Here is a 70,262-nt window from a genome sequence, read left to right on the forward strand (position 1 = left end):
ATGCAAGTGGACGAACCGGAGACTACAAAGATAGAGGTTTCTGATTTTCAGGCGGTACCACCCCTATGGAAGATTAAAATCTTAGACATAGACTTATTTTTAGTTGAAATAAGACAATTGGGGCCGAATTCCACCTAGTGGCCGAACCCCTCCCTTGTTTTTGGTTGATTTTTGAACAATTTTCCTTTATGTTTGGATTATTAGTTGGTGATTTGTTATAGATATTTAGTTTTTAATCCTTGAATAAATGAAATTATTTTGAATTCATAATTGTTTTTATAAACATTTATGCAAGTGACCGATTCAAATTAATTTTTCATTCTAGGTATGACTAGTGGGAAAGTTATTTTGAATGGATATTTAATCTTTACCGTTTGAGGCACCGCAATATCTTAGAGGTCAACTAAATAGACCTTAGTTGCCACTTCGTCTAACCATGCTGAAATTCTCGCCTTACATGAAGTGACTTGGGAATACTTTTGGTTGAAAGCAGTAGTGGGCCATATTTGAAGCTCCTGTGATCTTCATCCCGCCGTTGATGTCCCGACGATGATCTTTGACGACAACGCAGCTTGCATTGAACAAATCAAGAAGGGTTACATCAAATGAGACAACACCAAGAACATTGCGCCGAAGTTCTTCTTTACACATCAACAACAAGAGTATCAGAAGATTGAAGTCACGCAAATCCGTTCACAAGACAATATGGTCGTCCTCTTCACCAAATCACTGTCGAAAACAACGTTTCAGAAGCTTGTTCATGGAATTGGTATGCGTAAAATCTCTAAGTTGTAACTTTGTTATTTCTCTTTGGAATTATGTCAAACTTAGGGGGAGTATCATGTAGATACTTGCTTGATCTTAATGTACTCTTTTTCCCTACAATTAGGAGCATTTTTCCTACTGGGTTTTTGCTACCTAACTAGGTTTTAACAAGGCACCCACCTTGGGCTGGTCATATCCCTGATGGCGTCTCGTAGACGTTTCTTTGACTTTTGCATTTCTCACACATTTTTCCTTAGACTATGGATTTTGTCCCTCCTTGGGTTTTTGCCATAGCCTTAGGGTTTTTTTAGTGAGACTTACTACGTATGCAAATTCCTACCTTATTGAGAATAACCGTTGTTCCTTGGAAACAGTGATGATGAGTCGATTTCCTCAACTTCTGCATGATACTAAATCTACCTTGAGTATTTACACACTCAAGGGGGAGTGTTGTAAACATTCCTAGTTTAATTGTGATTGTGTAAATCCTAGATTAGATTTGATTCTAGTTATCATTTCCTATTGTATCTTGTATTCCTTGGGGATGAAGAAATATCTTCTCTCCTTTCATTACTATAAATAAAGGCACAATGTATGAGGGATAACAACACACATTCCCCTATAATTCTACAAACACATCTCTCTTTTCTCTCTTCTCCTTACCGTCGGCCACCCTAAATATTGTCAGATAAAATAGACCACAACAATTTTATCTTGATAATTAAATAGGAAAATGGTTTCCGATTGAATTGAATTTTTGTAAGGATGATCTATGAAATGAGACTTACAAAATAGATGGTTCGGATCCTTGAAATTCAATGTGGAGTGGGCTCCACACCTAATCACCATTTTTTTTAATGGGGATTCCTTTGCATAAAGGGCCTGTTTATTTGAGTTAACTAGGGTTTGGATATTATTTGATATGTTCCAGGTTTCCTTGTCTTGTTGAAAAAGGATTGTTTAGATTTATTTCCTTGTATTGCTCCTATGTAATCTTATAAATACCTTCTTATGGAGACGAATAAAGTATTGAGGTTGTTATTTGAGAACTATGAGATTGTAGAGAATTCTAAGTTTACCCGAAGCCCTTTATTTTCCACTTGTTATCATAGCAGAGTTTGATTCTTGGTTGAACTTTGTTATGAGCGCTTACCTATGGGTGCACGAAACTAATTTTCTTCGTGCATCCACAGACCATGAATATGAGGGGGAAGATTGTCTACAATTGTTAGAAGAAGATAAATTTCCATTGCCATGAAGAAGAATAAAGAGAAGAAAAGTGCGGTTTCAATGCCTTGGAGGAAAGAGATTAGAAGAAAAAAAAAAGTTTTGTCAAGGCAGGATATGTTTCCTATCATGAAGACTTTTGGGTTTCGTTTTATTTCTTTTTTTTTTTTTTTTACTCTAGTTTGATTTTGAGTTTGAGGAAGAAAAAAAAACCAAGAAGGATGAAACAAAAAATTGAAGAAAAAGAAAAAGATTTGGTGATTAGGGCTTTCGAAAAGAGGCGTTAGTTTCGGTTGTGCTTTCAAAAAGATTAGCGTTTATTCCAATTGGACTTTCGAAAAGAGACGTTAATTAGTTCCATCATATCAAGAGATTTATTTATCGGGCTTTTGAAAAAAAGATGTTAGTTCCAATTGGGCTTTCGAAAAGATTAGCGTTAGTTCCAGTTGGGCTTTCAAAAAGATGCCTTAGCTTCGAGGATTATGATTTGTTCGATTGGCTGTCGAAAAGAGATGTTTGTTCTAGTTGGGATTTCAAAAAGATTGGCGCTAGTTCCAGCTAAACATTCAAAAAGAGGCATTAGTTCTAACTGATTGTGATTTGCTGGGCTTTAGAAAAGATTGGCGTTAGTTCAACGTATCAATGAAGATTTCCTTCTTGGCAAACTCATGATTTCACATCATGAAAAAGGGAAGTACTTTAGGATTTGATTTAATTAGTGATTTTGTATGATTTAATTAGGGTTTTGATATAATTTGATTTGGTCTAGGTTTCCTTGTCTTGTTGACAAAGGATTGTTTAGATTTATTTCCTTGTATTGCTCCTATGTAATCTTATAAATACCTTATTATGAAGAAGAATAAAGTATTAAAATTGTTATTTGAGAATTATGAGATTGTCAATAATTCTAAATTTATCCTAAATCCTTTATTTTCAACTAAATATACAATGTTAAAAACTTTAAATGGTACCAAAAACTATCCAACAACAAATGTCCCCACTTGTCAATGTAAAGGAGCACAACAGGGACTATTCAGGAGTCATAAAAAAGTAGATAAAATGAAGAAAAGTGGTACTTTCCCATCAACTAGGAAGCAATATGTGTGTGTGTGTAAGTACACTCTCTACCATGGTAATGGGGTGTAAGCGTAAACAAACAATTGCATTGCCAAAGGGAATGCATTCACAAGCAATTTCATTGCCAAGTCATCAATTTTTAATTAACTTTGAGAAAGCGTAAACAAACACTTAGGTTGCTAGAACTTGTGATATGTTTGAATGAAAAGTATTTAGTGTTTATATTGTTTAACTATGAATCTGAATGATTGACCATATAAATCTTGACATATGTACATACATGCAATCGAAATTCACAAATACAATATCAATATAAAATATTTTCAAACTCAGCTAACAACACAAGTCTAACAAAATAACATTATCCTACGTACCTTGTTGACAATTGGCTGTCTTATTCTTTTTTCTTTCGGTTTTGGTAGAGCATAATGTTGCACTACCAATGTGTATGCCATGCAATTGCATGACATTTTTCTTTCATAAATTATTTGTTTAGAAATACCACTCTAGTGTGGCCTTGCGTTTCCTTAATGTCAATGATATTTAGCACCCTTAACGTTTGCTAATCAAGTTTTTTAATTTGTTTTTCTTCTACAATTGTTTGATACTGGAATGTTTCCTGATGATCCTCACCGTTTCCCGATTTCATGATGCTACATATCAACGTGATGAGGACTATAGTGAGAATGGTGATACTTAAGGATATTTTATCTATATTATAGTAATGTTGAAATGAAAACATAGATATTTTTGTATTTTGTAACTGAACCGAATTGTAAACCTTACATTAGTTTATATTACATGAATTTTGTGTTGTACCTACATTAATTCTTCATTCACGCTCCTCAATCTCTTAAGCTTGCTTGTTTGTGATGGTTAAAAATATTATTAAAAACAAATGCAAATAAAAATTAGAAAATATTGGACTTGACATGTTTTGTCGGCACAAAAATAATTAGCCGACAAATGTTTTTGTTCACAAAAGATTCAACCAACTAATTATTTTGTCTACACAAATAATTTGAGCCGACAAACTAGTTTGTTGGCATAGGACTACGCAGCCGAAAAACCATTTTGTCGCGACAAGATTACTCAGCCAACAAAATGTTTTGTCGTGACAAGATCACCAATCCGACAAATAACTTCATCGCGAAAAAACAACCTGTGCTGATAAAATATTTTGTCGCAATGTTGTTTTGGTGACAGGCACAGCTTGACGGTTGAGATTTGTCGCCTTAAAAATGAGCCAACGAAATATCAAGATTCGTCGAGAAAGATCTTGTGCGACATGCTTTTAGCGACAAAATTGCCGACAAAATTTTTCGTTGGGAAAGGCTCTTTGCCGACGAATTTTGACTTTTGCCAACAAACTAATTTTGTCGGCAAAGTGAAAATTTCTAGTAGTGCAAGACAAAGCAATGCTGAGTCAACCTAGCACAGAAAGCGCAAGAAAAAAGCAGGAATAAACAAAAAAAAGAAGATAAATATAACCAAGAGGTCTTTTACAGAACCAATATATAAACGATGATTGGCCATTTGGTAATGTCGAATGTGGTCTCTTTTACATGATCGCCACGAGGTTGATCACCAATTATTGAGGTGTGATACTCAAATCTTTGGTTCAAAATAATACTAATTACCACCACTAAATCAATTAATTAGGTAGCCTTACACAAATAGATTTCTCTTTTACTTTCCGAGTTCATACTGTGTTAAATTAGCCAATATAATTCACATTACAGTAGTTTAAGTTTGTAAAGTTATTGGGTTAAGATATACAATAGGGAGAGATCAATTAAACAAATACATGACCGAAACATTTAGCGAGGTCCTATGCTTTGATAAAGTATAACTATAGCTAACGGAGTTTGCACCCAACTTTATTTTTTATTTTTTTTTAACAAACGATATTTACACTAAGGAGAAGTGAAGTAGGCTAAACTTCACAATGGGCTAGTAATAATGTGGTTCAAATTCGTCTTTGGAGAGAATCGAACATAAGACCTCTCACTTACAAGTGAAGATGAGTACCGCAGGATTCTAATACTAAGTGGTTGTACCTAGCTTTAAGTTAAATAAAATATATCTGCAAGAGAATTGTAGTTCAAGTGAATAAGAGTGTTTACTTACGACTCTATGGATGTTCTATATTTGAGTCTCTTCTCTTAACATTGTTAGTATAGAAAGATTAAACTAAAATATCATCAAATCTATCTAATATCTACTGCAACGATTTGTTGTTGCCATCACATATCATAAACAAATTGTTTAAGTAAATAAAAATATAAAACTGGTTAGTCTTGAGTAGGCCTGGTAATTCTTGACACGACCCGATAATCCGACACGACACGACATGAAATTAACAGGTGTTCGGATCGACACGATAACGAATCGGGTCTTTATCGGGTAACCCGATAAGCACCTGTTAAGATAACGGGTTGGTTCGGGTATACACGTGGGTAACATGATGCACGATAAGCATAATATTAATTTAATAATTTTATAACCCTAAAACGATACTATAATAATTATATAAATTAATTTAACAATTTTATACCCCTAAAAACTAGGAAACTTTAATGAAAAGCACCCGGTACTGTTCACTTTAACGAAAAATCATATTTTTACACTAAAAAGTCAATCCTGGTACTATTCACTTTACCCTTTATTTTGTCATTATCATTAAAACTCAAAGTTTTCAAGCCATTTTCATTAGTTTTCCTTAAAAACTATAATAAATATATATATATTAAATTAACTATAATTATTATAATAATTATACCCCCAAAATATTAACTATAATAATTTTATATATATATATATATATATTAAATTTTATATTAAATTTTATACCCCTAAAAACTATAATAATAATTCATTAATATGCATTCACTGTTCCACCCTTTGAAGAAAAAGGGAGGGAAAAATGAAAATTATAAGAAAAGGAAACAAAAAAAAGAGGGAAAGATGGGATTAAAAACTATAATAATTAATATGCATGATGATGCATCCGCCATTTGAAGAAAAAAGGAGGGAAAAATGAAAATTATAAGAAAATGAAACAAAAAAGAGAGTGAAAGATGGGACCTCGTGGTATTTTGCTTGCTACTAGTAGTAGGGTGGGTTTTTCCATCGTGGTTCTCTCATTCTCAAGTGTGCACTTGTTAATTGTTATTGATAGGATAAGATCCGACAGCTGTGCTTTTGACACATGTACGTCATTTACCTCTCTCTCTTCTTTTCTTGAGAAATTTTTCATTGTAACGGGAACACAAATTACACCATGTGTTTTAATAGAAGTAGTGAGAAATTTTATTTTTAAAGTTATTAACTTTTTATCACACATATCCATGGTTTAAAATATCGATGATATTGGAAATATCAGTAATCCAAAAACACAGAAATTTCAATGGAAATATCGGGATATTATCGATATCGATAAAAATTGAATAAAAACCACGGAAATTGTAAGAAAAACTTGGAAATTTTTATTGAAACTTTACAGAATGTTTATTTTGTCAATTATCTATTAGTTTATCACAAAAAATTAAAAGGAAATGCATTGCATGATGGATTTAACTGATTTAAGTTGATTACATAGCGAGCTGGCAAACATTGTGAGTGTAGAAAATATGTAGTAATTAATAAAAGAAGTTTAAACACACCATAATCATTTATATATAATGAATTAGTACAATATTTTGAACCTCATAGGAACTCTGTACATTGCATATATAATGAATTGTACTAATTCATTATATATTTTACACTTTATACATTGCACGGTAGATTGTTACACTCACCCCCAATTTAAATTGTATTTTCACTAAATTTGAGTTTATTTTACTTTTAAAATTGTTTTTGAGTCTTAATAGGTGTGTCATGGGGCCCACCTTTGTTTGTTGTTCCCGGGTCCAAGCCTATCTCTCTCTCTTCTCTTTCCCCCCTTACATTCTCTTCCTTTTCCTCTTCTTCCCCGAGTCTCTCTGTGTTCTCTCATCTACCCGTTGAACACACACACACCCAATCACCGCACACCCTTCGTAGTACTCCGTCAACGGCATCATTATCACCATCTAAACCTCGTTTTTCTCTCCCTTTCTCTCGGTACAGCTAGGACAGTGAAACCCAGGAACTCTCCGGCGAGTTCTCTTGATCCTTCTCCGATTAGGTAAGCCCCGAGTTACCTCAATTCATCTTGGATGCTGTGTGGTTGACATATACTAAGTTTTATCTCATTTTTTTTAACAAGATTTTAGAATGAAATCGACCCGGGGAAGGCACACCCAGCTCCGGCGAGGCTGTGAGTGTCGAGGAACTTTTCGAACACCTCCGACCGTTTCACGGCAAACGGAAGGAATAAAAACATTCCTCTCGTCTTGTGTTTCATTTTGATACCTAGATCGGAGTCTAGGGTGCTCTTTTACAATCGGTCGGAGCTATAGAAGCTCTGGCATTCTTCTTCGATTCGCACTAGTCCTAAAATATCGCGATATTATTGATAATATCTCGATAATATCGTGATATATTGACGATAATTAAGTGGATAAGTGTAAAAATATCGCCCTCTCACAAAAACGATATTATCGGGGAAATATCGCCGATAATATCGATATTTTAGACCATGCACATATCCCACTATTTTTATAATAACACGTGATGTACTACTTCATGTACCAGTCAATTATACGTACAAAATAAATAGATTTAAATCAACATAATAAATATATATACACACACCATTGAACTTGATAGGATACAAAATATACATAACTAATTTCAACGATCCAACCGTCAAACTTGTTTGTTTATGCTTTGAGATCACATCAGCAAAAAAATCACAAAAAACAAACATTCAAAGATCAAGTAACCAAACAAAACTTTTGATGGGTATAAAACGAAAAATCACGATTTAACGGTTATTTTAACTCCGATTTTGATTATTTTTTATATCTACACTCCTTAATCCTATATGAATACAATAAATGAATTTGATCTTCAATTTAAAATATTTACAATAGTGGATACCACAAAATCTTATGTTATACTTAATGAAAGTATAAATAAACTCTTAAGTGTTAGTGAATCTACCATTTTGATGGAATACACATCATACAAAACTAATTTCAACGATCAAACCGTCAAACTTGTTTGTATATGTTTCGAGATTGTATACGCCAAAAATTGCAAAAAACAAACATTCAGAGATCAAGTAACGGGATAAAACCTTTCGACGGTTATAAACTAAAAATCACGATTTAACGGTTATTTTAACTCCGACTTTGATGATTTTTAACAACTACACTCTTTGACCCTATATGAATACAATGATTGAATTCAATCTTCAATTTAAAATATTTACACCAGTGGATACCACAAAATCTTATGTTATACTTAATGAAGTATGAACAAACTCTTAAGTGCTAGTGAATATATTGTTTTGATGGGATATGCATTCTACAAAACTACTTTCAACGATCCGACCGTCAAACATGTTTGTATACACTGCAAGATCGCATACGCCAAAAATTGCAAAAAACAAACATTCAGAGATCAAGTAACAGGAAAAACTTTTCGACGGTTATAAAAAGAAAAATCACGATTTAACGGTTATTTTAACTCCGATTTTGATGATTTTTTATAGCTACACTCCTTGACCCTATATGAATACAATGATTGAATTCGATCTTCAATTTAAAATATATACACCAGTGGATACCACAAAATCTTATGTTATACTTAATGTAAGTATGAATAAACTCTTAAGTGTTAGTGAATCTATAGTTTTGATGAGATATGCATTATATGAAACTAGTTTCAACGATCCAACCATCAAATATGTTTGTATATACTTCGAGATCGCATACGCCAAACATTGCAAAAAACAAACATTCAGAAATCAAGTAACGGGACGAAACTTTTTTACGGTTATAAAACAAAAAATCACGATTTAACAGTTATTTTAACTCCGATTATGATGTTTTTTTACAGTTACACTCCTTGACCATATATGAATACAATGAATAAATTTGATCTTCAATTTAAAATATTTACACTAGTGGATACCACAAAATCTTATGTTATACTTAATAAAAGTATGAATAAACTATAATAATGGGAAGTGTTATTGGCACTCCAAAAATCTCATTCTACACTCCTCACAAGTGTATTTTTCTTTCCCAATATAGAAAGTTTGGAGTGTAGAATGAGATTTTTGAAGTGCTAATAACAATTCCCATAATAATGATACATATTAATTTCCTTGAAGGCCAAAGTTCAAATACTATTTCCTCATGATGATCGATGTAAATTGAGGATTTTGTAAAAGGAATAACATGCAAGCTTTGAGTTCCATTTGCAAGGTTTAAACTTTTGAGAAAGGCTTCACAACCTTGAAAATAAAAACTCTTTCATTTTGCATATCCTTGCACATTTAATATTTGTAATAGATTAGTAGTGTATGTATTATTTTTTTTTATTAGGCTCTTATTTTTTAGTGTAGATATAGTACTTAAACGACAAATGTGTTTTAATGTTTTGAACTAATATTTATGTGGCAATGTGTGGTATGTGCAAATTTAAGAAAAAAAAATATTTTTCTTAACGGGTCATAACGGGTCGGGTCACTTTACCCTTTACATAAAGTGACCCGACCTGTTAAGAACCCGTTAAGATAATGAGTGTGACATGACATAACCCGATAAGATAACAGGTGTTACACGAACACGACAGACACGACCCGTTTGCCAGGCCTAGTCTTGAGGCAGCACATATATGTTTTAGGTATACAGAATTCAGTTCTAATCTGAAAAAAATATATGCATCTTCCATAGAACTGTACAAAGCTAGGTCAGATTACTGAATAAATTAACAGAGGGATCACTTTTGCTTTATTTATAATGCTTCAGGATGGGACCTTGATTTTCTTCCACCTTTTTATAATTATTTGTTTTCATGAAGTAATCTGCTTCCCAACTTCCATCACTTACGAAAATCTAAAGTGATTATCTAGTGCTTACACCATACGCATCTCCAGCATAAGATAACTTTAAGAAAATCATTTACAAAAAGGTATTTTGTTTGGACTTTGGCCTATCCCGCGCCACCTTCTCTCTCTTTATATCTTTCACTTATCAAACGCATGTGGTTCAATATCTTAGTGAATAGGATGTTGAGTTTCTACTTATACGTCCCAGTTTGAAGCTCCCCCTCCCCTAAATTATTGTAATAGTTTCGAACTCTCTCCTCTCTCGTTAATAGTAGCAAAAAAAAAATATCATACTTGTTAGAAAAGACATAAGATCCAAAATGAACTAAACATGAGTAATCAGAACAATTCTTATGTTTCTTGAGTAATGGAAGAAAACCCAGCATTTTCACTCTATTAGTGTGCATGCAATGCTTGATATTTTCAACGAGAGATTTATATTATAAATTGTCGGAAAAGTTAGAAAGCTTAGCAATTCGATTTATTTTTATGTCAGGGTATTTGTAATTTTATGTATTAAGCTTTTCTAGTAGGATAAAAATTAAGATTGCTTAATTTCCAATAATAATCTTTTAAGGTTTAGGTTACTTTCCTGTCAATGTATTGCTTTTTATTTATTTTTAACTTTTCTAGCACAAACAGAATTAGGCCTGACAAATTCTTTAGTTATGTAATCATCTTGACAATTTATAGTCTTCTTTTTTATTTTGTGTCTTGTCCTTTTAATTTGTTAACATGAACAACAATCACACATGTACAATTCAAGAAGAATATTTGTGCAATAATTCATAGTGCTTAAGCAATGTAACGTATGCAATTCAATATGGATGCATTCGTTGACTTGAGGTCAAAGCATTTGGAATTTGTGGCTTCTACATGAACAAGTTTCCATTACTTGATGTATTCTTTTTTACAATTTATGTGTGATGTATTTCCACAAGATGTCACAAAGTACACGCAAAGTGCAGCAGAATATGGCCTAACTAGCCTGTTGATTAGTCCTACGATCGATGAGATACCAGTCCCTTGCTAATCAATCCACACGAATGGATCATTGAAAATTCACCAAATAGAAAAGCAAGAGCATTTCAGAGAACACCAACCATTTGGGGTCTCAGATTTATACCTACAATCCATTATAAATGGGTTAAAAGATTCTCCATTGGCGTGCTGGTGATTGTCAGATACTCAAATTCCTATTCGTTATGGGAATATCATAGGAATAATTAATTGATCATCGTCAACCGCCCGCTGTGATTCCAACTTTCCCACCTGAAAAAAAAAAAAAAAGTAGTTCTGTCACAAACGCATACAAACACCTAACATGTTGATATTCCTCTTAATTTAATATTCTAAGTTATTGGCCACTAGTACTCTGGTTTAGTAAGATGTTTTAGTTTTGACTCTTATAAATAGTGAGTTTAATACCAGATTATTATGATTGCACATTGTGAAGGGTAAAACAAATCCTTCAAGCCCTCACCACTAGTAGGGAAGTATTTTCTTAATTTATCCAAGCCGCTTTTTATCACCATTAGGCATAGGAAAGAGTTAGACATGGCTTTAATCTAAGCCACTTTTTATCAACATTCCTTTCTCTTTGATTGTCATGGCATATTTGGAACACTCAGACCCTTGGACGTCATTCACTTAATCACTAAGGAGCTAGGGTTCATCGGGGATGCAATAATTTTGGCACTTGACACACTTTGATCCCCGTCCACTCATTCTTTCTATTTTCTTTACTTTCTGTATAGAGATTTGTCTCTTAATGATATTGTAAAAATAATTTATTCAATTTCAAACCCTAAAAATGATTGACAGAAATAGCAATTTTTTTCTTTGAGAAAAGTGACTAAAATGATTAGAAATTAAATTTCACATGTTGAATTGATTAAAATTAAAATTGACAACATAACAATCAAATAGTATTGATATATCAATAAGATTTTGATGACAAAACGATTAAATCTCAAGAACACATTAAAAATCAATCATATCTGCAAATGAAATTTGACTTCGAGAAAGAATCAGTTTGACCATTTTTTTTTTCATGTTCAAGTACTATTAGTGTGATCTAAGCAATGCTGGTACTTGGTACTACTATTTGGGAATATAGAAGCATTTGGGAAAAAAAAAAAAAAAAAAAGAAGAAAAGGAAGGTGTTCGACAACAAACATACATGTTTGGTTGATTCTATTGACTTTTGACCTTTTTGTACTGTGTGCATTATGCTTATTCCGGTGGTGCAAGAGGAAGGCCTTTATGAACCATATATTGGTTTGATTTGGTTCCTCTAGGCCTAAATCAAGTGGCACTAAACTACAATTTGGATTTCTTATTGTAAAAAAAATAAAATAAAACAACAGTAGTAAGGTGTTGATGCACTCTTTTATACAAGTGAGATTCTCATATAATAATAGAATCCACTTAAATTAGAGAGTATATCAATAAATATAGCAAATTTGTGTGTCTAAAATTTTATTATGATACTAATAAAATAATTAGCTGCATTTATTTGTATCAAAAGTGAATTGGATTTTTTCTTCTTGTTTTGGTTGGATAGGATTGATGAAATATATTCCTTTCTTAGAGCAACAAAAGGAACAAGACAAATCATATAAAACCAAAGGAGCTAAAGTGTTTTCTTAAGGTTATGGGCAATAACTTAATGAATTTTCACCCGGGAAAAGAAACTTATACATTAGTATTTCCCATAACTGAGGGACACCCTTTAGTCATGCCTTTGCAAATGTTGTTTTTTTCATAAATTTGTGCCAAAATGGTCAAATGGGAAGGTGTGGGTGGTGGGAACAATGGTCTTGAACCGAAGAACACAGGGAGAAGGGAGAAAGATGAATAGGAGCGCACGAAGTATAAAGAGGAGAATGAATCAATGGAGGAGAAACAGGAAGGAGAAGGCACAAACTTATAAATTGATGAATCTATCTTTACTCGATGAATACTCCGTCAAGTAACTCTTAATTAAGTAAGCGTCAAGCAAATTTCATGGTGGTGGGATCTATTACATGTTAGTTGTGGACTTTTGACCACCAATAGTAGATTTGCCCAACGGAGAACTTTGTCGGGTAAGTTTATCTTACACAACAAACGGTTGGTTCGTCGGTTAAACAGTTCTCCTCTTCGTGCCAAAAGTTTCCCCAACAACCTATTTCTTAACCTACGAAATGTGTATGTTGCTTAAATACTTTTAGTCAACCCAATATGTTGATTAATTTTGCCATACTAACAAAATTATCCTTTGGGCAAATATGTCCGTCGGCTAAGATTTAGTAGGGCAAGCCATAATTCCTGGTAGTGATTTCATACTGTAAAAAAGAAAAAGAAAGCAACAACAATAGTAAGGTGTTGATGCACTCTTTTATAGAAGTGAGATTCACATCTAGTGATTGTTGGAAATTTGAATGGTTTGAGTAGAAATTTCTTTGTCCCACATTGGCTATTCTCAAAAGATTTTATCACTTTATAAGGCTTTGTCCTTTATAGAAAGTGATTGGAGTAATAGGTCTGGAGAATAAAATTGGGCTCACCCTTGGGGTTGGGCTTTGGGGTGCACTAATTAATTGGTAATTAATTATAATTAATATATATATATATATATAAAATATAATTAATTATCAAAAGATGGGCATTGGCCTTGGGGCTCGGGCTCTAATAATTTAATTATTTAATTAATTATTTTCAGATTTAATTAATTATTTTTAATTAATTTCGAATTTAATTAATTAATTATTTTTTTACCAACAGACTCATCCTTTCAGATGAAGTCTGAAGAGTCCAGAAAGAACATAGAGTAAAGCACCCCTCTGGAGAAGATGTCTCCCAACAGACACATCTCATTCTCATACCTGTTGCGAACAAGCATCTTTCTATTATATATACATCCATCTGCATGACATTTAGAATTCAGAAAATAAATATTCTTCTTCTACAATCTCAAACATCCTTTCTGAGAGAACCACACAGAAGTTCGCCAGAAGTTAAGTTTTCTGATGCTGGCATTCTAACTTGAACGTTGAATCCTGGTGAAGCAAACGTCCGTAGAACTACAAGCACTGAGTAGGGACGAATTTTTGTTTCAAGGACATTGCGGTATGCAAGCCTCGATCTTCAATCTTTCTGTTTTAAATTATTTCGTTGTTCATAATCTGTTCAATATTTATTCGTATTTATTATTTATTAGCATATATAAAATTATCACAGATTGTTGACATATATCCAACAGTGATAGGATCCACGTGTATTAGAGAGTGTATCAATAAATATAGCGAATTTGTGTGTCTAAAGTTTTACTATAATAGCAACAAAATAATTTTAGCTGCATTTCTTTGTATCAAAAGTGAATAGGATAAATTTTTTCCATGTTTTTTTTTTTTTTTTGTTGCATAGGATTGATGAAACATATTCATTTCTTAGAGCAATTTTGGGGTCAAAAGGAACAAGACAAATCATGTAAAACCAAAGGAGCTAAAGTGTTTTCTTAAAGTTATGGGCAATAACTTAACGAATTATCACACTGAGGAAAGGAAACTTATATACTAGTATTTGCCATAGCTGAGGAACACCCATTATCCATATTCGTATTAACTTTTATTGCAATTCAGCCTGGAAGAAAAAGAAGCAAAATTTGAGTGGTGAAATTGTCAAGACGACGTTGGCAAAAGGAAAAGACAGTCTTTAACTAATGGATAACTTAATCTATTTTTTCCTTTTTTCTTATGAAGTTGAAAGTTAGGGGGTGCAGCAACAACATATACAACTATAATATAATGAACTTTGGATTTCATGTTGTGATTGCAGTATTAAATACGAAAACAAATAGAGTAGCCTGAATTTTGGGATCAATCACTCACATAAATTTGAAAACCCAATTCAAAAGTGTTTTTGACTTTCTTCATCTTTTTTTTTTTCTTTGAAGGTGTTTTGATTTTTTAAAGTTTAATGTAAGCCTAAAAGCGATACCACATTTCAAGTAAAGAGTCCACAAAATTTAGTAATTTTCCATTTTAATTTATTGATTAGCGAGTTCAAATCTTCTTCACCAAAGTTTTATGTGGCTTCTCTGTGACATATCTCATTTGTTGAAACATGGTCATTCATTTAACCTCACTTAACAGTATTAATTCTTTAATTTATCTTCTCAGTTAAAAAAATTAAAAACTAAAAAAAAATTAAATCAAAAGGACACGTGTCACTCAAGTAGATAGGTCATAGATGGTTTTTGGTAAGAAGATTTATTAAACTCTTGATCAGCACTCCATGAAAACAAATTAACTTGCAAAGTTTCCTATTACCTATTTTACCCTGAGCGTATCAATGGTGGTGATAATTTTGTATAATTTAATTTCAAATTTGTTAATTTATTTCTGTGCTGGAATTTTGAGGCTCCTCACGAAGGTGTTGGTGGTTTAGTTCAGGAATATGTATGAGGGTTGCTACACCCAGATTTGTTTAAGCCGTTTTTGTGTTCTGAGCTCTGTAAGAGCCTTCCTCGGTAAGCCTTCATTTGTACCAAAATTATCACAAATGTCCTGAGCTTTGGGCTTAACCAGCCAAATAAATATGAAAACCCAACTTTGTGGGTGGACTAAATTCTCAATATAACCCAAAAGAAAGCCCACTGTTGAGCATGGACCGCGGAGTCTTGTGATCGAATGTGCCCTTTTCCAAATAACTTTTGGTAAAAAGAACCACAAAAGCAATTAAAGTAGAAATTTGGAGAGAGAGAAGTGTTGGAATTTTGATGAGTATTTCAAAACACAAACAATGCTTGTTGAAATTCATAGTAACGATTCCTTTTTCTTCAAATCTATTTATTTATTGAATATTTGAATTAAAATTCTAGTCAATAATGTTGGTGTTATTATTCATGGTTCATCAAAACAATCATTAGAACTGAAATGGTGGCACTCATGCGACCATTCCTCTCTTCATCTGATTAGTGATTATTAATGTGCCAATTTGTTCTTTAATTCTCCAACTTTTATATGCATAGTAAATGACCAACGTGTAAGAAAAATAGCATTCTATTCTATATGTATCTTTCTTTCCTATACCGAATATGGGATCCACCCTTCTTTTTTTTCAGATTGACCCAGTATTCTTTATACGATTGGAACTTCTTACTATATGCTCTTCCCTTTGCTTGTTTTGAAGTTCTCAAATCAAAGGAACAATCGAGCTGCTCACCCAGCTCAAGTATTGTGGTATCCTAGAGAGGGTGACATAACCTGCTATATTGAAATATATACTCTCAAGGACAATGAACTAATTACACGACTAAAACTACAATTTTGTTCTAATCAAGCATCGACAAAGAGCGGTTTCTACACTCTAAAAGATAAGTTACATTGTTTTGTTGATTTTTTTTTACAAACGATAGTCTTAATGGGTTAAATAGTTATTTATTAGGGGGAATTGGTGGCATTGGAAGAAGTAGTATTGAAAATTAAGTTTAGCAATGAAAATTATCATTATGTCATCGTATATGAATCCTTGCAGAAGTAGTATCCATCCCGCCAAATTTTCCAACAAGGAAGTGTGTGGATGGTTGGGTCTCCCACAAAAGTAGCAAGAAAATCTGGTATGGCTGTTGAGAACTTGATGACCTTCTCTCTCTCTCTCTCTCTCTCTCTCTCTCTCTCTAAAAGTAGCATCCTCTACAACAAATCAACTTCATCCAGATCATTTCTGGCGGCTCAGATTTCGCTCCTAAAAATTCTTCATGCGGCTCTCTCTACTCCTCACTCTTCATTCTACACAATCTGATCACCATAAGTCCGTCCTACTTAACTCATTACACATGGTTTTAGTTTTTCCTTAACAATTGTTTTTTTTTTCTATTCTTTTACAATTTCCTATATACATATAAGAATTTAATATTTGTGTTCTGGATTGAGTGAAAAAAAAAATTTGACTTAAATTTGATCATGCATGCTTCTTAATTGGTATTGCATGCACTACTGTTAATTTTCTCCACTGTGAACAATTTATTGGGAATAACTTTGTTTTAAGAAGTTCTCCAATAATATTTTCAATCAAATTTGGGCTTGGGAGTAATGGATGACAGGACTTTGGGGTCTGGAAATGGAGGTGAGAGGCCGCAGTTTCCTCCTCTGGCTAATTTGGATGGGGTTCAAAGCCAGCTCGGAAATATAGGCAGCAAGCCCTTGAATGGTATGCATTTTGATGAGTTACTTAAAAATGTGATATCAGCTGATGAAGGGCAGCTGCTACAAAACCCTAATTCTTCCTCTTTTTCCACTTCGTTTTTTCTTGGGAATTTAAATGGAGCATTGAGTAAGAAGAGTGCTGATGAAGTATGGAAGGGGATTTCTCACCATGAGCTTGCCAATTCTGCAGCCAACGAATCGTTGCACCAACGTAATATTAGGGAGACAGCAGCTACACCTGAACATTTTTTAGTTCGCACCGGCGCCATTAACTTAGGAAACCAAAATGCAATGATGAATGCTCAGCCGGTTATGGGTATTGATCCAGCGGTTATGGTGTCGCAGCCGGCAGATTGGTTTCAGTTTCAAGTGTCTGCTGTTCAGCAGCGAATGACAATGCTGGATTCAAATTTCAAGGTTTGTGAATCAGTGTATGATAACTCAACTGTGAATAATCTTGATTACTCGGAGAACCAAGTGGGCATGTCAATTCCAATGCCTGCAATATCAGCATCGTCTTCAGAATCTCACGCAACCGCTGAGAAGAAGCGCCATTTTTCTGATGAAATCAAGGAGAAAACGATAGAAAGGAGGCAGAAGCGGATGATCAAGAACCGTGAGTCAGCTGCCAGGTCTAGGGCAAGAAAGCAGGTTATACTCAAGTTTAACTTCTTGAATCTTACACATGTTTTATGGTGTAGTTAAGAGTTCAAAAAATGTTCTTTTGTCATACTATCAATTTATATATATCAGATTGTGAATCTGACTCTTTAATTATGTTAATTTTTACCTGAAATGTGTGACCTAGATTCATAGTTTGACAACTTAAACATTTGTTTATCAAGATAAGTCTAGCAAGAGAACATTATCAGTTATTGGTAAATTAGATATTTAATAAAAACTTGCCACTTATATATTCAGTATTCCTTTGTATAATGATCTAGGCTTATACCAGCCAGTTGGAGCATGAAGTATTCCGGTTGAGAAAAATGAATAGCTGGCTCAAAAAGCAAAAGGTACCACCACAGCCTCAAATTTCAAATAAATGACCAAATTGTTACATACCCTAAACTACGCTAGTGCTAAATGAAACTAACCCTACTATACTTATATATATAGTAGCAAAGTGTTAATTATATCTAGCTCAAAGGAAGCAAGACAGATTGGATAAATTTATAATTACTGCTGCTTGGTGTTTTTGGTTGCAGGAGGTGGAAATTATCTTATCTTCAAACCCTAATTCTATGCCTAAATACCAACTCCGGCGAACCAGTTCGGCTCCCTTCTAGCATCTGTTTCTACATGTTCTTCCTTCACTATGATTTTACAGGCCTTCATCATGATTGAGCTTCATCTATTGTTTTTGTTTATGGATTGCAGAGATTTTAGTTTTACATTTGTAAGAATTGGTGTGTTTCATAAGAAGGAAGTTTCTTTTCTTCCTTATTTCTCATGTTAAAAGTAGGAGTAGATTTTACATAACTAAATGAAAGTTGTGCAGAAACAAGATGAAAGCAAGTACATGAGCTATTGGATTCCAATTTGGTCTTGGCTTAGCCCAACATGTGGAGAGCAACTCCACACAGCAACCGGTCATTAGCTAATCCATAACCATTGGGAGCCCTCTCTTCCTCCAATTATTAGCCCACTTGCTCCAAGACTTGTTTCAGTATGCATGGCTAACCATTGATTTGTACGTTCTTCCAATAAAATGTCATTTCTACCCTCAATCTGTCCATGTGGCATTCTATTCTTTGCTAACTTAAGCATCGAAAGCTCACCGGTGCTCTTCAATACTTATCATTTCTTCCTTGCAAATTGCCGAGGCATAATTACCAAACGACTGAAACACCATTATGGACAGAGCCAGATGTACATTGGGATCAAGGTAGTTACAGGACCACTTGGAATTCGTGAAATATATATGTGAAGGTCTTTTGAGGACCATCCGAATGTTTGGATAGGTCCTTCTGGTGCTCAACAAGTGTTTGATGTAATGTTTGCTAGGTATATCTCGACAGGTTGCGTAAAAAACACTTGACAAATCCTTTCGATATCACTTATCAAATTGCTTTGACATATGTCGATATCTGTTAACATGTGCACAACATGATTTGGTTGACGACAATAAAGCCACCAAGTATCTGAAGAAATGCCTCAATGAATAGATTGGAATTTTTTTTTAGCGTTTCGACTTTTGCTCTCTGTTTCTATCTAGAAAACTTGGACATTTAACATTGGAAACCTTAAGGTTCGAATCCTGAATCTACCATTGACCATGGAGGTTCACTTCATTATTCTAAGTTGATCCACTTTTTTTTTTCATCAACAAGGTCCTTTACCCTTTTTTTTTTAACTTTTTAGCCAAAATGGTCTTTGAGATTGGCATAACTCTTTATTTTGGTTTCTGACAATGAAAATTGAGAGAAATGGTCCCTGAGTTTGTTAATTGTATATCATTTGGGTCATTATGTGAAAAATCTGTCAATATCCAGCCCAACAAATTGACCCAACTCTTCAACTTAGCCCAATTCACCACCCTAGTTCTCCCCCTAACTAAATTGCAATAGAAGGTTTTTTTCTTTACAACTGTTGAGATTTAATTAATTAAAATTTAGTTAAATCTCAATCATTCACAGTTGTGAACAGTTGAGATTTAAGTAATTAAAATTTAGTTAAATCTCAACCATTCACACGTGAAAAAAAATGTGTGAGAGAGCAAAACTCATATCTCTATATATGGTGGAGGTTTTAAAGAAGAATCAAATAAAAGTGTGGAAGTCCTTTAGAACAAACATTACCAGTGGAATTTGGACACTTTCACAAAAAGAATCCTTTGTCTCTAAGATTTTGGGAGATTAGTGCGGACAAATGCTGAGATTATGATATTATTCTTTATCTATTATCTCTTTCTTTTTGCTTTTTCCAGTGCTCCAACAAAGTGGTTTGAGCCTTGAGTAATGAAGAAGCTACCAATTCACAGAAAATGATAATTAAGTTGATGATTAGCCTGTCCAACTAATTAAGATAATGACAGATCATATGTGCCAAATATTAGGACACCCGCCAGCAACAACACGTGATAGTGTGATTGTGTATTGAAATATTTTTCACAAAGGACTATTGTTTTATAGCACGCCCATTTAACTATGGTAAACAATAATGTAGCTTGAAAAATGAAAACTATTTGTACCACGATTACTCATTAGTCTTTAACAATTAATTGGATTTACTTCGAAGGAACTTAATCATAAGAAACAATTTGTGTTAATCATACGTGGATATACGCATTGTAAACATATTTTTATCTCCCTGTCATCACATATATTGCTCGAAGTTATTTTATTTTCATCTACGGAGATTTTGGTCTAATAGAATAATTATGTTCCCATTTCAACGAAAAAGATTTCAAACTCAAATTTCATACACAAGAGTTGTTGAATGCTATAAAATAAAACAAATACAAAAGGATAAATTATTATATATCTTTGCATGTTAATTTTTTGGGAAAAGGATCCTCCTAATCCACAAAATCAGATTATCCGTGTCATTAAAATTTGATTCAACGACTAAAAACAGAAGTTCACTTTAAAAGTTATAATAATTTAAACCGTTGGATTAAATTTCAACGACAAGAATTCTTGATTTGATGGATTATCAATTTTTTGGGTCGATATATCAGAAGTCTTTTTTTTATTGGTCGAGATATATCAGAAGTCTGACTAGTACTATTCGGGCAGCATAAGCATGGCACTGTGCCACTGCCCTGCTGCCCCAATTTAACCTACTTCATCATTTCCAACTTTACGCCAATCCCTCTCTCTATCCCTCTAGCACACAAAGAAAGAGAGAACCTTTTTCTCCAGGATCACAATCCAACGGTTGAAAATCAAAGCCATTCCAACGCAAAGCTTACGTAGTGACGATTTAGAACAAACAACACTCTCTCACCAAACCGCAACAGCTACGAACAAGCTTCACAATTCTCAGATCTCTCTCTCTCTCTAAGCAGACAAAAGTATTCAGTACCAGCTACTTCCACGTCGCTCACAGCCCTCTTCAGGTAACCACTCTCTTCAACGCCGTCGTTTTCTTCCCTTCCTAGTTTTCCCGGAAACTCTCCGGCTGGCTGCTATAGTAGTTACAGTTCTTTTTATTTTATTTTTATTTTACTATATATTTAAAATTTGTGAAAACAAAAGTTGTAATTGTACTGGCTGATCCAACGGTGGGGCCAAAGATGGGGCAACAGATCTGACGGTCTGCCCGGATCGTTGCTTAACTTGACAGGGCGTTAGGCGTACGTCGTCGAGTCCGTACAAATGGAGACCAAAAGCCGTACGTCGACGGGTCGTGGTGCTTCTGCTGCCGTTCAACTACTTGAAGCTACGTTTGGTCAGTTCTTGTTGCTAACGTGCGCCTGGGATGCTCTTCTTGCTAATCTGCTCACCGCCTCTGCCTTGCTTTCTCTGCCTCAAGTGAGTAGTTCAGTTTTTTTTTTATTTTTTTTTTTTTTTTGGTTATATTTTTTTCTTTTTAAATTCGAAATCACATAAAACTCTCCTTTCCAGTTTGCTCTATGATTTTATTTTTCATCACTATTTTTATTTGTTATTTTATTATTGCGAAGAATACGATGATAGGATCATAGGATATACTGTGTCTTCTTGTTTGTTTTTGTTATGGCAGTCAACGGCTCACATACAAGTTAAGTTATAAGGTTTTTTCTTAAAATAAAAAAATATTCAGATGCTATCTCAGCACCTGTCATGTCAGTTTGGATTTTGAATTTTAAGAAAATCTTTGCTACCTCTACTATTATTATACGTATATCACAAATAATTCACAGTTAATTTTCGTTTGGGAACACTTGTTTGTTCGTTTATGTGAGTAACTATCTACCGTCGACGTCGACGCATATGGTCGCGCAAGTAACCATCATTCTCCTTCTTTTATGGAGCCATGAACAACTGATAATCAATCCCACGCCCACAGACAACTCTGTCCCAAACACATGTTTTGTAAATACCGGAGACATTTCTAGGATATATACATTACAGGTCTGTATTTTAGCGTTTATTTTCTCTTGTAAGAGTTAAAGAAATGAAACACTCTTGTAATTTGGAGCATTGTGGCAAAATACCAATCGACAATGAAGGATATTTGAACTTGAAACCTTTTCAATATTTAAAAAACGACTACCACTGGACCGAAAGTTGGTCACATTAGTATTAGCTAGCAAAAAATAACTTATAAGAATTCCTGTGGTCCATTCATTCTTAACTTGTAAGTTTTGAGTAGCTATTTTACCCTTTGGTTTCAGGATCCTTCTGCGCTCTCAACCACCTGTGGACAGAAAAGTCACGGCGACGATGAGAGTGAACATTCCAACTCCAAAGCAGTTGATGGTGACAAAGATGGAGGTGAAGATAAGAACGGTGACGGCGGCCTTGGAGACACTGAAGAGGAGCTATCTTCGGAAGACGGAGGAGGCGCTGGGGACAATCCTAATCGGAAAAGCAACAATTCCAAAGCCAGCCCCGGAGGAGAAGGCGGAGAAGTAGGCGAAGAAGGTGAAGAGGAAGAGGAGGAAGATGGCAATGAGAATGATGATGACGGTGAGGATGATGGGGATGATGGGGATGAAGGCAATGAAGATGATGACGACAGTGACGACGATGATGAAGGCGAGGTCAAGGACGAGGAGGAAATTGTAGACGAGGATGAACCGGAGGATGATGAAGAAGAGGACGAGGAAGAGGCCCTTCAGCCCCCTAAGAAGAGGAAAAAGTGAGAGAAGTCTTTTTCCAACTTATGAACCATGCAAATGCTGTTTAACATTGTACTCTTTCATAGGGAAAACTTCCGTGCCACAACTGTTTGAGCTAATTTTATTGTATTTCGTAGGCATTTCGTTCCAATAATATCTAGTTTCGAAGAAAAAATGACTCGGGATTCATTTCATCTCATCTTACTGTTAATAGTAAAAGTAAAAACTCCTCGATCGATATTAATTTACAAGAATATACAATACAACCAATAGATCAGTTATATTTACAAGCTAAATAATGTATAATTTCGAAGTAAAACACTGCAAGAGAGTTACAAAAGCCTGTAAGTCCGCCAGCCTTACGTTTTGATGAAGTCTACGTTGATTTACCTGCCCCGTATGGAAAAAACAAAGGAAAGTAAATTTCAAGGAAGCCTTTATCGTAGCCAGAAAACGAAAAGAAGGCGCAAAAATACTCAAAAAACCGTCTATCATAGAAAAGAATTGGTTAGTATTCAGGACATACATATAGTGGCTCTTACTGGTGCATATGCAATATTAACCAGTTTCAATTTAAAGTATGAATCTAAACCAATAAAAGCTGTAGTTCAGTGAAAATGTCGATGTTCAACAGGACTATTCAAATAATTCCAAGCATAAATTGTGAAGAGAACTTTTCAAACGGTGAACTTACAGAGAGCAGAAAGACCCCATTCTAGCACTGAGTCATTTTCTTTTAGCATCGATGATCATGGCTCGTGTCCAATGCTCAATATCCTCGGGCTGTGATGGTGGAGGCGGAAAAGTAGGACGTTCCACAAGATCCCATTCTTCAATAAGGGATTCATTCTTCCCATCTGACAACTCAGTGGAGCTAAGAAAGGTGGTGGAATAATTTGGAAGGTTTTTTTCATACAAGTTTTTCTGCAATGCGAAAGAAAAATCTATAAAAATCAAGTGCAGTATTCCTACACCCATTGAGCAGCAGCTTACCAAGTTCTTTCTTGTTTCCATTTATGTGAAAAGAGTCAAAAGACGTCAATGATAATATCAGCCAGCTTCCAACTCAAATAAAACCCAGGGCAGAAACGCAAAGCAATGAAGCTATGTAAGAAGATCATTCCTAAGAAGGCAATTATGGGTTTTCGAAGTATTAAAGTGCGTAGTCAGATTTAGGCACCAATGAAGGATTCTATGATTGTATATCTTTATAGGCCCCTTGTTGGAACTTGGATCATATCATGTCAAGCAACACACAGATTGGCAGCATACAGCAAGAAAAGACCACTAAGATTTTACAATCACAGGCGGTGAAGGAAAGATGAGAGAGGGGAATCATAAGGAGAAAAGATGAAGCATTGTATTATGAATATGAATAGGAAAAAGAGGAATATACTTAAGAGGTCATGGCAGGGCATAAGCCCTACAAATAGGGTAAACCAATAGCATGTTTTATTAGTAAAAAAAAAAAAGTACACTAAGAACCCAAGATCTCCTAAGGAAACAGATTTTAGCCCAAAAATGTACCGTTAGTGCCATTGCATGTGCGCTATCCAATAGAGTGGTTGACGATATGGCCGAATCCACATTCCACACAGATTTGTTTAGTTGTTGAACTTGCTTACATGACCTGAAAGTTAAAAGCGAAATTCCAATCAAGGTTTATATACCATCCATAGCATGCCTGTAAAGTATTCTTTAACAAGCCATTGAGATTTAAAAAAATACATTTATAGTCCCAAAAAAATGATGCAAAAATTGTCCAAAAATTTGTTAAAAACTAGATAGCAGTTATTACTTCGCAAGAAAAAAAACTCTCTCAGTAGTTCAGGACTTCATTTTTGTCCAATTTTTTTTACAACTAACAGTTATTACTTCATATCTGCACAATGAAACTGAAACGAAAACACAGAAAACATAATTCACAAAGAAGGGAGCTGTGGACAATGTACCTTGAGCATGCCAATTTTAACGAGAACACAGAATGAACTTCCTTGGAAGAAGATAATGTGGCCAACAATTTTGCAAATGCTTCAAATGTAGATACCTCAGAAGGAACATCTAAACATAGTGAGTTATAGCAGTACGCTGTAATGCATGCGACACTTTTCTTAAGAAGTGAAATCCCTCTCTGCAAATCATTGTGCGTTTCAACAGTGTGTGAAGAAGCGGAAGTGTAATTAAAGCTACCACCAGAAGAATCCAGATGTGGTTTCCTCACAGATTCTATTGAATCAACACCAAAATTATTACTTGAGCTTTTGTCAGACCAAGAATTTTCCCCACTACTGGAGCAATAATTTTGGCGTGGTATAAATAGGGGATATTCATTGCTGCAACAATATAAATTTGTCAGTCAACAGCCTGTGAAGTTTATGCCATGTCAATGATGTTATATAATATATCTAGCCAAAGTACCTCCGAGAAGAAGGGCGCGCATCCCAATAAGAATCTCTTTGCCATATCCTAGAGCAAGAACCCTGAAGACAATCCAAATTTAACACAAAACACAGGTATAACTAATGCATAAATACTACACAAAAAGCTTATTGGCTAGTTTTAATGAAGCTTCAAGTGGTTCTCTAGAAGAAAAGCCCACCTCCAAGAAATAAAAATAAAATGCTCACTAGAATGTTCGCAATGAAAGTACAATTTTTCTACAATGTATTCCGGAAAAACTTAAATAAAACACCAAATAAAATCTAGTAAGAGTAACCGGTTGAGTTAGGGTCCCACTTGTGTCACACTTTTGTTTATTGGTCCCACCACAGCAATAGCCAATCTTCAACAGCAAAGCTCGTCCTTGTTCAATGCGGCCTGGATTCCACGTTCAGAGTTTCATAGGTATCCTCTTCGATATCCAGCCTGGATTCGATGTGAGGGAGCACTGAAGCAGGTGGTAATGGGATGTGCGTTTGCGATTGAGGTTTATGCGCAGAGAGAGAGGGAGAGAGGGAGAGAAGGAGAGAGGGAGACAGATTATGCACCAAATAGGTCAAGCGGTGTTGGGGTTTAGGGTTGGGGTTTTCTTAATTCAACACCATCACCTTCTCAATCCTAATAAATTCCTATTACAAGTTATTTAGAAGCAAACGAAAATCTCTAATCCCAACAAAAAGGCTTAAATTTCTTGATGTTGTATTGAGTAATTAATCTTGATGTTGTATTGAGTAATTACTTGGTGTTATGCGATCACATGCGTTTGAGTAATTAAGTTGTTTTGAGTCGTAAGTAAACACGCGACCGCGTAAGTTGTTTGAGCCCTAAACCCTATGTTTCACAGTCGATATCTTCGTTTGGCATGCTGTCCCATTCTACTATAAAAGCCCCTCTCCCATTCATTATACCCCACCCCATATATTCCCATCAGATCGAAAAGGAGAGTGAAGGGCTGCATCATGAGTGACGTTTACAAGCTTGTTGGACCGCATGACGACGACCAGCTTTGCTGGTGAAGATGGGATATGGCTGCATGAGAAGTGGTGGAACTGATAAACAAAAGTGCGAAGTGGGTGAGACCCTAATTCAACCTGTTACCCTCTCACTAGATTTTATCAACTTGGTGTATAATTAACTTTTCACAAGGTTTAAACTTGTTTTAAAGGAGAACAGTTAGATTTTGATCTAACGGCACGTAAAACCAGATTACTGTAGCCAATCCCATAAAGGTAGGCTTTTCTCCCGAACCAAAAGTCTTCCCAATATTGAGAAAAATATAAACGCATGTTATAAGCTAACAATATGAACAATTTAATTTGACACATAAATCACTTTTATTTTGTATGTATATATTTCAAACACTAGGAAATTTCTGAGAAAATAAAAATATATAAGCCCCCCATTACTTTCAGAACATTTTGATGAATTCTACAATCATCATTAGTACTTTTAAACCCCTCAAACATTAGTCCCTAGTAAATATGGTTTTTGGGAACAACAGAGCAACAGAGCTAGAAAACAAAGATATTCAAAATATGGTCTTCATAGAATATTTAAGTTCATCAGGAGGGTAAACAGTGCTTACCGCAAAACCTGAGTTATGAAGTGCTGGAGCAGCTAAGTTCTGAACAACAAGATTCAGGAGTTGAACCATGTACCTGTTCTCCAACCATAGTGATCAGTTATCCGTGTAAAATGTGATATCACCTTAGCTAAAAATGATCCAACTGGATAGAATTTAACTAATAACGGTAACTTCAACTTTGGAATGCATATTAAATACACAAGAGGAACAAAGACATTTTTTCAGCAAGAGGTGATAAATCTCAGTAAGATAACATAGCAATTATATCAAATACGACAATAGCATCCTTCTTAAAAGCATCGCTGGATACACAACTTCAAACAGAGATTACCCCAAGGAAGCAGCAAGCTCTTCTGATGGAACTGAGTGTGGATCTAGCCCTCTTGGTAAGCATGCATTGCAAATTTGATCGTATAAACCACCAGATCCATAATTTTTCTTTTCATCTACATTCACCTAAAAGAAAGAATGAACATTAAGAAACTTGCATTTAACAACCCTACACCCAAACTATAGTTATGCTGTTTTTTCATAAAAAATAAGTAAATTGGGTGCTCTATAATTCTACTTATAAAAGTCAGCCAAAAACTTAACACAATCATCAAGGTTTATCAATATAATAAAAAATTGAGTTCACAATAATGAATACAATTATAGGTCATAACTCATAAGTCGTGCTTATGTCAAGAAATATTTAGTTTTAAAGTGCTTACCCGACGTTGGGGAAACAATTTGCATATTTGTTTTATAACTACTGACTGTTTATGAAGGCGTTCAGAGGTAATGGCCATCTGCAATTCAAAGCACATCAACCATCAATTTTTTATCAAATAAGAAAAATGACAAGAAGAGAAGGAAAAAAAAAAAATACATGGCAGAGATAGATCTCAAACCCATCAAGATAGCAGCACTTCAAAGTGAAATAGATCAAAGTAAAAACATAGTTATCATCACGCATTCTTGTACAATGAAGCTATACTAACTTCCATTAACTAGTAAGGATTAATAACGTATCTATATAAGGAGTATAAATATGCCTTACATGCCCTAAGTTCTGAGTGCATATAAGGTTGGGATAGAACTTATCCAGTTGTTCCGCACGATTCTTTCCCAACTGCAAATATGAAAATATAGAAGCCAATATATATCTGAAAGATCATATGATGGCGTTAAATACAAAATTATTCAAAAACATGAGGTACCGCAAAGAGGGCCGATTCAAGCACCCCATCCTTGACTTTACGGTCATGGGACGCCTTCTCAATCTTAGCCTTCCCTGTAAATATCTCAATCAGTCTAACAAGTTCATATAAATACATCAATGATTTCAACCTAGATTATATTTGACAATAGGCATCAACCTTGCACAAGCTGTTCTTTATTACGCCGGAGTTTTTCCCTCAACCTCACAAGCTTCTCATTTTGAAGCACTCTCCAATTTATTTGATCATCGGCCTTACCCTGACATATGTGTAAAGCATTAGTACAAATAAACTATTATGATACTTCAACTGGAAATCAGTTGTACAGAATTCTGATGATTGCATATGCTATAATTTATGGGAAAAGTGATATTGATTGGTTAAAGAACAAGATAAGACGTACCCATGCACACATAAGAAGCAAAGTGGATCATCCCACTGATTTTTTTTTTAATTTTTTATTTTTTTTATCACAATGGACATATTTCAAATATGGGTTACCCAAGATTTATTCAAGCTTAAGTTAACTAATCAAGATGAATGAGTAATCTTATATTACAATAATCATCATTTCAATTTTAAGCAATAGTTTAATAGTTCCATGTCATAAACCAAATTCCTCCTCAAAAGAGTCGAAACCTATTTAGAGTCCACAACCCATCTTTGCATCCTCAATATATTTTCGTTTTAGTGATATTACCCTTGGCACAAAATAGACACCCTATGGAGCACTTCCGAATTTCAACCACATCAAATTCCACAGGCATTTGCAAACATTATACCGTGTAAATAATATCATGAACACACAAGATAATATCGTGTGATAAAACATTTCAATCTACTTAACTTACAGGATTCTATCTGATCATTCTATCTAGTGGAATATAGTCCATTCGAGTGCAAGGAATACAAAATGAAACAAAGAAGGGGAAACGTCGGCTCTTCCAAGACAGATACACACCTTTGCGACAAGCACTTCAGTCAATCTTGAATACAATGAATCGCGACGACTCTTCAGTGCCTTCAGAGTATTGTTATACTCATTTAATCTGAAAACAACACGCCCGCATATAATTAAAGACAACTTTTTTGGTTATTAAAGACAATTGTTATACTCATTGACTCTATAACAATTCGAATAGGTTCATAACATCACCAATAAATTTAACACCCGATCTAGTTCAGGTTTCATACCTGTAATTCACACAAACAGCACAGATAGAAGCAAGATTTGAATTCTCACAAATAGCACAATTAGATTTCCGGTTCATCCCTCCGAAACAGCGAATCAACCTACGCCCGTTTGTTTGCTGAAAAAAAAAAAACAGCAGAATCCAAATCCGTTCAGTACCAATTCAACTTAATTGATTGATTCATCTGCCGATGATCATGTTAGACTTTAATTTCCTTATATCGAAAATTGAACAGTAATGAATAATTGAACAGAAGTAAGAAAGAAATTAGATTCCAATTCAAATCTCAACTAAAAGTTGTAACCTAGAAATTAAATTTGTTTTCCTCTTAATTCCAAACTGTTTGCAGCAAGCAAGCAATCGAAAATCCATGAAAAATTAGCGGGGAAAAAACAGTAAGAAAACATACCGGCGGCTGAATCGTCAGCGTGCAATCTATACGATCGAGGCTTGAAATTGCGCGCAAAAATGTGTGATTTCAAGTGGACTCGATTCTTTTGGGATGTTTTTCCATCTCATCGTAATAATTTGATTACTGATGAGAGGGCGACGCCTCAACTCGGCGTTTGGCAAATGGGAAAGAATTTAAAAAAAATAAAAAAAAACACGAAACTATAATAAAATGAACGGTGGTTTCCTGGGCCTGTAATGGGCCGGATTTTTTCAGTTATACCAAGGCCCGACTTTTGAGCCAAGCTCAAACCTTGGAGGAGAAATTATACCTATACTAAAACCCAAACTCGGGTGCACTGTTTTTCACTGTTGGTGAACAGTAAAATGGCTGAAATGCCCTCGGTTTCTTCTTTGTTCTGCTTACTGTTCACAATTTGATACAGTGGAAAGTCTATTTTGTCCTTCACGGCCTCTTATTAGCTTTGGTAGTTATTGGACAAAAAAATAAGATTAAAAAATGTCAGTGGTTCCCATCTGTCCCCCTCTCTCTCATCCCTCACGTCTCTCTCTCTCTCCTCATTTTCATTCTTTTCCGCCTGCATTTCTTTCTTTCTCAATTATTATCTATATACTAAAACCCGGTGGAAAACACTGTTCACGAGCAGTGTAATGGCTTAAATGCCCCTTTGTTTCTTCTTTGTTTTCCATTGTCTTATCTGCTTGGTACAGTTAACTGACTGAAATGCCCCTCATGTTAGTCTTTGCAGTGTGATTCTTTCCATTTTGTAGTGATTCATCGGGTCTGCCGTTTTTATCCACCTGTCCATCATCTGTGGTTCCTTCTCCATGCCATTTCAGTGATATTTTTACCTAGCCCACGTGGTGATGTTAGTCTTTGCAGTGTGCTTCTTTCCATTTTGTACAGTGATTCATCGGGTCTGCCGTTTTTATCCACCTGTCCATCATCTGTGGTTCCTTCTCCATGCCGTGTCAGTGATTTTTTTACCTAGCCCACGTGTCGGTCATCGTGAGGTTTGGTTTTTAGTTTATACCCACTTTGCTTTTTGTTCAGTTTCCCATACCAAATTATGCATTTCTATCGTTTTGCAAGCTGTGCGTTTTCCTCTTCCTCTTTCCATTCTCGCCTTCGGTCGTCCCTTTCAAATCTCGGTCTGTGTCCTTTTCAGCTCTTCGTTTCTTCCCTCAACACCGTATCAGTGTAAGGGTTTTCAACTTTTGATTTTTCTTTTGTTTGAAACTGGAAAGTTTGATTTTGATAGATTCGAAAGAATACAAAAGTTAAATCTTTATTTGGGTGAATTTTTAAACCCAGTTTCTCTTATGGATTTTCATGGGTGGTTAAATTGAATATGGAGGTTTTTATGTGGTCTCAGATGGAAACAATTATAGAAAGGATGCAAGATATAAACGGCGTGGAATGTTTTCTATTAATTTTTTTCTTTTTTTTTGAAATCAATTTGGGGTTTTGTTTGGTTTTGTTAATTACGGGCTGTTGAACCCAGCAATTTGTCTACACAATATGTTTTTTTTTTTTTGGTTTAAAATTGAAGAGTCTTTGCCTTCCATCTATTTTCTCTTTCTGGAATTTCCTTTCTCAGCGTTTTTCAAGCTTATGGTATATAATTTGTTTTTTTTTTTTTTTGGTTCATGATTGGTTTTGCAGGTTTTGTTTGTACAGAGAAGACGGTAACTTGGCTGGTGCACTGTCTGTTTTCAGTCGAGGGTGAGGTTTACTTTGTTACGTAGTTAATCTTAAAGTTGTCATCAGTTGTTTGGTCCATTTGTGATCGAAAAATTTGGGAGCATCTTTATCTGTTCATTTGTCATGTTTAAATTGGATTAAATTTTATGTTGTCCAAATTATAAGTTATGTTTTATTCTCATATATCAATTTGGTTGGCTCTTATGTTTATGATGGTTCTGATTCTGATATAGCAGTTCGATTAAATTTTAGGTTCTCCAAATTATAAGCTGCGTTTTATTTTGATATACCAATGTGGTTGCCTCTTATGTTTATATCAATTTGGTTGCCTCTTATGTTTATGATGGTTCTGATATAGCAATTTGATTAAATTTTAGGTGGCTGAGAAGTGTTGCACTGCTCCAGATTCCTTTTGTTTAAAACCTCTCAGGTCTTACAAGTTCTTATTGGTTATTTTTCCCTTCTTTTTTAGCGTGCGTTTTTAACTTTTAATTTTTTTTGTTGGGTTGTGTCATTTGATTTAGTTCTTTTTTATTTTCAGAAAGCGATGATTGTCGTCCTGCGCTCTAGCAACTATAAAGAACACAGCTTTAGGTACACTTACTCTCTGATGAAAATCTCAAGTTTAAGTCTTAATTGATTTTTGAGTGAAGTGTTTTATGGTTTTGTTGATTTGGCTGGTATGTTTTCATTTGTTTGATTAAAATTTAATTTGGGTTATTAGGTATTTCTTGATTTGAATGATTTCTAAATGTTGTTTCTCCCCCAGTTTATGATATGGATAACTGTAGTTGGATAATAGTATGAGCTCAGTTATATTCTTTGAACCAATGACGGCTATTCAATTTTTTTTTTCTGTGTCTTTTTGAACTTTCATAAGTCATTGAATTTTTCTTAATCAATATTTTGTTTAAGTCTTTACTCCTGCATAGTTATCAAATTTTGATTTAAGTTAGCTTATCTTTCCTTATTTATCTACATTACTTGCACAAGATAGTATTGTTATATAACTGATGTCTGAGAAATTAATATTTTTACTTATTTAATCATTTCTTTTAAGACTTAGCGATGAATAATCTCTCCATGTTAACAATTTAATATATGCATACTGATGAATAATATCTATTTTTTTCCGTTTATTAATCTCCTTTTTAACTTTGTTCGTTTTTTTCCCCCTTTTTTTTTTGGATTCACTTTATATGCATAACCAATAGTAAAGAAACATGCGGTTCAAGGCTCCACATCGGACATTGACTACGAGACTACAGCTTAAAAATTGAACCTGGTGGTAGCTATGAAATCACAAATTTTCGGACCACTAGAATGAAGGGCCAGTACAATGTGGTGCCGCATGAGACTCAGCTTATATTCAGTGGTAAAACAAATTTCAAAAAGCTCTCAAAATGTGTTTCCACCTATTCCTCGACACCGGTTTTTCCTACAGGATTACAACATTCTTTATCCCCACTTGAACAAAGTTGACATTCTTACAGGTAATAATATTATATATGTATCTATATATAGAGATTAAAAACACTAAAGTTTATTTTTGCCAAATTATTTTTCACAACATGCTTATATTTACCTTTTAAATTGGAAGATGTCATTAGTCATCTCACTGCAATACAACATTTAGAGCCAAAACAGATTAATCAAAGGGTAGCATACAAGTGTGATATACACATTCAAAATGTCAGGTTATTCCCTTTTTCTTATCACTCTCATTATAGATTATCTTCATAATTTGCTTTATATTGAAAAACATGTATATATTTGTTTCTGATTTAATATATCTACAGAAGGGAACAACTCACTGTTACACTATGGGGAGACGTCGCTGAAGAATTTTGTTCTTCATCTGTCCAAGCACTGCCTCTCCCAATTGTTGTCATTTTTACAAGTTTAAAAGTGAAGCTTTATCTAGGTACTTAACTTAATTAGAAGCAATCTTTCGTATCTTTATTTATTATTATTTTTTAACACAGCTTTGTGTAAATTGTTCAAATCTTTTCTGATGACATAATTTTATCATATTCACTTCGTGTGACTTATCATATATCTTTGTTTTATACTTGATTAATTAATTTTTAAATATCTTAATAAATTGATTGTCAATCACTGTTTTTAATTAACTTTCTCTTTTATTTTCAGCTTTTTAAAACTTTGTCCATTTAAATTAAAGTCATGGTGCAGTAAGTGATTGTATCATATCATTCTGATACTTGGCCTGTGTCAGTAAAACCATTTATCAATATTTTCTTTCAACTTTCTTATCATTATTTTCAATGCACAGATAAAATTGTGACGAACAGTACAGATTGCTCACTTCTCCTTTTTGATCCAAACATCCCAGAAGTTAATGCATACAAGTCGGTGTAAGTATTTCTATAGCTTTTAACACAATTAAACTCTTTTCACTGTTGTAAAAGCAAAAGAAATATTAGTTTCATAAAATTATTCAAACAGTTTTACATTTTCAATCATACAGGTTTGCAAATTGTAACGAGCCTGTGAAAATATTGGCCCCCTTCTCCAGACAAGTAAATGAGGCTGAAATTTTACGTACAACCAAGATGTTCACAATTGATGAAGTCGCTTTTCTAGATCTTGATTTACACAAGGTATAAAATCTAATTACATGTTTTTAACTCATCTTAAAAACATATGATTGCACTTTTACATTTTTAATAAACATTGTCTACATAATTAGTATTCCTTATACAAAACTATTACAAACTGTTTTGCAGAATGATACGTTTTTCTGTAAAGCGTGTGTCAAGTATTTTGACACACGTTATCAATGGTGGTATAGTGCGTATGCCAACTGTGTAAAACAAATGCATAAAGACTTGACAACTGGACAGCTGATCTGCCAAAAGCATCCAAACCAAATTCCAACTCCTTGGTAATGTTTAACATGCATTCCTCAAACTTTGTCTTAAATATTTGTTATCCTTATCTTTTATTCTTTCTTTATATAATCTAACATTTACCAAATCTGTTTTTTCACATTTTTCACATTTTTTCTCATATTTGTATGCACATGGTTTGAATACATTTATCAAGAATGAAATCAGGTCAGATATCCTCACCCTCCTTGATTAGTTTTCTCGCTGTTTTTCTGCAGCTGTTATCCAAAACTTTGTTAGAGTGATACTTAGCTTAAATTTTGTGATGTTAAACAAAAAATTCCAACCTTTCCTGCTTTCACGTTATTTAAACAACTTTCAAATACTATGTGGTCAACAATTAAATCATTGTTCAAAACATACTCATTGCAGCACATATTTACCCTTTTTGTACAAAATTGGTATAGCTTTTGCACTTTTGACCATGTTATCTTCATTACTTAGTGACTACAATCTGCTTCTTTTTGTTTACACTTGAGTATATGTGAAGACCATAACCAATATGGCTATCATAAATCCAAACTATTAATTAACTTAATAACCATGAATTTCGTTGTAGATTTAAGTTTAAAAACAAACATTGATTTTTGTGGTTTTATCAATGCTTTCTTCTGTTTTATATTTATTTGTATAAGTTGAATTCAAGATTATTTTCCCTCAAGCAGTTTTGTTTTTTTTAATCTAGGTATAAAGTCAATTTGGTTCTTGAGGATCACACTAATGAAATCAATGCTCTCATAATTGGAAAATCTGGTGAAAAGCTTTTTGGTGTGCCATGTAAAGATTTAGTACTGAATCAAAGATTAGTTGGCCAACAACAGTTACCAAACAAGTTATTTAAATATAGTTTGTTTTATTTTCTGCAACTAGGTTGTTTTGACAGTGGAGAACCAAAACTTCATCTGGTGCCCTCAAAAATATACAGTATGGTTCATCAGCATATGTAAAAAACTCTTCCGGATGTTTTATGGCATGCAAATAACTCTTTTTACTCAAAACTTATCAATATTTTTGCATGTTCGTACACCAGCACTTATTAATATTTTGTATATCATTGCTGGTTCTGGTTAAAAACAACTACAACTACCAGGCTGTTAGATGAATGTAATATTTTTTGCATGTACATGGACCAGCATTTTGTAATTTTTTGTATCCAAGTGCTGGTTTCAGTAGAATGATAGCTATAACTACTAAACTATGACAAATGGATGTAATATTTACCAATGAAGTTGTGCATATTTAACTGTTTATCTCTATAGTGTTTCTAATATTTCTGTTATCAATGGTATTAATATTCTGTTACACTGTTTTTAAACCCGCGGCAACGCGCGGGCATTATACCTAGTATTTTACTCTGAAACGCCACAACTTACTCGACCAAACAAAAGTCCAGGCTCATAAGTTGCCAACGTGAATAAGTCTAAATTCATAGCCTGACAACATATGATACCGAGTGAAAGTATATTAACAAGATTACGTAAAGTTTCCTGTTAATTATTTCAACACACAGAGGATGAGAGACTTACAATGGATTAATTTTCAAACTTACGAGCCAATAATTTTACAAAGCTGTGTAGTTTACAATGAAAAAGGGATTGGCGTACATCAGACTACAAAAATTCGAGAAATAACTCAAATTTTTTAAACCTATAAGCCTGACAGATCAATTCGATGTTTGAAGTTCCAAGCGTTGCAGCTCATGCCACTGGAAACTTCAGAAAATCTAAAGATTCATGGATAAGGTTCTTTTGAATATCCCAAGTTGATCTGAGATAAATAGTCGGTCGAGGAGATGAGTTAATTGATCTTTGTCACAGGAACTTGTTTTCAACTAACTTCTTCAGCTCCTCCATTTTTTGAATGATCTTTGGATTCATGAGGTCTCTTGCTTCCCTTATTAGAGTGCCTTCCTGGCTGAAATGGTAAGCGTCCACAATAGCCTTCATCCAGGTGTGAAGCTGCACCGGGGTCCTGACAAAATATAACAAGGAGAAAAAAGGAGAGCATGGATGAGCTTTTGAAATCCAAGGACAGCCATTAAACTTCTTACGATACTACAAATTTAAGAGTAAGAGTAGTTAAGTTCCTGGTGCATACGTGAAAAGGTTATCTACATCCGTCCCTTCAAGTTCCTCTCCTGGGGTAAATGCATCGTGTAAGGCGGCCAGACGCTCCTCAGGATCCTCAATTGTGAGAAGATACTTAAGTATCCGAATTTCTTTTGGCATGAGTCTCTGAAGATTACCTCTTGCAGTCACGTACAAATGATAAAGTACGTCCTTTACCTATTCAAACAAAGAAATAAAATTAGCAGAAGCATTACACCACCAAAAAAATGAAAAATTGTCTATCTTCTTCTGTTTTTCTTGGTTCCTTTCCGTTGGGGGGCACAGATACACAATTCTGTTAAGCAGCCTCTATGTCTCCGTTAACTGTTCATATAAATAAAGGACCATCAATGACCCTAATGCCAAAAGCTATAGCCGAGATCTACACAAGAATCCAACTTTATTGCATTGCCTGAATCCATGTTGTATATGAAAGAGGTTGGCCCCCTTCTCTGACTAAGTAATCAAAATGATGCTTGTATCTACCTTACACCTACAATTTGTAACGTTAGTGCATTATAATTGGAGAAAGCCAAATATTTCTGAGGCAAGCCATCATCTCACCTCATCCTTCGTCATGCTCGACTCTTTGGCAGCTGACCAAGCTTTTGTGATCATCATCACCAATGCTGAGTCGAGTTGATTTTTCTCAGCCAAGTGATCTATCTTCCTACAAGCCGCATCAACAGTTGGAGAGTCGATAATATCTTGAAATTTCAGCTCTGCAGCATTCAGTGCTTCAATGCTTTCGGTTGCAGAATCATATGCTTGCACAGCAGCCAAGCACATATTTCCAATACTTGCCAAAGCTAGTCATACAAAAAATAAATTGTCACAGCACCACACTGCTTATTAGAACTTAGGACAGAGGTGTGTCATGCATATAAATGAAGATAGGACAAGTATTTGTTCCTTCTAACAATATACTAAGTAGACGATGGACGAAGGCAAGGAGGAAGATGGCCATTAAATGATACTTATGCTTATGCTTCGTAAGTAGACACAACATGTGTTAATAGAGTGCACATTTCCAGAAAAAAAATCAAATAATTAAATGATACATAGTCTCACCAGTTTGCTCTGTCGGATTGTTGTAACAGGATTCAGCAACAGTGTGGAGATGCACAAAAAATTCTTGAGTGAAATCTTTGCGGCGTCTGGAAACAATTTCACTAATTTCTGATTGAGCCCCTCTAACGACTTTAAGAAGTTCATTGTGTCTTTGCACATCTTCATCAATCTGTGAAAGAGTAGCAACCCACTGTCAATTTCATTCAAACAAATTTAACCATCCCTTGAATAAAACAAACTCGAACAGATTAATTCCTCATAAATTTCATCACTACAAGTGATTAGTCCTGAAATTGTAAACATTCTTTAATCTTAACTCCCAACAAGTATTGTCTTAAGAAAGACGAGGGCTAAATTTTTCATTCGTGAAGGGGAAGTTGAATTGGATTAAGGAATTTGTCAATAGTACCATGGGAAAATTAACATACAGACAACAACAACAACAACAAAGCCTTTTCCCACTAAGTGGAGTCGGCTATATGAATCCTAGAACGCCATTGCGCTCGGTTTTGTGTCATGTCCTCCGTTAGATCCAAGTACTCAAGTCTTTTCTTAGGGTCTCTTCCAAAGTTTTCCTAGGTCTTCCTCTACCCCTTCGGCCCTGAACCTCTGTCCCGTAGTCACATTTTCGAACCGGAGCGTCAGTAGGCCTTCTTTGCACATGTCCAAACCACCGGAACCGATTTTCTCTCATATTTCCTTCAATTTTGGCTACTCCTACTTTACCTCGGATAACCTCATTCCCAATCTTATCCTTTCTCGTGTGCCCATACATCCCACGAAGCATCCTCATCTCCGCTACACCCATTTTGTGTACGTTGATGCTTCACTGCCCAACATTCTGTGCCATACAACATCGCTGGCCTTATTGCCGTCCTATAAAATTTTCCCTTGAGCTTCAGTGGCCTACGACGGTCACACAACACGCCGGATGCACTCTTACACTTCATCCATCCAGCTTGTATTCTATGGTTGAGATCTCCATCTAATTCTCCGTTCTCTTGCAAGATAGATCCTAGGTAGCGAAAACGGTCACTTTTTGTGATCTTCGCTAGATTGCTCCGGTCATTAGTGTGGATAAGTATATAAATGGATATAGATAGGAAAGCAAACACAAGATGTACGTGGTTCACCCAAATTGGCTACGTCCACGAAATAGAGGAGTTCTCATTAATTGTGAAGGGTTTACCCAAAAGCAAACACAAGATGTACGTGGTTCACCCAGATTGGCTACGTCCACGGAATAGAGGAGTTCTCATTAATTGTGAAGGGTTTACACAAGTACATAGGTTCAAGCTCTCCTTTAGTGAGTACAAGTGAATGATTTAGTACAAATGACATTAGGAAATATTGTGGGAGAATGATCTCGTAGCCACAAAACTTCTAAGTACCGGAGTGTGGTATCGTCTTGACTTGCATTATCTGTCTCATAGGTAGATGTGGCATCTTCTCTGGAAGTACTCTTCCTCCATCCAGGGGTGGTATCTGTAACTGGTGGAGATGCACAAGGTAATGTATCAATTTCACTTGAAGCTTACTTGTAGTTTCATGCTTGGTCAAGCGCGATACAAACCATGTAGTAGGAGTCCCCCAAGTCGCCGAGCTAGGGGATCTGCTGAAAGAGGTGACAGACAAGGTAAGCAATCAGAGCTTCGGCTGATTGTTCACATTCTCCCTATCTTGCAGGCAGCATGAAGGATAAAGAGAAGAAAAATGAGGAGAGATGATATGGGATACTTTTGCTTTTGAAGAAGTAACTTTCCACAGGCTTATTCTTGAACTGGGCTGGAGGGTTTTCTGGTTTCCTCCAGAGTATAAGGCCGACTGAAGAATTTGAGGGTCAAAACAAGTCCATCAAATCTATAGTACGTTCGACCCTGCTGATATGGGATACTTTTGCTTTTGACAGAGTAGTGGATGTATCGGCACGTGTGCTGTTACGCTTGTCTCCACATGCTTCCTTGTATCCTTCTCACTTGCCCTATTTGTTCCTTAGGCAGATGCGGTATCTTCCCTGGAAGCATAAGATGTTGAAGATGAGTACTCGAGAGCAATGCCAGGTAAGTAATCAGGTAAGGGGTTCCAGGCAGTCAGTTCCTGGCTGGAAGCTTGATTCCAAGTGCTGACTAATTGCTCTCTTTCTCCTTGTCTTGCAGGTAAGAACAAGGCCAAAGGAAAAGACAGGGAAAAAGCATGATATGGGATACTCTTGCTTTTAACCCTGATGATATGAGATATTCTTGCTCTAGTATAGCTTGTTTACAGAGGTATTATCGGGGGGAAAGAAAGCTGAATATTTCGAAAGGCTTCGTTGGGAGTGCCCTCTCAGATAAGAGAAAGGGTTGAGCATTTTTGCAGGTCTGCCTGTCCGTTAGGGATGGAGGTCGACATATATAGGAGTCTCCCTAACATCAAGTAATAATGCTATTCCTTTACCCTGCTTGGTTATAGCACGGTAGTGGGAGCTGCCAGCTTCACATGTTTTAACTCTGTCAGAGCACTTTGAAAAAGTGGTCTGTGGTATCTGGAAAGCTGATGTTGCGTGTGAAGATTACAGACAAGCTTTATCCAAGGAGATCCAGCTCTTGAAGTTGGGAAAGTGGTGCCTCTTCGATTTTCGAACAAGCAATCCTGTCGGGGATCTGGCTCTCGAGATTCGGAGAACGATGCCTCTTCGATTTTTGAGAAAGCAATCCTGCTGGGGGTCTGGCTCTCGAGATTCGAAGAGCGGTGTCTCTTTGATTTTTGAGAAAGTAATCATGTTGGGAGTCTGGCTCTCGAGATTCGGAGGGCGGTGCCTCTTCGATTTTGGAGCAAGCAATCTTGTTGGGAGTGTTTTCTCGAATGTGAGTACAGGTTGGGCATGTTTGCTAGTCTACCTTGCCACGAAGCACAGAGGTTGACACACCGGGACTTTCCAATTATCCAGTAGTGGTACTGTTCCTTTACCCTTGTGGGTAATAATATGGTAGCTAGACCTTCAAAATTTATGTGTTTAAACTTTGTTAGTGTTGTTTCTTTGCAATTCTTTTACCCTTCTTGGTCAGAGCGATGTAGTGGGAGCTGCAAGCTTCACGTGTCTCAACTTTGTTAGAGAACTTTGGCAAAGTTATCTGTGGTACCCATGAGCTACTGTTGCGTGTGGGAAGTGGGTGATTAGACAGTACGATTCATGTGCTTTCTACTTCGTCAGAAATCTTCGACAGAATGCTCATAATTTCCGCAAAGCTGAGTGTGCGTGTGACAGGTGCTGACAAAGCTGGAAAAGTAGGTGCTTCTTCGATTTCTGAGATCGGCCCTCGTGGTCTCTGAGCATCCCAGCTTTTGAGAAAGCAAGCCTCTTCGATTTCTGAGATCGGCTTTCGTGGTCTTTGAGCAGCCCAGCTTTTGAGAAAGCAAACGCCTCTTCGATTTCTGAGATCGACCCTCGTGGTCTCTGAGCAGCCCAGCTTTTGAGAAAGCAAACGCCTCTTCGATTTCTGAGCAGGCGCCTCTTCGATTTCTGAAGCTTCGTCGAGTGCAGATTTTTATAGGGGCTGACATTAAGTTCCAAATCACACTTGAATATCCACCAGTAGAAGCTCCATTCTTGCACTTCTAAGATCTTGATTTGTCCGACCTCTTCTCTCTTCAACACCTTTGAAAATGTCTGGCCCCTCCGACCGTCGTTTTGACTTGAACCTTGTTGAAGAGGCAGCCCCGCCTTCTCCAGACAACATATGGCGCCCATCCTTCGTCTCCCCTACTGGTCCTCTTACCGTTGGGGATTCCGTGATGAAGAATGATATGACCGCTGCGGTAGTGGCCAGGAACCTTCTCACTCCCAAAGATAACAGACTACTTTCCAAACGGTCTGATGAGTTGGCTGTTAAGGATTCTCTGGCTCTCAGTGTTCAGTGTGCAGGTTCTGTGTCTAATATGGCCCAACGCCTATTTGCTCGAACCCGCCAAGTTGAATCATTGGCGGCTGAAGTGATGAGTCTCAAACAGGAGATTAGAGGGCTCAAGCATGAGAATAAACAGTTGCACCGGCTCGCACATGACTATGCTACAAACATGAAGAGGAAGCTTGACCAGATGAAGGAATCTGATGGTCAGGTTTTACTTAATCATCAGAGATTTGTGGGTTTGTTCCAAAGGCATTTATTGCCTTCGTCTTCTGGGGCTGTACCGCGTAATGAAGCTCCAAATGATCAACCTCTGATGCCTCCTCCTTCTAGGGTTTTGTCCAGTACTGAGACTCCGAATGATCCTCCTCCGATGCCTTCTCTTTCTGGGGCTCTACCGACTGCTGAGACTTCTCCTAAGCAACCTTTGTGAAGGCTCCCTCTTGTTTGTTTATTTTGACTCAAGTATATGTACATATTTGTAACTTATCGCGGATATCAATAAATAAGCTTTCCTTCATTTCAACGTATTGTGTTAAATACACCAAAGCCTTCTTCGCTAAGTTCTTTGAATTTTCTTTTGTTGAAGCTTGTATGTTGAAGCTTTGTGAGTGGAGCATATAGGTTGAGGTAGTGTTCCCTTAATTTCCCGAGTGAGGAAAACTTCTTGGTTGGAGACTTGGAAAATCCAAGTCACTGAGTGGGATCGGCTATATGAATCTTAGAACGCCATTGTGTTCTGTCCTGTGTCATGTCCTCCGTTAGATCCAAGTACTCTAAGTCTTTTCTTAGAGTCTTTTCCAAAGTTTTCCTAGGTCTTCCTCTGCCCCTTCGGCCCTGAACCTCTGTCCCATAGTCGCATCTTCTAATCGGAGCGTCATTAGGCCTTCTTTGCACATGTCCAAACCACCGTAACCGATTTTCTCTCATCTTTCCTTCAATTTCGGCTACTCCTACTTTACCCCGGATATCCTCATTCCTAATCTTATCCTTTCTCCTGTGCCCACACATCCAACGAAGCATCCTCATCTCCGCTACACCCATTTTGTGTACGTGTTGATGCTTCACCGCCCAACATTCTGTGCCATACAGCATCGCCGGCCTTATTGCCGTCCTATAAAATTTTCCCTTGAGCTTCAGTGGCATACGGCGGTCACACAACACGCCGGATGCACTCTTCCACTTCATCCATCCAGCTTGTATTCTATGGTTAAAAAAACATCTGAATAAAAGACATTTAGGTAGTATCACTCTTAAGGGGTTCATAATACCTACCTCTTTCAATTTCCGTCCAAGCCGCAGAAGGTTATGCTTCATTCCGGGATCATCCTCAGCATCTGCACGGTCCTGACACCGCGTATAGAAATGAGGCCGGATATCGTCCCATTCCTTACTGAAAGCTAATAATCTTCTCCAGTCAGTTGGAGTGGGCTTGTCAACCAAGAAAACCTCAATAAGCTTGTCACATATTCGGGTCATCTTGTGGTCGTCCAATCCCCCAACCCCACCTTTCTCTTCCCCTTTCTCACCATTTCCACTGGGCTGATCTTCCACCGATATGCGATTAGAAGAATCAGAAACGGGCAACTCTTCTCCACTAGAGCAACTATTTGGCACTGCAGTTGTATCACCAACCGTAGCAGCAACAACAGAGGACCACCGTAACTTAACTGGTTCTCTAACTACCAAGTCACAACCTGGCAGTAGATAACAGATATCTGTTAAAAAAACAACTTCGAAACAGCAACAAACACCCTCAGCACAGATACAACAACAATTCCTCCTAAAAACTAACATGGTATTTCCCAATTCCTTTGATGCTTTCAGGACACGAGTTATATATACATATTTTTCTCACTTCCGAATTTGACAAATGAAAACACACAAAATCTTTGATAACACAGAACGACAATTACTTGAATGCTTAGTGCTAATTAAAAATACCCAGTTTATGAGAAATCGAAAACAACATCCATCTGTTGCAGAGTGACTCCAACTCAGCAAAAACCCCTCATACCAGAAACAAAAATTGTGAATTTGAGACCCCAAATGAAGGATTAAAACGACAATTATTACACAAACCGATACCCCGTTCATGAAAAATTCCCGCTAATGAAGAATTAAGCATGTAATTTTCAAATAAAAGAACGTATAAAGTGCGTACCTTTGGTGATGCTATAAGATAGGGAGATAGATTTAGGGGAGGATCTGATGGAGGAGAGAGAAGAGACGCGTTCTCTGGTGGCGGGTCTAGGGGCTCTGAGTGGGAAAGAACAAGACGGTTGGAGGGTGGCGGTGGAAACCTCCATGGACTTTGTACCAAATTAGTTTTGCTTGTCCGGGTGAAAGGAGTGTGGGAAAAGAAATGGCAAGTTGGCAACGACGGAGGGTTTTTCACCTTTCAGGCAATGAACAAAGAGGGTTTTAGTGACGGGTCCCCTTTCTCGAATGTTTATTTATTTATTATTGTAGTAAATAACATAGTAAACTACATTTTACCACCTCAACTTTGAAACACATAACAAACTTGTACCTCTTTTTTAAACATTGCAATAAAAGGGTGCTGTGGTTGGGCTACAGAGATAACAACGGTGGTAGAGGAGGCAACAACGGTGATGGTGCAATTGTGTTATGGTGGTGGTGTTGACTGTGGCAGCAACAATGGTAGTGGCAGTTGTAGTGGTAGTGGTGGCGGCACGATTGTGGTGTGGTGGTGGTAATGGCAATGGTAGTGTAAGAGATTAGGGTTTGTAGTGGTAGGCTTTGTTCTTCAAGGATAAAATGTGTTTAGAAGGATAAGTAATGTTATTTTTTTAAATTAATGAGCGTATTACAGGAATTAAAAATATTTATTAAAGAATCAATTCTGCTTTTTGTTAAAACAGCTTTTAAAAGTAAGTTACAAACTGTTTTTAAAAACTGTGCTCGGATATCATTGATTTTAAAATAAGTAGGATATTTTATTTTAATCAAACATTTTTGTACTGTTTAACTTTAAAATAAAATAGTCTTTGATAATATATATATAAAATAACAGAGACAGAAAAATTTGTTTAAAGTTTTATAATCCTTGAGGAAATAAATTCAAAAACTAAGAAAATACATCATTTCGACAAAAGAAAGGAAGAATTATTTGTATTTCATTTTAGGTTCAAGTCTCGTCAAAAATAAATTTGAACTATATTATTATTAGTTTGGTTTTGGAATAAGAATTTTATTAAAAATAAATTCCCAACCCAATAAGCCCACAAGAATATTCAAAGTCCAAAACCCCGAGTGTTTAACTTTCATGTTTTCAGCCCACGGACTTCCCGCTTCCTGCTCTCCTCTCTTTTCCCTCTGAAAGTCGCGGTTTCACTTCAATCATCTTCTCCCTCTAAACCCCCAAATCAAAACTGTAACTTTCACCCAAACGTTTATTGCCCCTCACTGTAACTCCTTTGAGATCTCTCTCTCTGAGCGGTTTGTCTCCAATCCAACCAATCGCGCGCGCTCTCACTCCCTCTCAGATCTGTGAGATTTCTCTCTCGTTTCTCCATCGCTTTACGCTGATTTTTAGTTGATTCTCTGTAATTCGTTTGTTAATTGTTGAATTGGCTGCTGATTATATTTTTTTGCGTGTTTCGTTTACTGAGAAATTGATGAAATTAGGATGGAAATTGGAAAGTAATTTATTTGGTCAAAATAGTTGAAAATTCACATTTGCTTAATGCTATTTTGTTGGTTATTGTTAAAATTGGTACTTTTTTCTGGGACTGCAAAATTGGTACTGTAATTTTTTTCTCACTGAAGCTATTCATACCTTTGATTTTGACCTGTTTATTGGGCAGTAATTATACCATCAACGTGACTACAGACTACCTTCTGTGCTTCTCAGTTGAATGGATAAACTAGTGTTGCATAGGGATTAGTAATTGTTTTCAACTAGGAACTACACACAAAGCTTTCGCTTGGTGACATTTTATTAAATTACTATGTCTGTTTAAACTTTAATTGGTATTTGCCAATAACAATCTTGCTAGGCTTGTTTTTAACCATAGTTTTCTTGCAATATTGTTAGTTAATTACTATCAACTAACATTTAGCAGCTTTGCATTTTATTTTGTTAATAGCTTTCCAAGTTATGACATTCTTAATTTTTGTTTAAACTCTTGCAGGATCCTGCTTAAATTCATTGAATTATAGAGTTAAAAATTAAGGGCTGTGTTATAATGAGTTAGTGCTTGAAATTCATTCTTCCCGGCCTGATGGAGAAGGAGGCTTCACCTAAGGAAAATATCACAAGTCTTGTGGATGCTCAAGATTTGGACAAAGATACACTTGCTCTTCAGAAAGATCAGGGTGAACCATCAAAGGAGACAAAAACTCCGAGTACAAGCACTGGTGGTCCCAAGTTAGACAATGATGGTGGAGAAGATGTACTAATTGATAAGACCGCCAGGAGCGAGGATGTGAAGTCTAAAGATGGGGGCAAAAACTTGGACAATAACCCAAGTCACGGTGACATAGGTGGGAAGATTGATGAGAGTAGGGATTTGGAATCAAGAGTTCAAGACAAAGAATTAGACTCCGATAAGGGACAAAGGGACTCTGCTCATAAGGTGGAGTCCAAAGAACAACAAGAAAAATTGCACAAAGATGGTTTACATGGTAGCTTGGGTAGGAAGGCAGATGAAAGCAAGGATTTGGAGTCCAAAAATCAGGAGACAAATCAAACCACAGATGAAATTCTTGGTGAGGAGGAAGAGCAAGAGCCGGTGTTTGATGGAAACGAGATTCCCGGGATGGCAGCTAACAGAAGTATGTCCACTCGTTCTTTAGATCTTGATTCAGAGAACCAGGGGGTAGTTGAAAAGGCAGTGGCACTTAAAAACCTTGTTAAGGTTAAGGGTGTAGTTGTGGTCTCCACATTTCTGCGTCGCCTTTCTGGCAAAAGAGATGAAGATGGTGATGCAGAAAACAAAGCTGCACAGAGGGAGGAAGTCACTGAAGGACGAGCACAAGCTATAGCCATAAAAGGAAGAATTATTCTGTACACAAGATTAGGATGCCAGGACTGCAAAGAGACTAGGTTATTTTTCCACAGGAAGAAGCTCCCATATGTTGAGATCAATATTGATGTGTATCCCAGTAGAAAGCTTGAGTTAGAGAAATTTGCTGGGTCTTATGCTGTTCCAAAGGTTTTCTTCAATGAAATCCTGATTGGAGGCTTAAGTGAGCTAAAGGGATTGGACGAGTCTGGAAAACTTGATGAGAAGATTGAATATCTGATTAGTGAAGCACCGTCATCAGAAGCTCCTTTGCCGCCACTTTCGGGTGAAGACGATTTGTCCAACAGTGGAGCTATTGATGAACTAGCTTTACTTGCCCGGAAAATGAAAGAATTTGTTGATGTGAAGGACCGTTTTCATAAAATGCGCAGGTTCACAAACTGTTTTTCAGGTTCAGAAGCAGTGGATTTCTTATCAGAGGATCAGTATCTGGAAAGGGAAGAGGTTTGTTTTTTTATTTTTCTTTTCTTTTTTAAAATTGTGGAAAGCAAGTTGAACTTTGTGAGTGGTCATAGGAATTCCCCCTGTCAACAGGCTAGTTTATATTTACATTTTACTTAAGAGGTTACCGGGCATCCTTACTATAAATTTGTTTGTCTTGATCCGTGAATCTTCTTTTGGAAATTATCTCATATGCATGAAAAGATTTCATGAAGTGTGTTGTATCTACCATATATGCAAAACAAATTGCCACCTTATCTTATTGTTATTGACTTTTCCCTTTTACCTTTCGATTTCTTTATGGTGCAGGCTATTGAATTTGGGAGAAAGCTTGCAAGCAAACTCTTTTTTCAGAATGTTCTTGAGTGAGTCCCTCGAAGTTTGCCTTGAAGTGTCTTTATATTCTCATTCACTTTGTTTTATTGCTAGGAAATTCTGAGTGGAAAGAAGTTCAAAGAAAAATACTCAAGCCAAATTACATTTGATTTACAAGAGATTTTTGAAAATGAGTTGTCAGCTGCCCATGATTCAGTGTCATGTTAAAAGTTAGAGTTAGTGGTCGGAAGACATATTTCTTAAACGATTAATGCGTGAACTGTAAGTGGACAATGTCAATTTTTGTTTTCATGTCAAACCAACTTGCGTCACATATATTATTCCATTGTTGACATATTTTCTTCTGTTTGTTCTCAACAATGCTTTTATGTTGCACAAGGGAAAACCTGTTTGAGGATGGGAACCACTTGTATCGGTTCTTGGATGATGATCCAATTGTATCTCAATGTCAGAACATTCCAAGGGGTATAATTGATGTAAAGCCAAAACCCATCCTAGAAATTGCATCAAGGTTGAGGTTTTTATATTGTGCAATTCTTGAGGCCTATGTGTCAGAGGATGGAAAGCATGTTGATTACAGAAGTATCCATGGAAGTGAGGAATTTGCAAGGTTTCTCTTTTTTTTTCTCTTTCTCTCAAATGATTTCTAGCTGGAAAAAAGTATTTTGGTATCTTATATCTAAGGCATTGTTAATGGTAATATCTTTGTAGATATATGAGAATAGTAGAAGAGCTTCAAAGAGTGGAAGTGAAGGATATGAAGAGGGAGGAGAGACTTGCTTTCTTTATAAATCTCTACAATATGATGGCCATCCATGCGATATTGGTATGGGGTCATCCAGCCGGAGCAATAGAACGAAAGAGGATGTTTGGAGACTTCAATTATGTTGTTGGTGGGTCCACATACTCACTTTCAGCTATTCAAAATGGTATTTTACGTGGAAACCAGCGACCACCATACAATCTCATGAAGCCATTTGGTGCAAAAGATAAGCGTTCGCCGGTAAGATGATAATATTCTTCTTCAGTATTGACATGGCTCGCTTATTCTTGGCTGCATCTGTCATGTGTGTGAATTTCTGTCATTGTGTGTTTTAGTTGTTAACAGACAGGGTTATGTATTCGCGTAGTGTACATGATTAAACAAATTTGGCATTCCGGAGTGTAGCATTTCAGATTTCTTTAGGCCATAATGTTATAAAACTTGCCTGTCTGGTTTTCGATTTGAGAGTTAAGAGTTAGATGCTACACATTCTTTTTAAGTCATGAAAATCCAGAATTACATTCTGCTGCTAAGCAACTCTTATCTCTTAAGAACTGATTCTCTCTGTTGGCAATTTATTCTGCCTCATTTTTGTACCTTTCCGTAACAGGTGGCTCTTCCTTACCCAGAACCTCTTATTCATTTTGCGCTGGTTTGCGGTACTCGATCTGGCCCTGCTCTTCGCTGCTATTCTCCTGGTGACATTGATAAAGAGCTGATGGAAGCAGCCCGTGATTTCTTAAGAAATGGAGGTCTTTTTATCGATTTTGATTCCAAGGTTGCATCAGCTAACAAGATTCTTAAATGGTAAGTTGTTCTGCAAAAAGGTCTTTTATTTATCATATATTTAACAAATAATAGGAACATGCTTCAAGTCTTTCAATTGGGGTTCTGAAACTTTCGAATAATTAACTTCTCTCATCTAATAATACTCTTTAACGCTCAGGTTTAGCATAGATTTTGGTAAGAATGACGTAGAGGTACTGAAGCACTCGTCAAACTACCTCGATCCAGCTGTCTCGGAAGCTTTACTGGAATTTCTTGCCGACTCTCAGTTGAAGGTGATATACCAGCCTTATGACTGGGGTTTGAACTGCTAACGACGATATGAAATCTTTCTTGCATACCATAAACAACTTTAAATAGCTCCCCCTGTTTTACAAAATATAGCATTAGAGAAGTGATGAGATATACCATCATTATTCTATCCATTTGTAGTTTGATAGACACACACCAGATGCATTTTCCGATGAATAGATCGGCAAGGCACATTGAAAATGTAGTTTTACTTGGCTTGAATTACAATGATGCAGTCTTATGTCTTTTACCGTTTATGTTTATGATTTGTTTCTTTAGTCGTAGATTTTTCTTCCAATCATGCCTAATAGTTCATATGTGAGTCCTGCATATTAGTGAAGAATTTCTTGATTTTCAAAGAAACTTGGGCTTCGTTTCGAGTGTAAGATTTCATATTTAGGGAGTTTATTTAGGGATCCCTTGAAAACCCTTTCGTTTTCAGTATAAACTTGTCAAAATCCGAAGCTATTTTTACAACCCCCGTTCTCAAATTGATCCTAGTATGTGGGCTTTTCTCAGTGTGACTGTAATTACTAAACTATTACATTAACTTACGGGAGGTGGGAGTTTCAAACTCGAGATACATAAGTAGAAACATAAAACTCTATTTACGAGAATATTGGAGCACATGTATATCATATTGAAAAGATGAGTGAGGTGATCATATAATATCAATGGGGATGAAAATGGCCACTCTGAAGTTGAAGTAGACAAATCATCTTTAAGGGCTAAACAACTGTAAAATAAAGTTGTTAAGTGTTTGGTAAATTTTTTTTTTTAAGTGCTTTTAATAAAAGAAGCATTATCTTAGTGTTTGGTAAACTTTTATATAAATTGCTTTGAATATGTTAAATGACTAAAAATAATATGGTATTTAATGTGATATATGTTGCAGTCATATTTGGAATAGGAATGCGATTGTGTAAATCCTAGTGTATCTAAGGATATCTTTTATATTCCTTTTAGTAGTCTAATTCCTATTAGAGTTGTAATCTTAAAAGGATATGGATTTTACCTATCCTACTATAAATAAAGCCATAATGGGGATGATACAACACATCCCTTACAATTAAATCTCTCTTCTCTCTCTCATTACCGACGGCCTCCCCCTCTCTATTCCCCTAGAATAGCTTAGTTAAATAGGCTTACAACACGCTATCAACACGCTATTGCCAGAAACTGAGGAATTGACGAATTGTAGGAGACAATCTTCTACAAAATTCAAAGGCTCTTATTTCTTTTCTGCCAATCAGGTAAGCTTAAAATAAGGGGAGATATTTGAAACAACCATGAAGCATGAAAACATTCCCCATGATGCATGAACCCTCTATGTTTATATTTTCCTTCTAATATATATATATATATATATATATATATATATATTGTATATGTTTCATATATTTGTCAAAATATATATATATATATATATATATATATATATATGTTTCATGCATTACACAATTATATTGCTATGTGGAATTGTGAGTCAAAGCATATAAATAAATTAGAAGCATGTTAGGGTTTTTCAAACCCTAGACAAATCGGAAAAAAAAAAAAATTGGGAACTGTGCGGCACAGCCGTCAAACCACCGTTGTTGGCCTGAAGCCCAGCCACGTGGAGCACGTCATGGCATGGTGTCGTTTTGACACCTTGGACCTCACGGCAGCAGCCTTTTGCGCTTTGCTACGCTAACCCGGACTCTAAGCTTTCGGCCCAATAAGCTTCATGAAGTCCTTTAGCCCAACCAAGAAAGCCTGCAGCCTTCTTGGCTCGTTGTCCCGAGTCCCTGGCCCAACTCCAGCAACCCATAGCTATTGGGCTTCCTTTTGCCCATGACAGGCCTCCCTGCAGCAGCTTATCGCTCACTAAGCTTTGCCCCAATCTTCGACCCACTCACCCGTAGTTTTTGCTGGTAGGCTTCCGCGGACCAACCCAAAGGCCATGTTTTGATGGGCCTGCACTTGTGTCCTAGTTTTGGCCCAAAGCCAGCAGCCTTGGCTGTTGGGCTCCCCAAACCCGCTCAGCCTGAGGCCTGCAACTTTAACCAAGGCCCAATAAGCCTGCAGCCGAATTTGCAAGGCTCTTTTCCCATATTCTTTTGCTTCCACGATCGACCCTGTTTGGTCCCGATCTATTGAATTAATTAAAAGTGACCTGTAATCCATTAATCTGATAATGAATCCAAAATTATTGACCTGAAGATCACTTTTGAACATTAACGATTTAATAATTTATTTTTATACTTTGAACCGTTGACATACTTTTGTAGTCCCGAAGCAAAAGAATTTGAGAACCTCTCATTTATGAACTAATCATTCATAAAACTAAATTGAACCTGTAGTTTCATATTTAGTGCCTTTGAAACCTGAAGTTTTCATTCAAAACATACCACATGAAACATGTAGCTTTCATGCATAAATTAAACCAATACATGTCTATAGAACCCAAATGTTTTACGATGTATGTCTATGGATTACCATATGACTAACCACGTTTTTGTTGTACCCTTCGTTTTAAGGACATGTCGAACTTGAACAAGCTCGATTTCAAAGCTTTGGAAGTATCTGGAAGAAACTACCTGAAATGGATTCAAGACGTGAAGCTTCATCTTACTGCAAAGGGTATTAGAACCACCATCAAGGCACTTACAGACGACAAACCCGTCAACAAAGCTCATAAAGCTAATGCAATGATCTTCATTCAAAAATACATCCATGATGCACTGCAGACTGAGTATCTCGCTGAGGAGAACCCACACACCTTCTGGCTTGCTCTGGCCCACCGTTTCGATCACCAAAAAGACATCTACTTGCCTGAAGCAAGACACGACTGGCAGTATCTTCGCTTCCAAGACTTTAAGTCCGTGAATGAATACAACTCTGAAGTTTGCAAAATCCGATCACTACTGAAGTTCTGTAAAGTGGAACTAATCGAATCAGATCTCCTGGAGAAGACCTATTCGACCTTCTGCCACCAATATTGTCCTGCAACAACAATATAGGGCACAGAAGTTTACCAAATTTTGGGATTTGATCCCTGTCTTACTTCCTGAAAAACAGAACCAACTTTTGATGAAGAATCATCAAGCTCGATCGACTGGCTCGAACGTCGCCCCTAAAGCGCATGAGACAAATTCTAGCAGCCACAAACGACATAACAATCGTCGTGGCCATGGAAATGTGCGACAAGCCCCACCACGGGCCCAAGGTCCACAGAGTCAAGGCCTACACAAGGGAGGAAATGTGACCTAGCAGCGCCAACCCCTTGCCCCTAAAGCCCCAAACTTCAAGAACAAGGGAAAAGCTCTCGCTCAATCGGCTTTCATTGAAATGGACATGAGCTACAGTTGTGGATCAAGGGATCATTGGATATGTGTTTGTCGAGCTACCCCCGAGGTTATTACCAAGTATCATTCTCGTCGTGAGTCTAACTTTGCACATGTAGATCATCCGGAAAATGCTACTACATCCATGGAGATATCGGATTTTCAGGAGGCGTTAGCTCCTATGGACGAATAAATTTTAGACTTGTTTTTGAGTGTTTTACCCATAGTGGCCGCACCCACTAGGAGTAGCCAGACCCTCCCCCCTATTTTTCTAGGTTTATGGTTTAATTTTGGATAATTTTTCTAAGTATTTGGAATAATTTGTTTGGTTTTGGTTGGTTTTGAATTATGGATTATTATTTTATGGATATTATTTCTCGAATTGATTAATTGAATGACTGGAATTATATTTATACATGTGAACAATTCAATCAATTTATTTCTAGGTATATATCTAGTAGGGAAGTTAGTTGTATGGCTGATAGTGCTACCACACACACCATATTGCGTGAGCAACACTATTTTACTAACTTTGTACCTAAGAAAGCACCTCTAACAACTCTCTCAGGCCCATCCAACCTAATTGAAGGATAGAGAAAGGCCCGTATCATGTTGTCCAATGGTATCATTTTAACCATTAAAGAGGCCCTCTATTCTCCATGTCCCGGAAGAGCGTTGCTAAGTTTTAGAGATATTCGAGATAATCAATATCATATAGAAACCACTGAAGATAATGGTTCTGAATTTCTTTGTATCAATTCGTACAAATATGGCCAGAAGCGTATTCACGAGAAGTTGGAACGTCTCCCAAGTGGGTTGTACATAACAACCATTTGTGGCATAGAAACCCACCATGTGGCTGCTGAGTTCAAAAGCACTTTGTTGTTTTGGCATGACTGTTTGGGACATCCCAGATGTGACATAATGCGTTGTATCTTCAAATCATCACATAGGCATCAGTTATCTCCATTCTCACCATGCAAAGCGTGCTCTTTAGGGAAGTTGAATACTCAACCCTCTATTACAAAGATTATTCATAACCCTTATAAGTTTCTTCAGAGGATTCAAGGGGACATTTGTGAACCTATCCAACCAACATGCAGACCATTTAGATATTTTATAATGTTGGTTGATGCATTGACACGATGGTCACATGTTTGTCTGTTGTCCACACGCAACGCTGCATTTTCGAAACTCCTAGCACAAATTATTAAGCTAAGAGCTCATCACCCTGATTATCCGATCAAGTCGATTTGATTGGATAATGCTGGAGAGTTTATGTCACAGACTTTTGACGATTATTGCACGTCAGTAGGGATTGAAGTGGAACATCCTGTACCCTATGTTCACACCCAAAACGGTTTGGCAAAAGCTTTCATAAAGCGCATTCAATTGATAACTCAGAATTTGGTTATGAGAACCAAACTGCTGGTATATACTTGGGGCTATGCAATATTACATGCAGCTATGTTAGTCCTCCTGAGGCCCACCGCTACCCAACCTCATTCACTGTTATAGTTGGTTACTGGATATGAGCATAACATCTCAAATTTATATGTGTTTGGGTGCGCAATCTATTGCCAATAGCTCTACCACTACGTACCAAAATAGGTCATCAGAGAAAAATGAAAATCTATGTCGATTATGATTCGCCATCAATTGTTCGCTTTTAGAACCCTTGACAGAAGATCTCTCTACCGCACGTTTTGCGGATTGTCACTTTGATGAGACAGTTTTCCTGTCATTAAGGGGAGATAAGCATGCTAACGTTCCTGGAGAACGCCACGAATTGTTGTGGTATGCTCCCACTATGTCTCATTTAGATCCCCGCATTGCCCAATCTGAAACTGAGGGGCAACGAATTATAGATCTTCAGAGCATTGCTCAAAGAATGCCAGATGCTTTTACTGATCTAGCAAAAGTGATAAGATCACATATACATGCTGCAAACACACCTGCAAGGATAGATGTACCCCGCGTACGTCACCATCCTGCTTAGGAAGGCCGGACCGTCCCCAAAAGTAGGGAGGCCGCACCTTCCACGCTGCCTAGTACATTGGCAGCTAGCCAATCATCTGCTTCAACCCTGAAGTGTGGCAGACCCCTTGGTTCAAAGGATTCACAACCCGAGAAGAGGAAATAGGTACCAACTAATGATCCTAGTTTGAATATGACCATCACTCACTCATTCGTTCCAACGCATGAGGTTATTCTAGATTACGGTAATGTCTTAGACGAGACAAACCGGCCTCTCGAAAATCACGAGATTTCGGTCCACTACTCAGTATTAGATAAGGTTTAATCGAAATAAGATGATCGTCGACGATGCATTTACGTTCTAAATAGCTACTAACATCATGCTTAGCGATGACATTGAACCACATTCCGTTGATGAATGTCAACGTAGAACAAATTGGTTAAATTGGAAACAAGCAATCCAGGTTGAACTTGATTCGCTTGCGGAACGTAAGGTGTTTGGGCCCGTAACTCCTACTCCACCACATGTGAAGCTCGTTGCCTACAAGTGGGTTTTCGTGAGGAAATGTAATGAGAAGAATGAAATAGTGCGATACAAAGCACGCCTCGTGGTGCAAGGCTTTTTTCAGCGCCCTAGGATTGATTACGAGGAGACGTATTCCCTTGTAATGGACGTTATAACATTCCATTACCTAATCAATTTGGTAGTTTCGGAAAAACTAAATATGCAACTTATGAACGTGGTAACCGCGTATCTCTAAGGGGATCTAGATACAAAAATATACATGAAAGTTCCAGAAGGACTTCCATTGACTGGTTCAAATAGTTCTAGACCACCGAACGCTCTCTATATTAGATTAAGAATGCCACTCTACGATTTGAAACAATTCGGGTGGATGTGGTATAACCATCTGAGTGAATATACAACGAATTATGCATGTACGTGTTCTTAAAGAAGTCACATTCCGGATTTGCAATCGTTGCAGTTTATGTCGACGACATGAACCTCATTGGAACTCCCACAGAGCTTAAGGAAATTGCCGCTCACTTGAAATCATAATTTGAGATGAAAGATCTTAGGAAAACTCTATATTGTCTTGGTCTGGAGATCGAGCATTGTTCTGATGGAATCCTAGTACATAAATCAAACTACACCCAGAAGGTGTTGCAACGCTTGAATAAGAATAAAGTGAAGCATTCAAGTACACCTATGGTTATTCGGACTTTATATGCTAAATGAGATCCCTTTCATCTAAAGGAAGATGAGGAAGAGATTTTGGAACCTTAAGTTCCATACCTAAGTGCAATTGGGGCTTTATTTTACTTGACTCAATGCACTAGACCCGACATCTCATTCGCTGTTAATCTTTTGGCTAGATACAACAATGCGCCTACACGCAAGCACTGGAATGGTGTTAAAGACATTTTCCGCTACCTAAAGGGTACGACCGATTTGGGCTTGTTCTATACCTGTGAATCTTCGAGTGTTGCCACCCCCTCAGTTCTCGAATTGATTCTCGCCTTGTTGGTTACACAGATGCTGTATATCTGTCTGACCCACATAGGGCACATTCTCAAACAGGCTATGTCTTTACCGTTGGAGACAACGCTATATCTTGGAGGTCTACCAAGCATATAGCCGAAGTTCTTTTATTTTCACCAGAAACAACAACATCAGAACATTAAAATCAAGCAAATTTGTTCCCAAGACAACCTGGTCGATCTCTTCACCAAGTCATTGCCCAAGTCTACTTTTTAGAAGCTCGTCCACGGAATCGGTATGCATAAATTATCTGAGTTGAATCGCTTTTAGTTCTCTTATTTAGAAGTTATGTCTAACTCAGGGGGAGTATCCAAAAGCATACTCACTTGATCTTAATGTACTCTTTTTCCTACAATTAGGAGCAATTTTGCCACTGGGTTTTTGCTACCTAATGAGGTTTTGATGAGGCACCTATCTTGGGATGATCATACTTTGTTGAGTTCACTACTTTCATCATATTTGACGTTTGTTTTAGACATTATGCATACTTCTCACTTTTCTCCTTAGTTTATGGGTTTTTCCCATACCTTGAGTTTTATCATAGCGAGGTTTTGTGAGTTTTACTACCAATGCATAATTTCTTTAAATTTGAGACTTGCATTCACCTATTGTGTCGTCGACTTCATCAATTATTCTACCGTATCTGCTGAAGATCTGATGCAATAGTTTGTTGAGTATTTACACACTCAAGAGGGAGTGTTGCAGTCATATTTGGAATAGGAATGTGATTGTGTAAATACTAATGTATCTAGGGATATCTTTTATATTCCTTTTAGTAGTCTAATTCCTATTAGAGTTGTAATCCTAAAGGAGTAAGGATTTTACCTATCATATTACTATAAATCAAGGCACAATGGGGGTGATACAACATACACCTCACAATTAAATCTCTCTCTTATCTCTCTCATTACTGCCGACCTCCCCCTTTCTATTATCCTATAATTGTCAAAGACAATAATGTAGGGGCAAAGATTGTGATTTTGAAAAACATATAGGGGTATACTTGCCATTTGAAAAGTTCATTAAATGAACATTGATTATTATGTTTTGAAAAAGAAAAGCACTTTTTAGAAGCAGAGGAGAACCCATTTCTGCTTTTCTATACTTTTCTACTTTTATTGATAGCAGTTTTTTAAAAAACACTTTTTGTTTTGTTTTACCAAACTCATTTAATATTCCAGATTTTTTAATAAGATGTTTTTTTTCTTAAAGCACCAAAATTCCAAACCAACCCTAATACAACACATGTAAAAGCGTGGGGTTTGAGGAGTAGGAACTACAACCTTTTTCCTAGTAAGTGGTCGGTGAATGTGTCATTTGTATGTCATTGAGTTCTTGACGGACAAAAAAAAGACTTACATGACACGAGTATACCGTTGCAATGGCATTGCATGTTAATGAAATAAAGACGTAATATGTAAACTGACACATGAGATTATAATTGGAACATCCCTCTCCTTCGCTTGTATGTAAAATAATGAAAATAAACTAACATATAGTTATATGATTCAACTCAATTACATCCATCTTCATCCCTGGTACATGTCTACTTTGGTTTCTAATATTCAGCAAATTGCCTGCAACTTTCAAGATCCCTCATTTTGGCATATTTATTGGGAATCCAATTTTGTTGCGGATGCTTTGGCCAGTGTTGATCGCCTTTGGTTAGATACTCAATTTTGGTGGTTCTCTTTTCCTTTTGAAACTCGTGCTACTTGGTTCTGGGACTTTTGTAATAGTTCTTACCCAAGAGGCTTCTCGTTGTAACCATTTTCTTTCCTATTTAAAAAAGAGAATTGTTATTAGTACTAAAAAAATTCTTTTTTCGCACTCCAAACTTTCTATATTAAGAAAGAAAAAATACACCGTAAGAAGTGTAAATTGAGATTTTTAGAGTGTTAATAACATTTTTCTTAAGAAAACCAATTACATGATTATTTAACAAGAGGATAAAGTCACCTAAATCACATTGTTTACAAAATGATTGGTGAGAGTCAATGAGCCATGGGTCTGAATCACTTGGACCACTGGTTGGTCTGAATCACTTGGACTTTGGTGGGTCTGGATCACATGAAACAAACTCCAACCAGATATGTACGCATTGATATAAGCTTAACTACAAATGTCTTAATTCTATTTTTATCATTATAAACATATCATAATTCGAATCTATTTTTTAAAACCCCTATTCTCAAATTGATCATACTCTGATTTTTTTTTTCTTTTTAGTGTGACGTTTGAGAGTACTTTTAAAATAACTAAAAGCACTTTTGGTAAAATTAATTTTGAATTAAGTGTTTTTTAGAAGAAGCTCTAGATAATTGCTTTTTACCGGAATCACTTAAAGTGTTTTTTTATGATATACTTAGATTTTTACTAAGGATTGATTTCAAAAACATTTTTATCAAAAACACTATAAGTTAGTTTAAAATCACTTCCAAAAGAGCACATAGTTACTAAAACTGACATGTCCATCACTTGGGTAAGAGTTTGGTTCTTTTTCCGGTTCGAACTTGAATTTTTATGACATTGCAAAGTATCAAAAGATTAACAAAAAATATGGAATGCTATTCTTATCCTTTCATATTCAAAGCAAACCTGATAAGAAAGAGATTAATTAAAAAGATAATTGAGGTGATCGATCGATCATATCATATTAATGGGAATGAAGTAGAAAATGTATCAAAAAAATGAAATTGAAACGTATGGGGTTGGTAGTTGCAGTAGGAGCATTGAATTCTTGACAGACAAAAACAAGGCCTTAACAATGAGCAATTTATGCAAATGCTCAGTATTCAAACGTGTGTCATAAAATAAGTGGACAGTTATGAAAAAATATATCATTTTCTCCATTTTTATTATGACATGTAAAGTACCTCTTAAATACTTGGTACTTGGAAAAATCTCTCCTTAACAACATCTAAGATGTGATGAAGGCTATAGAGCATCTCCAAGAAATAGAGAAATTGATTTATATGGAAAGGGTTATCATCCGGGTGATATTTCAGTTCAATATTACAATGTCAAGTGTATGATTTTCTTTATGCCTCTATTTTTATTTTTGAGAGGTGTAATATGTTGTTCGGAATGTATATTTGGATTTCAAGTTAATTTATTGTGAACGGTTGTATTTTTCTCTCTTTGCTTTGTATGGAGAAAAAAATATGATATAGGTATGCCGATATCGTGATGTTTCATGTCAAAGATATGTGAAAGTTTTTGTCCAAATATTCTTATTGGTACAAGATATCACACAAACATTATACTCACACCATGTGAATTTAGGTGTAGTTTTATTTGTAAACATTTACCACCCATGGATTGGAGATTCTCTTGCATCTGTATATCATTGCAGTATTTGAAAAAAGAGGTATGGCAAACAATTTGATGGGATTTTCATACCATTTAGTTATCTGTAATATAAAGCCAGAATGTCAAAATGGGTGAGTTATTCAAAACACCAAAGAATGCCCCTTCCTTCATTAGAGTTTTTAAAGTAAAACAATTTAGTTTATGGGATATTTGAATTTTAAACAAAATAAAACTACTCTGGGAAGTTTTTTTCTTTAAAATAAAAAAATATATTAAGCAAAATTAAAAATAAAATTACAAGTAAAGAATAAAATGCTAGTGTGTATAATAGGATCGACTACTAAAAGAAAATTGATTTATTCCTAATTTATAATAAAAATAATAAATCTAGCATTGTTGAATTTGAACTACATTATTGATAGTTTAATGTCGTTTGTGCAACAAAAAAAAAAAAAACAACTTATCATATATAATACAACCCAATTACATGATTATTTAGGAGAGAGGATAATGTTAACTAATCACACTGGTTACAAAATCATTGGTCGCAGTAATGGGTGGGATCACTTGGACCACTGATGGTTCTGGATCAGTTGGATTATTGGTGGTCTGGAACACTTGAAACAAATTCCAAATTGATATATACCTAATTGATGCTTACTTGCATTACATTATGATATTTTCTCACCATATAAATGCCATAGATCTAGTCATCACATCTTGATAATGACTTACATGTCATTGGTACACCGCCACCACAACATCAAAACATCATGTGACATGTAAGTTACTCTCCAAAGATTCACCTTGAGCTCTTCAAGCTCCCATCATTGCCAGCCAACACCATGTACTTATCTTTCCTTGTGAGACTGGTGCACTCAAACCCTAAAGTCTTACCTATCTCATTCTGTACATGATTGGCAACTTCAAACCTGGATTTCCCACCAATCTTGCATGTTTCTGGTTCAGGCAATTTATGAAGCAGCTGGAGGGTGTAAACAGGTTGTGGATTCATTAAGTGAAAAACTGGATCCAAACTTTTGAACCCACTTGCACATGTACCATAAAACATGTTTACGTTCACATCAATGGCCACAGGAACAATGTCATCAGTGAGCTCAGCAAACAAAGGGCTGAACCTCAACAAATAAGGCTCTCTGCATGTTGTTCCTTCTGGGCAAACCACAAGGTCTCCTTGTTGCAACAGTTTCTCCATTGTTTTCCCATCTCTCTCTCTATCCCTAGTTAATCTGATGGTTTTCATGGGGGCAATTTTCTCATTGACTTTGCTCAAACTGTATGTGACAGCAGAGAGGGGTTTGTCAATGGCTAGTTGAACATAGAGTGGATCTAGGAGGGTTCTATGGTTGCAGACATAAAGTCTTCCCCTTTGTTTTTGGGAACCAGTTGTTGGGGAAATCAGGGATTTGGGTTTTGAAATTGTGTTGATTGCGCCTGTGAAGGCTAAGATTGGACAGGCAATGCTGTGAGGGAGAAACATGCCTGTGAGGAATCTTATGATGCAGATGAAAATTCCTAGAGGGAAGTACATGAACATGGCTAAGGTGGCTAGTGGGGTTGGGAAGAAGGCCAATCTTCCATCATGAAAAATCAAGGGTTTTGGGTATTTTTCTCTTGCTAGGGTTTTCCAGTTTTGCTTCTCAGCTTCAGTCACCATGTAAATCTCCTCCTGAAAAATCAAAATAAAAGTCATATGGGTGTTGTTCTGATACTTGCGATATTGGGGAAGAAAATTTGAACACGTTCTTCAAATGCAAAAATAAATGCTCGTAACTACCTGAATTAAGTGTGTTGCTAACTACATGATTATCTTCAAAGGGAAAAGTACAAAACCGAAAAAGAGTTTCAAATAAATAGATAGAGACATTTAAAAATAAACTCTTTAACTACATCAGCTATAAGCATTTTACAAATTACATGAGTATTGTTAAAAGGGAAAAAAAAGTACAAAACCCCAAAAGTTTCGAATTAAGAGCGAGTTCAGATGTACAAATATATGCTCTTAATCACCTAAATTACAAGTAATTTGGACACTACACTTAGTTTTGTTAATAGGGGAAGATATAGAAAACAAAAAAGAGTTTCAAATAGAAAGAAAGATGAGTCAAAACGACCATTGACCAACCTTGCAACGAGAAAAGAGTTGCTCATGCTGCAAAAAACTATCTTGACAACCAATTATGCCAATGGCTTCAGAATCTTCCTTGACCACCTCTTCAAGAACCACCACATTTGGATCCAAACAGTTAGTCTTTTTTTCCTCCATCAACCCTACAAAGTATCCACCAACAACCTTGAGCTCTCTTGCAACAACAACATCAACCCCAACATAATCTTTCAAAACCCCTTCAACCATCACCCTAGGAAACTCACTCACTCCCACTTTTTTCCCACATCTCATTACCACATCAAGCCCTTCATTCCCAACATCCTCCAAAAAAAACTTGGGCAGGACAGCAGTCCCAACCCTCATCCTATCCTTCCTAATCCCAAAAAAGCACAAAAAAACCATAATATTTAGCCCTAACTCTCCACCAACCAAAACCACTAGAGGGCTCAAGAGAAACAAGACCATAGCTCTGGAAAGCCCTCCAGCCTCAAAGGCCACAAGCATGAAGTAAGGAAACAGTGAAGCTGATGACTTCAAAAGTGCTTCCTCAAAGTGGAAAAACACTGTTTTGTCTGAAAGCACTTTTGACTTATGAGCAAGGGATTTGAACTTCTGAAACTTGAAGTGGGTTGCATGGGGTTGGCTGCATTTGTGTTCTGGAGGGGATGATATGTTGCTTGGTTTGCTGTGGAATTGGAAGGAGGAGGAAAGTTCTTCTAGGGAGCATAGGTTTCCAGACATCTTTGGTTGCCTTTGCTTACTACTTTTTATTGCAATAGATGCAGCATATTATATATAGGGAGACTTTGGATGCGGTCCCTAGTTATGAACAATCTTTGACTGAAACTTTGTTGGTTTTCAATTTTTGATCCAAGTCCCTAAAATTAATTGATAATTTATTTCTATGTACGTTACTATATTTTTTAAATTAAAAATTAAAATTTATAGTTGTTTATAGTAATGAGATTTTAAATAAAAAACATAATTTGTGGGATTAAAAATATTAAAATATAAATATACTATTGTGTGTGTGTGTGTAAACATGGGTACATTCATAAAAAATAACCAAAAAGTGATTGTATCAAAACATGGGTACATTCTTCAAAATGGGTACATTTAGCAAAAATAAAAATGGGTACAAATAAATAAAAAAATATGGGTACAATACAAATAAAACTGTAAAAAATATGGGCACAAAAAGAAATTAATATATGGGTACAAATTAAAATTGAAAGGAAAATTGGTACAAAGTAAAAAAGGGTTGCAAATTAAAAATGGGTACAAACTAAAAATAAAAATATATGATAAAAAATTTAGCCATAAATATAAATATACTAATTGTAACATTTTTAATATTAAATGAATATATTTAGAAATAAAAAATATTTTATTATTGAAATAATTAATGATATTATTAATACAAATGACCTTGATCAAAAATTGAAAAGTAATAAGGTTTTAATCAATAGAGTAGTAAAAATAAGGATGAAAACCTAATTACTCCTTATATATACTACGCGGCATTCATTTATGATTCTTACACGGTTTAGGTATGAGTTTTCAATTGGTGAAAAGCCATCATCGTGCGCTCTCTACCATTTGAAAGAAAACATATACATATTCTCATTTCCAACAGGGTATATAAAGTTAACATGGATTTAAATGCTTAAAAGGTAAAAATATTGAATGTTATATAATTTCATAAATAGTTCAATTCAAATAGTGAAGAATTTGTATTTGTATTTTGGAAAATAATATGTTGCATAAATACAAATTCAAACTCAGTAGTGAAGTACATTTATATTTATATTTTGGAAAAACAAACTAAGTTTGATTAACGGTATGAGATCACCGAGAATTAGTTTCTGGTGAAAAAAGATTACAACATTTTTAGACTCGAACACATAATGTAACAAGTAATATGTACATATTCGTCAATTTTATTGGCAACATACCATATCATTTAATGATTTCATTTTATTAGATATATATTAAGTCGTACGAAATCATTTCCCATGTAAATATGATATCCTAGCATGCACGAGATATTCACAATTTCACATAGGTTTAGAGAACAATTTTATTCACCAGAATTAGTATGATACATGAAAATAATTAACTCATCCAATATGCAAATTTGAGTGTAGTCAAGTTAACTAGAATAATGTACTCCCTAAATGCACCCAAAATCTCTCTCCATAATTTTTAGATTAACAAGTTGTTCATGAGATTTGAACATATGATTACTTTAATAAAGCGGATACTAAGTAATGCTAAAGCAAATCATGTGCTAGTTGGTGTTAAGTGCTGATACAATAGGCCCAGTTGCTAAAACACAATTGGTTACATTTTAAGACGTTAATTTTGCATCACCTTAGCATGCATCCTATAGAGCAAACGATAATAAAAGTCTTCCACCTTCCATTAAATGGTAATAACTATCCATAGTTGTGGAGACTACATTTGAAGTTAACTTACTACCCTTCTGCAGTGGACCAGTTAATTTTAATAGTAGTAGATGCCATATTTGTACCATGCATTCGAGTTTTTGTGTTCGATTTGATCACCTTCAATACATCATGAAAAGTGTTGATGCACAAAATCAATGAGGAATCTGATACAACAGAAAGTGTCAAGTTTGTGACCTTCGCTAAATTGCTCCGGTCACTAGTGTGGATAAGTATGTAAATAGATAGAGACAGGGAAGCAAACACAAGATGTACGTGGTTCACCCAGATTGGCTACGTCCACGGAGTAGAGGAGTTCTCATTAATTGTGAAGGGTTTACACAAGTACATAGGTTCAAGCTTTCCTTTAGTGAGTATTAGTGAATGATTTAATACAAATGACATCAGGAAATATCGTGGGAGAATGATATCCTTTTATAGAAGAGAGTTTCTAGCTTTGTTTTGACATTGACACGTGTCATGTTGTGATTGGCTTCTGATGTTGACATGTGTCGTGCTATGATTGGCTTTTGATGTCGACACGTGTTGCACTGTGATTGGCCTCCTGGTTGGAGGGAAACTCTTATGGGTCCTTGACGGTATAACGTTAACCGGTGCTCAGTAGTTTCGGGATTGGTCAAGTACGATACAAATAGTGCTCCCCTAAGTTCTCGAGTGAGGGAAGTTTCTCGATTGGGGACTTGCAAGATCCAAGCCATTGAGTAATCACGAAACTTCTAAGTACCGAAGTGTGGTATCATTTTTACTTGCCTTATCTATCTCATAGGTAGATGTGGCATCTTCTCTTGATGTACTTTTCCTCCATCCAGGAGTGTTATCTCTAACCGGTGGAGATGCATAAGGTAATGTATCAATTTCACTTGAAGCTTACTTGTAGTTTCAGGCTTGGTCAAGCGCGATACAAACCCTATAGTCCTCTGATGATCAAGTAAAATCTGACCATCAAATTCCTGCAGCTGATCAAGCTTCCTCTTCATGTTTATAGCATAGTCATATGCAAGCCTGTGCAACTGTTTATTCTCATGCTTGAGCTATCTAATCTCCTATTTGAGACTTATCACTTCAGCCGCCAATGATTCACCTTGGCGGGTTTGAGCAAATAGGCGTTGGGCCATATTAGACACAGAACCTGCACACTGAACACTAAGAGCCAGAGAATCCTTAACAGCCAACTCATCAGACCGTTTGGACAATAGTTTGTTATCTTTGGGAGTGAAAAGGTTCCTAGCCACCACCGCAACAGCTATATCATTCTTTATCACAGAGTCCCTAACGGTAAGATGACCAGTAGGGGATAAGAAGGATGGGCGCCATATGTTGTCTTGAGGAGACCTGGTTGCCTCTGCACCAAAGTTCAAGTCAAAACGACGGTCGGATGGGCCAGACATTTTCAGAAATGATGAGGGCGAAATGAGGTCCAATAAATCTCTGAAGTACAAAAACAAGGGAAAAATTCATACAAGCAATAACTCTCTAAACATACTTCTTGCACGCAATTGGTGCCCCTATAAAAGAAATGGCAGCATGGCCGTTTGTTCAAAAATCGAAGAGGCACCATTCTCCGGATTTCGAGAAGCATATTTTCTTGAGTAAAATATATCGACAATCCCCACACGCAACATCAGCTCATCGGGTACCACAGATAACTTTGCCAAATATCTCTAACAAAGTTTAGACACATAAATTTTGAAGGTCCATCTACCATACCATTACCCACAAGGGTAAAGGAACAGCACCACTGCTTGGTAACTGGAAAGTCCCTATGTGTGTCAGCCTCTGTGCTCCGTGGTAAGGCAGAACTGGCAAAAATGCCCAACCTTTACTCACATCGAGAAAACACTCCCAACATGATTACTTGCTCAAAAATTGAAGAGGCACCGCTCTTCGAATCTCGAGAGCTAGACTCCCACCAGGATCGCTATCTCAAAAATTGAAGAGGCACCGCTCTCCGAATCTCGAGAGCCAGACTCCCACCAGGATTGTTTTCTCAAAAATGGAAGAGGCACCACTCTCTGAATCTTGAAAGCCAGACTCCCACCAGGATTGCTTTCTCAAAAATCGAAACGGCAACGCTCTCCAAATCTCGAGAGCCAGATCCCTAACAGGATTGCTTGTTCGAAAATCGATAAGGCATCGCTTTTTTAACTTTGAGAGCCAGATTTCCTTGGATAAAGCTTGTATGAAATCTTCACACGCAACATCAGCTTTCCAGATACAACAGACCATTTTTTCAAAGTGCTCTGACAAAGTTAAAACACGTGAATGTTGCAGCTCCCACTACATTGCTATGACTGAAAAGGGTAAAGGAACAGCGTTACTACCCGTTGTTGAAACAATTCCTATATATGTCGACCTCCATCCTCCACAGCCAGGCATACCTGCAAATAAGAAAAAATGCTCTACTTTTATTCACATCCGAGAAGGCATTCCCAACAGAGTCTTTCAAAATACTCAGCTTCTCCCCCCCCAGCGCCCGATAATACCTATGCAAACAAGCCACACCAGAGCAAGAGTATCTCATATCATCATGGTTAAAAGCAAGAGTATCCCATATCATGCTTTTTCCCTGTCTTTTCCTTTGCCCTTGCTCTTACCTGCAGGACAAGGGGAAAAAACGCAATCAGTCGGAACCTGAAATCAAACTTCTGATCTGGAACTGATTGCCCATAATCTTTGCATGGTTGTTTGCCTAACATTGCTCTTGAGTACTCATCCTTAATTGTTGTCAAGGTCACGAAGTTCTTCCGCAAATACCTTAGAACAGTTGATATGATATTGATGCTTTACACTGAAGCTGCCACGCATGGATGAGTCGCTTAGAAGTAGTGCTCTGAAGGACCATTTAAATGTAAAGGTTGCATTCCACTCCAGCATCGGGGACAAATGTTGTAAAAGATTGAAGCAAAATGATCAATGATGAGCTGGAACAGGTCACTATAGCACGATGCCCTTCTTACAGAACCATACAACCCAGACAGAGGAGTCTAAATCAAATCCAAACCCAGCATCGCTGCCCTATTCGAAGAATTCGAAAAGCTTCAACAACCTTTCGCTGACACCATCGCCAAAGAGTAAAGCCTCACCATACCATACCCACTACTTTGCCGACAACAAAAGTATCCCATATCATTAGGGTCAAACGTACTCTAGATTTAAGGGACTTGTTTTGACCTTCAAATTCTTGAGTCGGCCTTATACTCTGGAGGAAACCAGAAAACCCTTCAGCCCAGTTCAAGAATAAGGCTGTGGAAAGTTACTTCTTTAAAAGAAAAAGTATCTCTCATATCATCTCTTCTCCATTTGCTTCTCCTTATCCTTGTTGCTGTTTACGACACAAAGAGAAGGAGAACAATCAACCGGAAACCGAAATCGAACCTCCGATCCAGGTTGCTTGCTTGGAAGTCTGATTGCTTACCTTGTCTGTCACCTCATTCGGCAGACCTTCTCACTCAGAGACTTCGGGGACTCCCACTATAGGGTTTGCATCGCACTTGACCAAGTCCGAAACTACAAGTAAGCTTCAAGTGAAATTGATACATTACCTTGTGCATGTCCACCGGTTAGAGATACCACTCATGGATTGAGGAAAAATACATCAAGAGAAGAAGCCACATTTACCTATGAGACAAATAAGGCAAGTTAAAAAGATACCACACTTTGGTACTTAGAAGTTTCGTGATTACTCAATGGCTTGGATCTTGCAAGTCCCCAACCGAGAAGCTTCCCTCACTCGGGAACTTAGGGAAGCACGGTTTGTACCATACTTGACCAATTCCGAAACTACTGAGCACCGGTCAACGTTATACCGTCAAGGACCTAGAAGAGTTTCCCTTAAACTAGGAGGCCAATCACAGTGCGACATGTGTCGACATCAGAAGCTAATCATAGCGCGATACGGGTCAACATCAGAAGCCAATCACAACATGACACGTGTCAATGTCAAAACAAAGCTAGAAACTCTCTTCTATAAAAGGATATCATTCTTCCACAATATTTCCTAATGTCATTTGTACTAAATCATTCACTAGTACTCACTAAAGAAGAGTTTGAACCTATGTACTTGCGTAAACCCTTCACAATTAATGAGAACTCTTCTACTCCATGGACGTAGCCAATCTGGGTGAACCACGTACATCTTATGTTTGCTTCCCTGTCTCTATCCATTTACATACTTATCCACACTAGTGACCGGAGCAATCTAGCGAAGGTCACAAACTTGACATTTTCTGTTGTACCAAAGTTCACAAACTTGATATTTTCTGTTGTACCAAAGTCCCCACTGATTGGTACAACAGAAAATGTCAAGTTTGTGACCTGCGCTAGATTGCTCCGGTCACTAGTGTGGATAAGTATGTAAATGGATAGAGACAGGGAAGCAAACACAAGATGTACGTGGTTTACCCAGATTGGCTACATTCACGAAGTAGAGGAGTTCTCATTAATTGTGAAGGGTTTACGCAAGTAAATAGGTTCAAGCTCTCCTTTAGTGAGTACTAGTGAATGATTGGTTCAAGCTCTCCTTTAGTGAGTACTAGTGAATGATTTAGTACAAATGACATTAGGAAATATGGTAGGAGAATGATATCCTTTTATAGAAGAGAGTTCTAGCTTTGTTTTGACATTGACACGTGTCATGTTGTGATTGGCTTCTGATGTTGACACATGTCACGCTATGATTGGCTTCTGATGTCGACATTTGTCGCGCTGTGATTGGCCTCCTGGTTGGAGGGAAACTCTTCTGGGTCCTTGACGGTATAACGTTGACTGGTGCTCAGTAATTTCGGGATTGGTCAAGTATGATACATACAAAAAGAAAAACCTCTCTAATGAATGTAGGACTTGTATAACTGTGCCCTCACCCGTACACAAATGTGATCTTCCTGATATTTTTTTCTGTCCATCACACCTGACAAACACGCGAAGAGAGAGAGAGAGAGAGAGAGAGAGAGAGAGAGTTAGAGTTGAATGCACACATACGAAATAGGTGAGAGTGGTTCAGATTCACTACTAGCTAGGTCCGTAGCCAACATAATCTCCGGCCTTCTTCTCTTATATATCTAAAAGCATATCTACTAGAATAAAGAGTTTTATGGGCAGTACTGTTGCATGTGGCAGTCGTCTAAAGGTGAATATTTAACAGCGACCAACGACCAAATCATGATATATGTCTAAAATTGAACCATCCAAAAGAAACCTACCTGCATGGCCATTGGCCAAACCTAACTAAGAGAACATCTCTGAGCAAGTAATGAACCACACCAAACAAGCTCATGTATAAAGATACAGTATTTGCTATAAAGCACCAATGAACACATGACAAACAGAAGTAAGAAATTAAAAAGGACTAGAAATCTCCACGCATGCACGCTATGCATGTCGTAAAAGTTATTGCTAGAGAGAAAGTAGAGCATGCAAGGGAGAGAGACAAAGTGATGAATGAGTATTTCCCTAATCGAGTTATGTTCACTTTATCACCTGATCAAGAACATAAAGATGTCATATTTTTGTACGGCATGACGTGAATGAGAAGGACATAAAGTATACAATTCAAGTAAAAAAAAACAAAAAAAAGCAAGAAAGTGATGGCCTCTTTAGATGTTAGCCAGCTCAATTGACTGTTTACCCAATTGCAATAACTTAACTGTCACGTAACTTCAATCCTTAAATAAATAAATAAATAAAACTCTGAAACTAGAACTTCAGTTGCCGCACCACCTTTGACTAGACACTAAGTTCCAATATAACTATGCATGCTGCATGCAAGTCTTTTTTTCATAAAACGATATACTATTACGTTTCATTTACTATAATTCAAGGGACAAGTTATGTCAAATTTTTATGTACTAATTACGTGGTCAAAAGTCTTAGTCTGCGAGCTAAGGTGGTGTCTTGTGTAACCTATAGAATGAGATTTACGCCTACTTATTGGGTATACTAAATGCATAAATTATTAAGTATTATGAGTTTTTTTATAATACAATAATAAGAGAAATGTGATTGATGTCTGGTTAAAGATTTAAGGACAACTAGCTAAAATAATTTATTTTTGGCATTTTGTTGTTGAAATAATCAAAATCAAATACTAATGATCGATCATATATTTACGACATACAAATCAAGACACAAAATGATATAACGATGACATGATAAAATAGATTATTCAATAAAATGTCAAAAGTGAATCATCTTAGCCAAAAATCCAAGATTTAATTTGGAGGACTAATATCCTAAGGGAATGAAATCCTAATTTTTTTTTTGGTAGTAATTCTTGCCAAATTTTACATGAAGCGTTTCTTTATACCAGCCA

The 70,262-nt window shown here is 36.3% G+C and overlaps 8 protein-coding genes across 14 annotated transcripts; 5 read left to right on the top strand and 3 right to left on the bottom strand.

The window, feature by feature from the left end:
• The first annotated feature begins 17,136 nt into the window (after window positions 1-17,136).
• LOC103428863 (ABSCISIC ACID-INSENSITIVE 5-like protein 3) lies at window positions 17,137-18,791 on the top strand. Its single transcript, XM_008366993.3, has 3 exons — window positions 17,137-17,901; window positions 18,195-18,266; window positions 18,459-18,791. The coding sequence occupies exons 1-3, from the start codon at window positions 17,137-17,139 to the stop codon at window positions 18,537-18,539; spliced, it is 918 nt and encodes a 305-aa protein (XP_008365215.3). The 3' UTR covers window positions 18,540-18,791.
• Window positions 18,792-21,005: 2,214 nt separating this feature from the next.
• On the top strand, window positions 21,006-23,268 carry LOC103428858 (uncharacterized). 4 transcript variants are annotated; one of them, XM_008366987.4, is made up of 3 exons: window positions 21,006-21,313; window positions 21,503-21,728; window positions 22,574-23,268. In XM_008366987.4, exons 2-3 carry the CDS (start codon window positions 21,573-21,575, stop codon window positions 23,042-23,044), a joined length of 627 nt encoding a protein of 208 aa, XP_008365209.1. In that variant the 5' UTR covers window positions 21,006-21,313; window positions 21,503-21,572; the 3' UTR covers window positions 23,045-23,268. The 4 variants fall into 4 exon arrangements, with proteins under 4 accessions (XP_008365209.1, XP_008365207.1, XP_070683314.1 ...); XM_008366985.4 differs by having other exon boundaries at window positions 21,018-21,313; window positions 21,541-21,728; XM_070827213.1 differs by having other exon boundaries at window positions 21,022-21,313; window positions 21,453-21,728.
• LOC103428859 (uncharacterized) lies at window positions 23,235-30,161 on the bottom strand. Its single transcript, XM_008366988.4, has 14 exons — window positions 29,849-30,161; window positions 29,441-29,556; window positions 29,208-29,295; window positions 28,406-28,505; window positions 28,247-28,320; window positions 28,087-28,158; window positions 27,758-27,835; window positions 27,376-27,500; window positions 27,045-27,117; window positions 25,439-25,500; window positions 24,973-25,353; window positions 24,548-24,650; window positions 23,715-23,944; window positions 23,235-23,410 (listed from the first exon to the last, which is right to left on the bottom strand). Exons 2-13 carry the CDS (start codon window positions 29,515-29,517, stop codon window positions 23,747-23,749), a joined length of 1,431 nt encoding a protein of 476 aa, XP_008365210.3. The 5' UTR covers window positions 29,518-29,556; window positions 29,849-30,161; the 3' UTR covers window positions 23,235-23,410; window positions 23,715-23,746.
• Window positions 30,162-30,766: 605 nt separating this feature from the next.
• On the top strand, window positions 30,767-35,462 carry LOC108170473 (uncharacterized). Of its 4 annotated transcripts, XM_070827217.1 has the most exons (12): window positions 30,914-31,051; window positions 31,517-31,576; window positions 31,933-31,985; window positions 32,097-32,149; window positions 32,770-33,048; window positions 33,156-33,252; window positions 33,355-33,479; window positions 33,849-33,930; window positions 34,044-34,176; window positions 34,303-34,460; window positions 35,150-35,241; window positions 35,335-35,462. In XM_070827217.1, the coding sequence occupies exons 5-12, from the start codon at window positions 32,895-32,897 to the stop codon at window positions 35,409-35,411; spliced, it is 918 nt and encodes a 305-aa protein (XP_070683318.1). In that variant the 5' UTR covers window positions 30,914-31,051; window positions 31,517-31,576; window positions 31,933-31,985; window positions 32,097-32,149; window positions 32,770-32,894; the 3' UTR covers window positions 35,412-35,462. The 4 variants fall into 4 exon arrangements, with proteins under 4 accessions (XP_070683316.1, XP_070683318.1, XP_070683319.1 ...); XM_070827215.1 differs by having other exon boundaries at window positions 30,767-31,051; window positions 35,150-35,462; XM_070827218.1 differs by lacking the exon at window positions 35,150-35,241.
• Window positions 35,463-35,978: 516 nt separating this feature from the next.
• LOC103428862 (uncharacterized protein At4g37920) lies at window positions 35,979-43,988 on the bottom strand. The gene is made up of 6 exons (XM_070827214.1): window positions 43,695-43,988; window positions 42,806-43,227; window positions 37,644-37,812; window positions 37,137-37,381; window positions 36,562-36,749; window positions 35,979-36,435 (listed from the first exon to the last, which is right to left on the bottom strand). The coding sequence occupies exons 1-6, from the start codon at window positions 43,837-43,839 to the stop codon at window positions 36,276-36,278; spliced, it is 1,329 nt and encodes a 442-aa protein (XP_070683315.1). The 5' UTR covers window positions 43,840-43,988; the 3' UTR covers window positions 35,979-36,275.
• Window positions 43,989-44,785: 797 nt separating this feature from the next.
• Window positions 44,786-49,455, top strand: LOC103441611 (uncharacterized). Its single transcript, XM_008380295.4, has 7 exons — window positions 44,786-45,043; window positions 45,688-47,025; window positions 47,332-47,387; window positions 47,738-47,968; window positions 48,070-48,361; window positions 48,732-48,928; window positions 49,068-49,455. The coding sequence occupies exons 2-7, from the start codon at window positions 45,778-45,780 to the stop codon at window positions 49,219-49,221; spliced, it is 2,178 nt and encodes a 725-aa protein (XP_008378517.1). The 5' UTR covers window positions 44,786-45,043; window positions 45,688-45,777; the 3' UTR covers window positions 49,222-49,455.
• A 2,265-nt stretch (window positions 49,456-51,720) lies between these two features.
• On the top strand, window positions 51,721-52,200 carry LOC139198094 (uncharacterized). Its single transcript, XM_070826352.1, has one exon. It carries the CDS (start codon window positions 51,721-51,723, stop codon window positions 52,198-52,200), a length of 480 nt encoding a protein of 159 aa, XP_070682453.1.
• Window positions 52,201-59,803: 7,603 nt separating this feature from the next.
• Window positions 59,804-62,262, bottom strand: LOC103441610 (probable glycerol-3-phosphate acyltransferase 3). The gene is made up of 2 exons (XM_008380294.4): window positions 61,503-62,262; window positions 59,804-61,046 (listed from the first exon to the last, which is right to left on the bottom strand). Exons 1-2 carry the CDS (start codon window positions 62,226-62,228, stop codon window positions 60,159-60,161), a joined length of 1,614 nt encoding a protein of 537 aa, XP_008378516.1. The 5' UTR covers window positions 62,229-62,262; the 3' UTR covers window positions 59,804-60,158.
• Between the last annotated feature and the right edge of the window lie 8,000 nt (window positions 62,263-70,262).

This window comes from Malus domestica, chromosome 08 (assembly GCF_042453785.1).
Source record: "Malus domestica chromosome 08, GDT2T_hap1".
Taxonomy (NCBI): Eukaryota; Viridiplantae; Streptophyta; class Magnoliopsida; order Rosales; family Rosaceae; genus Malus; species Malus domestica.

Bases quoted from the DNA above. Each gene is read 5' to 3' on its own strand.
- LOC108170473 (XM_070827215.1), top strand. From the start codon at position 32,895: ATGTGGTGCCGCATGAGACTCAGCTTATATTCAGTGGTAAAACAAATT. The intron at 33,931-34,043 runs GTAAGTATTTCT...TCAATCATACAG, and splicing joins GTTAATGCATACAAGTCGGT to GTTTGCAAATTGTAACGAGC. The intron at 34,177-34,302 runs GTATAAAATCTA...ACTGTTTTGCAG, and splicing joins TAGATCTTGATTTACACAAG to AATGATACGTTTTTCTGTAA.
- LOC103428862 (XM_070827214.1), bottom strand. From the start codon at position 43,839: ATGGAGGTTTCCACCGCCACCCTCCAACCGTCTTGTTCTTTCCCACTC. The intron at 37,813-42,805 runs GTAGGTATTATG...ACTCTTTCACAG, and splicing joins TTGGACGGAAATTGAAAGAG to ATTGATGAAGATGTGCAAAG. The intron at 36,436-36,561 runs GTATGCACCAGG...ATATTTTGTCAG, and splicing joins GATGTAGATAACCTTTTCAC to GACCCCGGTGCAGCTTCACA.
- LOC103428859 (XM_008366988.4), bottom strand. From the start codon at position 29,517: ATGAACCGGAAATCTAATTGTGCTATTTGTGAGAATTCAAATCTTGCT. The intron at 28,506-29,207 runs GTGTGTATCTGT...CACATATGTCAG, and splicing joins CTGAAGTGCTTGTCGCAAAG to GGTAAGGCCGATGATCAAAT. The intron at 25,354-25,438 runs GTACTTTGGCTA...ATATTGTTGCAG, and splicing joins GCGCGCCCTTCTTCTCGGAG to CAATGAATATCCCCTATTTA.
- LOC103428863 (XM_008366993.3), top strand. From the start codon at position 17,137: ATGGATGACAGGACTTTGGGGTCTGGAAATGGAGGTGAGAGGCCGCAG. The intron at 17,902-18,194 runs GTTATACTCAAG...ATAATGATCTAG, and splicing joins GGTCTAGGGCAAGAAAGCAG to GCTTATACCAGCCAGTTGGA. The intron at 18,267-18,458 runs GTACCACCACAG...TTTTGGTTGCAG, and splicing joins GCTGGCTCAAAAAGCAAAAG to GAGGTGGAAATTATCTTATC.
- LOC103428858 (XM_008366987.4), top strand. From the start codon at position 21,573: ATGGAGACCAAAAGCCGTACGTCGACGGGTCGTGGTGCTTCTGCTGCC. The intron at 21,729-22,573 runs GTGAGTAGTTCA...CTTTGGTTTCAG, and splicing joins CCTTGCTTTCTCTGCCTCAA to GATCCTTCTGCGCTCTCAAC.
- LOC103441611 (XM_008380295.4), top strand. From the start codon at position 45,778: ATGGAGAAGGAGGCTTCACCTAAGGAAAATATCACAAGTCTTGTGGAT. The intron at 47,026-47,331 runs GTTTGTTTTTTT...TTTATGGTGCAG, and splicing joins AGTATCTGGAAAGGGAAGAG to GCTATTGAATTTGGGAGAAA. The intron at 48,362-48,731 runs GTAAGATGATAA...TTTCCGTAACAG, and splicing joins CAAAAGATAAGCGTTCGCCG to GTGGCTCTTCCTTACCCAGA.
- LOC103441610 (XM_008380294.4), bottom strand. From the start codon at position 62,228: ATGTCTGGAAACCTATGCTCCCTAGAAGAACTTTCCTCCTCCTTCCAA. The intron at 61,047-61,502 runs GTTGGTCAATGG...TTGATTTTTCAG, and splicing joins AACTCTTTTCTCGTTGCAAG to GAGGAGATTTACATGGTGAC.
- LOC139198094 (XM_070826352.1), top strand. From the start codon at position 51,721: ATGTCGAACTTGAACAAGCTCGATTTCAAAGCTTTGGAAGTATCTGGA.